At 47.0% G+C, this 60,948-nt stretch overlaps 3 protein-coding genes across 8 annotated transcripts in view; all 3 read right to left on the bottom strand.

Moving 5' to 3' along the window:
• Positions 1-1,056: 1,056 nt before the first annotated feature.
• Positions 1,057-39,494, bottom strand: TPD52L2 (TPD52 like 2). 6 transcript variants are annotated; one of them, XM_083360981.1, is made up of 10 exons: positions 39,360-39,494; positions 31,154-31,317; positions 27,188-27,336; positions 24,122-24,181; positions 12,332-12,433; positions 8,994-9,032; positions 5,872-5,898; positions 4,938-4,979; positions 3,904-3,952; positions 1,057-3,024 (listed from the first exon to the last, which is right to left on the bottom strand). In XM_083360981.1, exons 1-10 carry the CDS (start codon positions 39,376-39,378, stop codon positions 2,926-2,928), a joined length of 750 nt encoding a protein of 249 aa, XP_083217107.1. In that variant the 5' UTR covers positions 39,379-39,494; the 3' UTR covers positions 1,057-2,925. The 6 variants fall into 6 exon arrangements, with proteins under 6 accessions (XP_083217107.1, XP_083217106.1, XP_083217108.1 ...); XM_083360980.1 differs by lacking the exon at positions 24,122-24,181 and adding an exon at positions 17,917-17,976; XM_083360982.1 differs by lacking the exon at positions 24,122-24,181 and adding an exon at positions 17,917-17,976 and having other exon boundaries at positions 31,154-31,290; positions 39,360-39,488.
• Positions 39,495-51,126: 11,632 nt separating this feature from the next.
• On the bottom strand, positions 51,127-52,509 carry LOC310637355 (ABHD16B-like; the record flags this gene model as incomplete). Its single annotated transcript, XM_083357718.1, has 1 exon — positions 51,127-52,509. The coding sequence occupies one exon, from the start codon at positions 52,507-52,509 to the stop codon at positions 51,127-51,129; it is 1,383 nt and encodes a 460-aa protein (XP_083213844.1).
• An 8,094-nt stretch (positions 52,510-60,603) lies between these two features.
• LOC310639391 (ABHD16B-like) overlaps positions 60,604-60,948 on the bottom strand; it is a gene marked incomplete at both ends in the record, with an annotated part of 1,308 nt that continues 963 nt past the window's right edge. Inside the window, one exon of the mRNA XM_083361055.1 lies at positions 60,604-60,948. This exon is cut by the window's right edge and continues 963 nt beyond it. Coding sequence (XP_083217181.1) covers positions 60,604-60,948 — 345 coding nt within the window.

Below are 60,948 nucleotides of genomic sequence, written 5' to 3'. Positions count from 1 at the left end.
GCCTAAAGTGGGACGAGAACTCCCTGTCTCCTGCTGATTGGCCTAAAGTTACCTTGTCAGTTTCCATGTCTAAGGCAGGACTAGAACTCACCATCTCCAAGGTATTGGCCCCAAATTACCGAGTCAACTTTCATCACTAAGGCGGGAGTAGAACTCATGGTCTCCTCTTTCTAGCCTGGTGCCCTAACCACTAGACCAGGAGTAGGCAACCTTGGCTCTTTTATGACTCGTGGATTTCAACTCCCAGAATTCCTGAGTCAGCATAGCTGGCAAGAATTCTGGGAGTTGAAGTCCACAAGTCATAAAAGAGTCAAGGTTGCCCACCCGGGCACTAATCACAATCGGATGATTGTTGAATCATCCCTATTTGGGTGGCTTCACACCAGCCGAAACTATGCATACAATCTGCACAAATAGCTTAGGCAGTGTGACATCACCGTCTTGTTCCGTCTTTAGATTCCCAGGGCTCATATTTACAGGTAGTCCTTGGCATACAGCCGTCATGGAGTCTGCTCATTATGGTTGTAAATGAAGCCAGTCACATTGACAGAGCTGATTTTAGGCTTTTGTAGCAGTCATAAAATAAATGCCACGGTCACGAAAGAAACGTTGCATTTGTCAGATAAACCCATCATTGTCACGCCATCCCCTTGTGTGACCTACTGAGAAGCAAAGTCCATGGGGCGGCCAGATTCACTTAACAACTGTGTTACTAGCTTAAGCAACTCTAGTGATTCGCTTAACGTGGGAAAGAAAGGTCGTAAAATGGGACAACACTCACTTATGATCAGCGTTGCTTAGCAAGGGAAATTTTGAGCTCCATTGAGGTGCTAAGTCGAGAACTTCCTGTACAGTTCAACCATGGAGCAAGGAGGACTGGACAGCAACCTTGATGTGTGAGATCTGTTTGCCGCCCATCTCGTTTCCAGGCGACGCGAAGGTTGTTCAGAAGCATCTGACTTTGCGCAGCACCAAAAAGATCACCGCGTGCCAAGGGGCCGTTGCCCACAACCAGGGTTTGCGAGCCAAAAATACAACGGGACAGACAGGCACTCGTGCTGTTCCAAAAAGGAATATTTTATTGACAAATTTCCCCCAGACCCATACAGGAGAAACGACGTAGCCTCGTCCTGCAGCTCCGTCGCATCAACACCAATTCTCCCTTTTTTTGCAACACAGGTGGGCTACCTCACTCTTGAGAAACTGCAGTCAAATCCCATATCCTAACCTCTGTGGATCGCCTGCCTCTTTTGAGCCAGGTTTGACCAGGAAGGTATTCAGCTGACAGGAACAAAAGGACGCAGGAAGAATTTCGTCCTCAACGCTTGAAAGTGTCAAAACGTGCTTCTCAAGAGGCTGGAGAGAGGAAGGGGGGGTGTCACCCAAATTGTTCTTTCTGGGTGCAAATGTCACTGTCGGTATCTACTGCGGGGCACTGCTTCCCATCCCGCTGAGCCTCTAAGGCACAGAGAAGTTTGGATCGCTTAGTGGCGCCTCTGTCTTCCAAGCTACAAAGTCAGGAGAACGGCATGGTTCTCACCCTTGCTCAACGTATTAGTGTTTCCACGCGCACTCACCCACAGCAGTCCCTGAACAGCGCCACCCGCAGGTTGCAGAAGCCGTGAACAGAATCTCAAGAACATCAGACGAAGAGTTCTCAGAAGGAGCAACGAACCAAGAAACGGAATTTGGGCACCCCGATAATCCCTTTGCTGCCTTCAGGACTTTCTAAGGCAAGACCCAAATCCAGAGGACAGGGAAGCTCAAGGAAGAGAGAAAGAGAAAGAGGAGGAGAAGGAGGAGGAGGAGGAGGAGGAGGAGGAGGAGGAGGAGAGAGAGAGAGAGAGAGAGAGAGAGAGAGAGAGAGAGAGAGAGAGAGAGAGAGAACATGCGTGCAAGTGATTATGTATGCAACACAGCCACATGCCACTGAAATGAACGTTAAGAGCCACATGCAGTTTCTATGGTAAGATGCCTCAACCCCTTTCCTTCCCTTCCTCACCCCCAGCATTCTTCACACTTCCGAGATATAAAAAGATTATAAACGAGTAAAGCAGGTGGTGATGTGTAAGGCATGTGTTTCAGCTCCCGCCTCTGAAAGACAGGCGGCCCCTAGATTGCAATGCTAAAAAGCCGATGCGGTGCGTTAAGTCCACTTCCCATTCCAAAAAAAAAAAACAAAAAAACTTTCTCAGATTTATTAAAGCTTCAAAGAGATGTCCGGGCTAGCTGGCGCTAAAAGGAGACTCTTCTTGAGAATCCCAGAAGACCGGGGGGGGGGGGGGGGGGGGGGAGGAAGGGGAAAGATCTTTTAACCCCGCTAAGTAAACTTGGCTTATCGATCTAAACAAGAGATGGCAAGGTTTCCAAAGCAGTCACGGGCCACTCAAACTGCCCAGAAAGAAACCGGAGCTAGAGTAAAATGAAAGCTAGCTAGCTAATTATATACCAAGAAGACGGGAATAAGGGTGTACGGCTGTTTTACGTACAGCTGACCCCTCCCTGGAACAACCCTTTTTTCCACATTGCATAAAAGAAAGGCGCATTTTTGCTTGCAACTGGAGGAACGAGGGGGGTGGGGCAGTGTCTACAAGCCCATGAAGCCTATAAGGGGAGCTCTTTTGGGCTCAAAACGGCAGAATCCTCCCCATTGACAGCCTTCCAAACAGAAGTGCAGGACCTGGCTCCCTCGGGTAACCCTTTAGTGTAAAATAGGTATTAAGTGTACAAAAAGCCGTGTGTTCACTTTATTGGACCTGAAGATTCCAGCAGCGAAGAGGGATGTATGGATTGCTCTCTTCCGAGTGGGACCGCAATTTTTTTCCCCCATTTCTTTTCTTTCTTTTTTTTTTCATTTTCGTCTTGCGTGTTGAGAAGAGCAATGGGTTAGGGTCTCCGGCAGCCATGCACCGTCCCGCTGTCGACTTAGAAAAGCGCGTTGTCCTGGGTTGGCTTGTCGCCAGCGGCCGTCGGCGAATGGAGCTGGCTGGCACCATCGTTATCTTTGCCGCCCACGACTTTGGACTGAACGAAAGAGAAAAAGGTGTTAAGCGTTGAAGTAGACCGGTGTCTCTCGCCCGGTTTTTTTTTTGCTCCACCCCCCTCCGGTGCGTTTTTCAAAATCTATAAAAGGTAAAGGTAACAGTTCCCCCGCAAACACGTGCTAGTCGTTTCCGACTCTAGGGGCCGGTGCTCATCTCCGTTTCAAAGCCAAAGAGCCAGCGCTTGTCCGAGGACGTCTCCGTGGTCATGTGGCCGGCATGACTAGACGCCAAAGGCGCACGGAACGCTGTTACCTTCCCACTGTAGCGGTCCCTATTTTTCTACTTGCATTTTTTTTACGTGCTTTCGAACTACTAGGTTGGCAGAAGCTGGGACGAGTAACAGGCGCTCACTCTGTTACGCGGCACTCGGGATTCGACCTGCCAAACTGCCGACCTTCAGATTGACAAGCTCAGCATCCTAACCCACTGAGCCACCGCGTCCCTACTTCAAAATCTATACCTGACCTTTAATCTTGCGATTTCTGACACTCCTTCCTCCTATTTTCCCCACAACAACCACCCTGTGAAGTGGATTGGGCTGACAAGAGAGTGACTTGCCCAAAGTCACCCAGTTGGTTTTCATGCTTAAGGCAGGACTAGGACTCACCATCTCCAGGTGATTGGCCCAAAGTCACCCAGCTGGCTTTCATGCCCAAGGTGGGACTAGAACTCACTGTCTCCTAGTGATTGGCCCAAAGTCAGCCAGCCAGCTTTCATGCCTATGGTGGGACTAGAACTCACAGTCTCCTGGTTTCTAACTGGTGCCTTAATCACTAACTGGCTTTCCATTCTCTAGTGGTGGTGGTGGAAGAGGAGGAGGAGGAGGTTTTTCTCCCAGGTATGATGGGAGGAAAATTACCTTTATGGTTCCAACTCTGTCTTCAAAAGACTTGAAAGTTGCAGAATTTCTTGCAAAAGAAAAAGATCATTTATGTTAAAAAAAAACAACAGAGAGTACCACAAGTTTGCATTCTTTGTTCAGGCAGGCCATCTTGGGGTACGCTGCGGTCTCTGGACAACACCCCAAAACCTCACAATTTATCACCTCCACAATTGGCCAAACTCTGGATGATCACAATCTGGAAAACCAAGGGAGCTAAACAAACGCACCCTTAAAAGCCAGAGAGGAAATTCTCGGTTGAATGAGAAACACACAAACTTTCCCCCCCACCCCAGCCCCCAGAAAGAGAAAGATGTCTTCACAACTTCCAGGCAGGCTCATGTCAAAAATCAAATTACAGCTGGTTCGGAAATTTTAGATTCCAACTTTCCTAGGAAGCAGCTCAAACTCAGCAACATAATAAAAAACCCAGGTTTACAATAGCGTGAACAAAAACTTGGTAACTGCTAAATGGTCAAGTCCCACCACCATCAGGTTATTTCCTGTTGACAAACTATTTATTTATTTATTTATTTATTTATTTATTTATTTATTTATTATTTAAGAGAATTTACATGGCCACCCATCCACTCATTTTTGGTGACTCTAGGTGGCTTACAAAACAATAAAATTTAAATTATTGCTATTTCACCACACCGAACATGGAAACAACGAGGAAGAGGCCCTAAAATGGTATTTTTCAAGTTTGGCAAGTGTAAGATGTGCGGACTTCAACTCCCAGGATTCCCCAGCCAGCACAGGTGGCTGGGGAATTCTGGGAATTGAAGTCCACATATCTCAAAGTTGTCAAACGTGCAAAAATACAGATATAAGACATTAAAATTTCTAATAGCAGCTCCCATTAGGACCTTCTGGAAGATCAAAGTGGCAGGCTGTACAGGTTAGGGTCGTTAAATGACCCCCCCCAACTCATCCTGGCCCCGTTCCCCCCCCCCCCACAGACACAACTTGCACACATTGTATTGGAAGAAATGGCGCTTTAGCTACGTTACCTCATGGCTGGCATACTTATCGATTGACGAATGGAGTAACTGCTACTCGGAAGCGTTAAGAGGAAAGGAAGGAAATGTTAGAAGCATTTAAACCGTGGATAGCGCCACACCCTGTCAGCTGCCGCCCTCGCAGGGGCCGAGTGGCAAATTGCAAAGCATTCTGCGACCTACTCAGAGGTGGGCCAAGGGGAGAATTACAAACAGTGCCCGACTTACAGCCATTTGTTCCGTGACCATTTGACATTACAACGGCACTGGGGGGAAAATGCGACCGTTTTTCACAGTTACGACCACTATGGTGTCCCCATGACATGGGACAAAACCTACTTCAATGTCTCACTTAGCAACAGAAATTTTGGGGTCCACTGTAGTCGTAAGTCGAGGACCCCCTGCATTTTTTTCCCCGGTCAAAACAAACTGAGTGGAGACAGACAATGTTTTCCTAGGAGGTGCAACTCGGTGCCATAAACAGCTCCAGCATTCGGCTTGGGGCTCTCCTCATCCCATTGCCGTGGTGGCAAACCTGTGGCACGCATGCCACAGGTGGCACGCAGAGCCCTCTCTGTGGGCACGCGCGTCATCACCCCAGTCCTAGGCCTTCAGCTGGGTTTTATAAAACCTTTTCGCTTTAGGCCTCCGCTGCCGTGTGCAAAAAAAAAAAAGCTTCAATCAATCAACTTCAACTTCTCACGGGGAAAAAAAAGATCTTGCAAAGTTGGAGTTGATTGAACTTTTTAGTCCCACCCAGTCTGCCGTTACCACCGCAGCCACGCCCACCCAATGGGCCACGCCCACCCAATGGGCCACGCCCACCTGGCACCCAACGATACATAAGTGGGTTTTGGCTTGCAGTTTGGGCACTCGGTCTCTAAAAGGTTCGCCATCACTGCATGACCAGAGTCCCCATGCAGATGACACTTCTGCCAAGCCTTACCTAAAAGAATGTGAGAAGGGGTGGGCCCTGGCAGAATCCAACAGAAGCAGAAATTGAGAACAAGGAAAAAGAAAAAAAAAGTTAGGGAGACATTTCAAGACCACCTTCTCTACTCGATACTCGGGCCTCAAACCATCCACCCAGAGATGACTCTTAAAAGGAGAAGGAACGCTCTGAGGATGAGGCTCCTGCTCCCCAAATATTTATCACGGTAGCGGTCCAGGCCACAAAGTGAAAGGAAGGTTAGCTTCCACCAATGAAGTCCTTGAGCCATCTGAACGTCCGTGGCAAATCTCAAAACAGATTGGGTGAGTTCAAGCAAGGGTGCTGGAGAACCTCTGCCCACCACCCAACAGGTCCGCCAACATCTGCTACGTGGCCTGTAGGCCACCTTCGCATCAGAAAGGACTCATTCAATCGTCAGCGGAGATTCTCCATCATCCAGGTCATGGTTGTCCCAAAGCTGCTGCTCAAAAGGCAACTTGGACTTTCTTGGGTTCCCCCCCCTTGAAAACATTTCGCTTCTCATCCAAGAAGCTTCTCCAGAACTGAAGAAGGTTCTTGGATGAGAAATGAAACATTTTCAAGGGAAAAAGCTCAGCTGCCTTTCGAACAGACCCTTTGGGCCTATTTAATTGTGACTTACAGAAGATTATAGATGATACGCCTTCCCTCAAGAGGACCGAAATCATGTTTCAGTGTACGAGGAACGAACACCCTGGCCTTTTGCTCCAGGCGCCACCAACACGCACCTCACGTGTGACGGCATCTTTTGGCAGGAGAAGCCCAGAGGACACAGCCATGTTGCAAGGAAGCAGCAACTAGGAAGACCAGTTTTGCAAGACAGCCATTCCCAAACCAACCTGGGAATCTTTGACAAGACCACCATCACTCCAGGTTATTTTAAGGCACTTAATAGTTTTCTTTAAACTGTCCCTCTTGTTCATCACAGTAGGAATGAGAAGAGGAATTAGAGGTGGGCTTATTTATTTATAGCCCTTTATTTATTTATTTTATAAACAACTCAGGGGCAATGAACATATTTAGCACTGCTTCTTCCTGCTATTTTCCCCCCGCAACAAAAGCCTTGCGAGGCGGGTTGGGCTGAGAGACAGTGACTGGCCTAAAGTCACCCAGCCGGCTTTTATGCCAATGGCAGGACTAGAACTCACCATCTCCTGGTGATTGGCCCAAAGTCACCCAGCCGACTTGTGCCTAAGGCAGGACTAGAACTCACTGTCTCCTGGTGACTTGCCCAAAGTCACCCATTTGGCTTTCATGCTTAAGGCGGGACTAGAACTCACCATCTCCTGGTGACTTGCCCAAAGTCACCCATTTGGCTTTCATGATTAAGGCGGGACTAGAACTCACCATCTCCTGGTGACCTGCCCAAAGTCACCCATTTGGCTTTCATGCTTAAGGCGGGACTAGAACTCACCATCTCCTGGTGACTTGCCCAAAGTCACCCATTTGGCTTTCATGCTTAAGGCGGGACTAGAACTCACCATCTCCTGGTGACTTGCCCAAAGTCACCCATTTGGCTTTCATGCTTAAGGCGGGACTAGAACTCACCGTCTCCTGGTGAGTGGTCCAGTCACCCAGCTGTCTTTCCTACCTGAGGCGGGACTAGAACTTACCACCTCCTGGTGATTGGCCCAAAGTCACCAAGCTGGCTTTCCTGTCTAAGGTGGGACTAGAACTCACCGTCTCCTGGTGACTTGCCCAAAGTTACCCATTTGGCTTTCATGCTTAAAGTAGGACTGGAACTCACCGTCTCCTGGTTTCTCGCCTGGTGCCTTAATCACTAGACTAAACTGATTCTTGTCTGGCTCCAAAGGGAGTTAAATATTACAATTAACTCCCATTGGATCAAAAAAAAAAGGTTACCGTTTGATGCTTTAATTGTAGACCAGCTAGTTTCTCCCATCATCCTCAGCCAGAAGAGCTACCGGCCAAGCTGAGAGGGGGAAACGGGAATAATAGGACGCATCTGAATCGGACTGGATTGGAATAACCTGGCTTAGAAAACATACTGAGCTCCTGGCCTTTTCTGCCAAGTGACTGTACACCACAACCGTTCAGATTTGCCAAGATCAGAGGCTTTCCTGGTCTCCCCAATTCGGGCGGACATGCAGAGCTGTTTCCCCATTTTAAGCAGCCAAACCTGAGGATCACACCACGGGCACACCGGGAAAGCAAAAGGAACACGCAGAGATTGGCAGGCGAAGGCCACAAAACCTCAAAAGAGGTCACCAAGTAAAAACAAGACTTCTGCCCTTGTTAAGAAAAGGATCTCACCACAACACACTCAGCCTCTGATCACGTAAGAGAAACTTGAAAACAGGGCGGTTTGAATGTTTCGGAGGTCTTTCTGCACCACACAAAAACTGGGAGACGTTTCGGTGGAAGGATCTGGGGCTGCCCGAGGAGTCACAATTTTTTTCCCCCATTGTCCCTTCCAAAAATCAAGCAAGAGCTGTAACTTATGGACAATCCTAGGAAGCGGGACAGAATATTTAAATCCCTTCCCGCCTCTTCAGTCGCCAAGTTTTTTAAAAATTTTGCTCTGTTTCAACGATTCGTAAGGCCCGTGAGGCGGGCATGGTGCAATTTCTCTTGAAATGCCTCTTTGGCATTGACAGGGTTAGCGTCGCAGTCTCGCCGACGCCTCTAAATAGGCACATTTACACGTTCCACCCTTTGAATAAATGACCCCACGGCTTTTAGCGCTGTGTAGACGGTCTACAAGGTACATCAAAACTTAACTGTCCTCCGCCATCCTAAGCCACTCTTGGAGACCAGACAATATCGGTTTGCAGAGGAAAGGTGGAGAGGTTAAAAGTCAACACCTAACCCAGGGGTAGGCAACCTTGGCTCTTTTATGACTCATGGACTTCAACTCCCAGAATTCCTGAGTCACCTATGCTGACTCAGGAGTTCTGGGAGTTGAAGTCCATGAGTCAAAAAAGAGCCGAGGTTGCCTAAACCTTTCAGTGTTATTTGAGCAAACGTGTATGCCTTGGGAAAGGGAGGCAGGCTCCAAAATGGACACACACAAATTGTGAAAGTGCACACAGACCTCACAACGGTGCTTATGTGATCAGAGCATCGCAGGCGCTTACCACCCAGACAATCCCAGCCAGATGGGGAAAGGAGAGTTCCTGAAAAATCAAGGTTGTGGCGCGTGAAATATTGTCACGCAATAATGTCACGACCCACGAGGCAGCCGCTCTATCTACTCGCTATTTTCATTTATCTAGTTATATATATAGTCCACTGTTTTTGTTTTTTTTTAATATAAACCACACGAGGTGGCGAACAGACACAATACTCCTTCCTCCGCCGATTTTCTCCCATAACAACAACCCTGTGAGGTGGGTTCAGCTGAGAGAGGCAATGGCTCAAGATCACTCAGCTGCCTTTTGTGCCTAAGGCGGGACTAGAACTCAAATCTCCTGGTGATTGGCCCAAAGTCACCCAGCCGGTTTTCATGCCTAAGGCACAACTAGAATTCACCATCTCCCAGTTTCTTTCTGGCTTAACCACTAAATCAAACTGGCTCTCAGTAAGAAAAACCACAATGTGGGAAAGGAGGGGGGAACTTAAATTTCATATATATGTCGCAAAACCCAATGTTAGAATTTGGCCACCTTCCTTCTCTTAACGTGGCTCAAAAGAAACCTCAAGTCTGCAGCTATATATATATGTGAAACGTGTTTCTGCGTCCTAACTGTCCAATATCTTTCAAGAAGGGATTCATCCAGAACTTGTGAATTGTTCTCAGTATTTAAGAACAGCAGTTCAGTGTGGGAGCTGAATGCATTCCCAAGCCAGCAGCTCCAGCAAAGTATCATTTTATCTACGTCATCAGAATTACATTAGAAAACCCCAACGTCTGAAGTGCTAGCAACGGGGAGGGGGTAACGGAGGGCAGAAGGAAATTCTGAACACACTAACAACAATAAAAAATTTAATTGTTTAATTTATCCATAGCTTCTCATTTAGATCATCAGACTGATTCAAAGATGTTTTTAGAAAAAGGAAAATATCAAAGATGTTGACTGGATTATGGAAGAACCAGAATTTTAGGCCAAAATAGGATGCTATTGAATTCCTTTTGACTGTTATAAATGCCAAGAACAGTGATTTATATAGTTCATGACAACGTTATGTATAACTGGATTGTAGGCATAGATGCTTACAAAGAGTTAGAATTAAGTGTTAACTTGTGCCCTTTACACAGGAAGACTGCCATACTTAACAGGTGGAATGACAATCACAGTCTCTAAGTCATTATGTCTGACCACAGATGCTAAATTCCTTTCAAGGAGCAGAAAAAAACCTACTAATTTGGAGATGTTTCTACCTATGGCCCTTCCTAATCACAGGGAAATCTTGATTAAAACGTGGGCTCCCTGGAACGCGTATGGGTAGTCCTCGCGTTCTGACGGTCATCCCCACCTATGGACACATGATCGGACCTCAGGCGTTTGACAACCAGGCTGTACATATGGCCATTTTCAGCAGCCTGCAGTCACGTGGCCATGTTTTTACGACTGCTGGTCCCAAAACCTGCATTTCCTGCTTCCAAATCAGCAAAACCGTGGCCGCAGCAAGCCATCACTTTGCTCAACGACCGTGGCATTCTCTTAAGGGCCACAATGCATTCTTTATGACCATGCTTTCACTTTAAGGGCTGGCCGATGAAAAAACGTCTGTAAAATCAGGTTGGTCACGTGACCGGCCGGCTTGACGGCCATCATGAAGTTCCAACTACAATGGGCAGGCTCCATTACGACTGTAACTCGAGGACCTGTACAGCGTTGTCCCAAAGGTCACAGTGCTATGAACCTGCAACCGGGTACCAGCAAAAGTTTTAATTCTGGTTGACCAAGAATTTGTAGGAGTGGCAAAACTGGGGGCAGAGTCAAAAGAGGAACCAGCGTAGCCTTACGTAGTCACAAACGGATTAAGTCCAACCTCCCCCCCCCGCCTTGAATTCCATGGACTCTTATCTCACGCCAAGCAAGTGACTGAAGAAGATTCCTGTACACTGGCCGTTTAGCAATAAATCAGCTTTATTGGACCTTCACATGTGGACCTGGTCTTTCCTATCTGATTCTTGTTGTCTGTGTCTGTCTGTGAAGGAGTGGCAGAGTCAAGAAAGAAATCAGCCTAGAATCCCTACAGAGCCACAAGCGAACTAAGCCCTACCTTCCTTGAATGTCACTGACCCTTATTTAACTCCATGTAGGTGCTAGTCAGGAATTAAGAAGACTTCCTGTGCATGGGCATTTCAATCATCATCATCATCATCATGGCACTGGGAACTATGTCCAAAAGCTTTGCAAAACACATCAAGAAATTGCAGCTTCCTGCAATAACTCCAGCAAAGCTACAAATACTGCGCTACTCAGAACATCTTACATCTTAAGGAGATACCTGGTTGATACCTAGGATGCTGGCAGCAACCCGTGTCAACCATTAGTGCCAGTCAATTTGAGTGTTCAGTTGACTGAGTTTCATGTTTAATGAATAAAAGCTTTATAATAATGATGATGTTATTGGAAGGGACCTTGGAGGTCTTCTAGTCCAACCCCCTGCTCATAGGGAAACCCTATACCCATTTCAGACAAACAGTTGTCCAGTCTCTTCTTAAAAACCTCCAGTGTTGGAGCATTCAAAGCTTCTGGAGGCAGGTTGTTCCACTGGTTAATTTTTCTAACTGTCAGGAAATTTCTCCTTAATTCTAAGTTGCTTCTCTCCTTGATTAGTTTCCATCCGTTGCTTCTCCTCCTGCCTTCAGACGCTTTGGAGAAGAGCTTGAGAATAGCTTTTCGCAATAAATCAGTTTAGTTGGACCTTGTTAGGTCATATGGTGATAGCCTACAATGTTGGGTTGAAAATATATTAACCATGATATTGTGACTTTAAGATGTTAATTGGCCAATGGGTGTGTAAGTGTTCTCATGGCCACAAGAGGGAGCTAGGAACGTAGCTTCTTTCTCTCTGAATTCTCTGCTCTATCTACTATTGCTGTTTTTGCTCTGTTTTGCTGTACTGTTGGTTTACTACTGTGATAAACCTGAACAACTGTGTTTTTGACCTCTGGACCGGTAAGAAGGCTTTGTATTTGGATTGCTACTTGGACTGTTGCTATTGTGTATGACCTGGACTGTTTATTTTTGACCATGCATTTTTGTTTGTATACCACCTCAAAGTAAAATACTTTTTGTTTTCACAACTCAGTGTATTCTTGTGGTTACTGTGTGACTCTTACTGCTCTCAGTACTCTTCCTTGTCTGTGCAACTCCTTGGTAGCACAAGACCTCTGCACAACAATCCCTAACAGACCTTCACGCATGGACCTGATCTTTTTGTACCTGACAAAATTCTTTGGAAGGATTATGTTTAAAAAAAACCCAAACAAAAAGAGAGAGATGCTTACTCAACCTCTTACCTCATATCTCCAAGCTTCCGGCTGATTGCAGAACCCACGTTGGACAAAGCAGCTGAGGTCTTCTGCCCGGCCTGATACAGCGTTTCCTGGGTCTTCTTATAGCTAGAGAAAAACAAGAATGGGGAAGGAAGGCCGTCATTAACTGAGAACGGTCTCCAAGGAGCAAAGGAAGACACAGCTGGCGCTTGGAACAACAGGAGGCAGGAAAAGCAGAGGCGTGTACACATCCTGCGTACACACTGGAGGGTTTGCAAAGCTTTGCAACTACTGAAGAGAGTGAAACAGGCTAGCAAACAGGTTCAAGCAAGGATGCGTCCCTTCTGAAGACACACCTCCTCACAGCTGGATTTTGAGAGAATGCTCAAGGTAACAGCTAAGTCCTTAACTTACGGCTACGAGGTCAAAATTTCCACCGCTAAGCAAAGAGGTTATTAAATGAGTCACGGCCAATTTTACAACTTTTTTTTTAAAAAAATCATGGTTGTTCAGCAAATCACGGCGGTTGTTAATGTGAACCGTACATCACTAAGCAAGTCAGGCCTCCCTCACTGACCTGTTAGAAGCCAGCTGGGAAGGTTGCAAATGGCGATCACGCGACTCTGGGAAAATGCAGGCCTGTTGCCAAGCTCCTGAATATTGATCGCATGACTGTGGGGATGCTGTGAGGGTCGTTAAGTGCAAGGAAGGGTTGCAAGTCACTTTCCCCCCCACACACACCGTTATAACTTCAAACAATCACTAAACCAGGGGTCTTCAAACTTGGCGTGCTGGCTGAGGAATTCTGGGAGTTGAAGTCCACTCCTCTTAAAGTCCATATCAGGGGTCTTCAAACTTGGCCCTTTTATGACTTGTGGACTTCAACTCCCAGAATTCCTCAGCCAGGCGTGCCTGGCTGAGGAATTCTGGGTGTTGAAGTCCACAAGTCATAAAAGGGCCAAGTTTAGAAGACCCGCTTCCCTAAACAAATGGCTGTAAGTCAAGGACCATCTGTGTTGCAGCAAGGCTGCAGAGCAGTTGTATGTTCTCTGGCTGGTTGATGATAATGATTTAAGGAGGATTAACACTCTTTATTCTGGTTTATCTGCCGTTACTGTCAAATGTTTCTTCATTTTTTTTTTGCATTGTTTAAGGAGATCAGAAAGAATGGGGGGGAAGCACTTATTAACATTTTGGTATCCATCTGCCTATCATATAGGAATGGAAGAGATTATTGCCCACATGCCTTTCAAATTAGCTACCATATCTGAGTTGCAAAAATCCAAACCACTTCTAGATGATCTCCCTTTGCCTCCACATACAGACGGATCTCTAGATTCTTTTGCAGCTCTATCACTTCAGAATAAACAGAATAACATAGTTGGAAAGACCCTCACAGGTCTTCTAATCCAGCCGCCTACTTAAGCAAGAGACCTTACACCATTTCAGACAAATGGCTGTCCAGTCTCTTCTTAAAAACTTCCAGTGTTGGAGCATTCACCGCTTCTGGAGGCAGGTGGTTCCCCTGGCTAATTGTTCCCACTGTCAGGAAATTTCTGCTAAGTTCCAAGGTTGCTTCTCTCCTTGACTAGTTTCCATCCGTTGCTTCTTGTCCTGCCTTCGGGCGCTTTGGAGGATAGCTTTACTCCCTCTTCTTTGGGGCAGCCCCTGAGATATTGGAAGACTCCTCCACACTTTTCCTTTGCAGCAACAACAACAACAAAAAGCAGACCTTCCTGACTTTCAGGAACTTCCAAAACACTCTGAGTGTTGAGAGGCTGGAGAACAGCATTAAAAGTGTGTGTGTGTGTGTGTGTGTGTACACGCACACACACACAAACATATACCGTATATACATATACACACATATACATACACACACACACACATACACACACACACACACACATATACACATTTATTAATTAATTAATTTATTAATTGATTTTATATACCGCCCTATTCCCGAAGGACTTAGGGCGGTTCACAGGGCAAGTTAAAACAATACAAAAAGGAAAGATAAAATAGAATTAAATTAATACTAGCCCACAGTACATATATATACATACATACACACACACATATATACACACACACATATATATACACACACATACATATGCACACATATACATATATACACACATATATATACATATACATACACACACATATATACGCATATATATATATATATATATATATATATATATATATATATATATATATATACATACACACATACACATACATACATACACACACACATATACACACTTTTAATATATATATTAAAAAAGTCAACGTTGATGCATTAGTTAATCCAGAAGAGAAATGGGCACGGTTATGCTCAGGAAGTGAAAGATTTCCTCTCACTTACCCTCAAAAAAATTGCCATTTTACACTGTGAAAGCAGCCTATCTTTTAAAGGCCTGGACTGCCCGTTTTGTGATTTCTCCAACAATACGGAGCTACCAAGGTTGTAACCTTGCTCTGCTCCTTTTTCCCTCCGACCACAAGACTTCAAAACAAGTTGAGGAAGTCGCTCACATCCGCAACCACTCTCAGCGCAAAACCTAGCTACGTTGAAAGCCAGATACTTGTGGAAGCTCCATCTACTGCTCAGTATTTTGCATTGAATGGCCGAGACTGCAGCTTGGGAGTCTCCAAAATACCCACAAACACAACGCCCAGGGCAAATTGACTCGTCTGGAAATGCTACTACAGACAGGCCTCCATTCACAATCGTTAACTTGAGCCCCTAATTATAAGTCAGGCTGGGCATTATAACGGAATATACAGTAGCGGCCAAAATTGTGGAAACCTTTTGGGAAAAGTGTGTTTTTGAGGTTTCATGGCTAATAACGCCACTTTTTTTTTTGAGTAGTACCATAAAATTATATATCGATGGAAAGATAATTTCATCAAGGATGTAACGCCTTCTGGTGCTTTGGAAAATAAGTTGACCCCCCCCCTTTTCTTTTTGGCAGCCTCTCAGATATTTGAACACTGCCATCATGTCAGCCCTGGTCCTTCTTTTCTCTAGATTAAAGGTAAAAGGTAAAGGTTCCCCCGCACATGCGTGCTAGTCGTTTCAAAGCCGAAGAGCCGGCGCTTGTCCGAGGACGTCTCCGTGGTCATGTAACCGGCATGACTAGACGCCAAAGGCGCACGGAACGCTGTCACCTTCCCACCGGAGTGGTCCCTATTTTTCTACTTACATTTTTATGTGCTTTCGAACTGCTAGGTTGGCAGAAGCTGGGACGTGTAACAGGCGCTCACTCTGTTCCGCGGCACTCGGGATTCGACCCGCCAAACTGCCGACCTTCTGATCGACAAGCTCAGCGTCCTAACCCACTGAGCCACAGCGTCCCTATTTTCTCTAGATTAGCCATCCCCAAATCCTGCAATTGTTCTTCGTATGTTTTAGTCTCCAGCCTTTAATCATCCTCCTAGCTGCTCTTCTCTGCACTTTTTCCAAAGTCTCAACAGCTTTTTTGTAATCTCAACATGTTTTTTTTTGGTTCACACTCACCTTCTTGATATGGAGGGAAAAAAATGGAAGGCAGGATATATATATATATATATATCTCATAGGGAGCATCTGTTAAAAAGGCAAGCTGTAATTCTGGCAATTAAATAATTATTAATAAATCCCAGAGAGACACTTGGAAAAGCAGTCTGCAAATAGAAATCCTACCGTCCCTTTCCTGCAGGGGAATTGCACAAAGCTCAGCTCGGTTCTTATTATATTAATCCTCTTCTCCTACTTGAAAGCACCAATCCAGCTCCAGTTCTCCATTCATTTATAGCAGGCCTTCTCAACCTGCGTCACTTGAACATGGGTGGACTTCAACTCCCAGAATTCCCTAGCCAGCTGGCTAAGGAATTCTGGAAGCTGAAGTCCATCCATCTTCAAGAGGCCAAGGTTGAGGGAAATTGATTTACAGCAGGGGTCTTCAAACTTGGCCCCTTCATGACTCGTGGACTTCAACTCCCAGAATTCCTGAGCCAGCATGGGGGAAACGTGCGGGATCTGCCACGATCTTGTTAGGGGGGAGGGGAGTTATGGGCGCTACAATATATCCTCTCCGCTTTCCTCTATCTGCTTGCTCTTTGATCTATTTCCCTTGATGCCGGCCATATCTCTAGCTACGGAAGAAGATCCCAAAGCCTTGGGAACGGTGCCTGATCAACTCCGTTGCCGCAGCAGATTCACCCCTGGGGATTGGGCCATTTGAACGGGCCGGATGGACTATTGGGCTGGGGTTTGCCATTTACTCTTTTAACCTATCGATTCGCACGGGAAACCCTCAGGTCCCGCCTTCTATGCCTGCCGTCAACTTCTCCTAATAAAAGTTCCTTTTGGAACGAAGCCGTTCCAGGAGTTCTGCTTTCTTGGGAAGGGGGATTAAGGCAGGGATCCTCGCAGCATGCGGGTTTCCAGTTCTGGGGTTGCTGGCGCTGCGACGTTGGAACTCCCCAAGTGTTGCAAGGCTGCAACGGGATTAAAACCAAATACATGGAAAAGAGGACTGGGGGGGGTGGTCCATGGTCCTCTCTGAGCTTGGGTGCTTTCTTGCAGACGTTTCATGACCCAACTAGGTAACATCATCAGTGCTAGAAGGGAGTGGGTTTGTGGAGAGGAGGAGGAGGACTGTGGGGTCCTTGGTGCTCTTTGAGCTTCGTGGTTTTCTTGAAGACATTTCATAACCCAGCTAGGTAACATCATTAATGCTAGAAGGGAATGTGGGATGTGGGGAGGAGGAAGAGGAGGATTGTGGGGTCCTTGGTGCTCTCTGAACTTGGTTGTTTTCTTGCAGACGTTTCATGACCCAGCTAGGTAACATCATCAGTGCGAGAGGGGAGAGGGGGATATAAGGAGGAGGGGGAGGAGGAGAGGGAGGACGACAACTGTGGAGTCTTTGGTTGCTCTCTGAGCTTGGTGGCTTACTTGCAGACGCTTCATTACCAAACTAGGTAACAGCATCGGTGCTAGAGGGGAGGGGGGATATAGGGAGGAGGGGGAGGAAGAGGAGTGTGGAGTCTTTGGCTGCTCTCTGAGCTTGGTGGCTTACTTGCAGACGCTTCATTACCAAACTAGGTAACGGCATCAGTACTAACTAGCGCCAGCAACGATGATGTTACCTAGTTTGACTCGTGAAACGTCTGCAAGCCAGCCACCCAGCTCAGAGAGCAACCAAGGACACACACACCCACCTTTCCATCCCAGGCAGCAAATAGTCTCCTTTATGGATAGACAAACTCTTAAGCTGTGCACGGAAGTTCTCCAACTAGTTTTGCAACAAGGCAAATGAAGACTGAAGTAGTCAACGCTCGTAGGATAAATGAACCGTTTTACCACCACAATCTCTCCAGAAAAAGCATCAGCAAAGCAGCCCGAAACTCAAAGGAAAGTCCCCTGCCCCATTTTTTTTTTGACCCTTTCTCCCTGATTTTGCCTTATTACCCAGCACCCAGGAAGCACTTACAGCAAAGGGAGGCAGCAGAAAAGCCATTAGTGCAAGGAAGGAAGACTTAAGAGGTGCTCTACACAAAGTGTTTGTGTGTGTGTGTGTGTGTTTATGCAGAAGGTTAAGAGAACTCACGCTTCTGACTGTGTTAATTTCTCATTCCAGTCCTCCAGTGTACTGCTGGCCGAAACATATCTATAAATACAACAGATTAAAGAACACCTCTTTCATTTCTTTATACAATTTACTCAAGGCCACCTATTAGGAGAAAATAAAGATTTTTCTCTCCTAGAACAGGGCTCCTGAAACCTGACCCCTTTAACACTTGTGGACTTTAACTCCCAGAATTCCTCAGGATTAATTGGGACTGGCCTTGCTTAGCGTTGCCGGCTGAGGAATTCTGGGAGTTGAAGTCCACAAGTCTTAAAAGTGGTCGGGTTTCAAGACCCCTACCCTAAAAGATGACCATCATAGAACCCTAGAGCTGGAAGGGACCTCAGAGGTCTTCTAGTCCAACCCTCTGCCCATGACAAGAGACCTTATATCAGGGCTCTTCAAACCTTGGCCCTTTTATGACTTGTGGACTTCAACTCCCAGAATTCTTCAGGATTAATTGGGACTGGCCTTGCTTAGCGTTGCTGGCTGAGGAATTCTGGGAGTTGAAGTCCACGAGTTGTTAAAGGGTCAAGTTTGAACACCCCTGCCTTAGATCACCCCGGAAAAACGGCTGTCCAATCTTTCCTTGAAAATCTCCGGCGATGGAGCATCCAGAACGCCGGGGAGGCAAGCGGTTTTAGACCATCCGGTTGCAAGGCCGATCCGACAGGCCAACACCACCCAGCCACCCTTCTAAGTCACTGGCATATCTTCTTGCCACCAGGTGGACTCCTTTCCTTTTGCGTTATTTCCCGGCGGCATTCGTTGCCCTGTGGCTGGAGAGACTCCCAAATTGGAGGTGTGCCTTGACGGATTGTCGGATTGACGGCGTGCCATCAGAGCTCAACAAAACAGAAATGGCAGAGTTGGAAGGGACCCTGGAGGTCTTCTAGTCCAACCCCCCCCACACACACACCTCCTCAAAGCAGGAGACCCTTATAGTGTACCATTTTACACTTCCTGCCATGTTGGATATGGAAGAATTTTTTTTTCTCACATGACACGATGCTAATCAGGAAGCACTAACCTCTTGCTCAGATGCATCAGGATGGTGCTGGGGTTTAAAGGAGAAGTTCTCCAGGACCAGCTTTAAGCGAACAAAAGATTTACCCGCAATTCCGAGAACCTTTACCAGTGTGTGTGCGCACGCAAATTCATTGCGAGGGGCGGAATTTTCATTTCAAGCGTTCTGCTTCGTGTGTTCAGCTGCCCCTCTGCAAACGGGCTGCTTTGAGCTTCATGCTTAAAGCCGCCCCTGTCGTGCCCAAGGAGGCAGGTTGGCACACAAAGCAGGATGTGAGACGAACATCCCTGTTGAATCTCCGCCTGCAAGCCACAGACCGCACTACCACAAAACTATAAAAAAAACCAGAACCTCAGCTACTAATGACACCAGGCTAAGGATGGAATTGATATTGACACCGTAGGAAGTTGCCAAAGACAGCAGCTCATTTTTTTTTCCCCGTTGCAGGTAGTCCTCGGTTTACAACCGTCGATCCGAAGTTACAAAGGTATCGAAAAAGGTGGCTTACGACCGTCCTTCACACTTACGACCGTTGCAGCGTCCCCACGGTGACGTGATCAAAATTCGGACGCTTGGCAACTGGTTCATATTTACGACGGTCGCAGTCTCCCGGGGTCACGCGATCCCCTTTTGCGACCTTCCGAGAAGCAAAGTCAGAGGGGAAAGCCAGTGTTGCTAACTTAACGAATGAAGTGACTTTTTTAAGAATAGCTGGCAAGAAAGGTCATAAAACAGTGCCAAACTCACTTATTAACCGTCTCGCTTTAAGGGCTGAATGGTGGTTGTAAGTTGAGGAGTCCCTGTACAGCAGATAGTAACTGCAGCACATGTATGTCCAAACACACTGTTCAACCAACCCCGGAAGGCCGCCATTTGAAAAACTGTTAGTTTCCCTGGATTCAGAGTCTAAGCAAGGCCTGTCCCAATTAATCCTGAGTGTTTCTCAACTCATCAACTTTAAGGTGTCTGAACTTCAGTTCCCAGAATTCCCCAGCCAGCAAGTCCGGACATCTTAAAGATACCGAGGTTGACAAACACTGTCTTCAACAAAAGCCATCAAGCAATTGCAAAGCTGTATAGACTAGGACTGGGAAGCTATCATCCAGAGCAGGGGTCTTCAAGCTTGGCCCTTTTATGACTTGTGGACTTCAACTCCCAGAATTCCTCAGCCAGGCACGCTGGCTGAGGAATTCTGGGAGTTGAGGTCCACAAGTCATAAAAGGGCCAGGTTTGAAGACCGCTCAGATCCAGAGTCTACTTCAATTAAACACAAAAAAAAACTATAAAAGCAAGCTTAAACTACCTTCTCTGTCAAAGTAATGATTTAAATGCTGACCAGCTGATGTAATGTATGACGTACTGATGGGAATGACTCAGCAGGGTCTGTGTCCCTTTATGAGCCAGCTGGGTCTGTGTCTCTTTAAGAGCCTTTGTATAAAAGAAAGACTTTGCTGCTGTGTTCTCTCTCTTCCATTTTCCTGCTGTAACTGTGGTGTGTTGGATCCTGCTATATTAGCACGTGAATGTATATTGTTCCTGATGCATGATATTGTAGATAGTGTAAGATAAACCTTCATTTAATATAGACCACTATTTACTGTGTTTTCTCCTGGGTTTTGTTGTTGTTAGTTGTGAAGTTGTATCCGGCCCATCGCGACCCCATGGACAACGTTCCTCCAGGCCTTCCTGTCCTCTACCATCTTCTGGAGTCCCTTTAAGCTCATGCCTACTGCTTCAGTGACTCCATCCAGCCACCTCATTCTCTGTCATCCCCTTCTTCTCTTGCCCTCCATCTTTCCCAGCATGAGGCTCTTCTCCAGTGAGTCCTTCCTTCTCATTAGGTGGCCAAAGTATTTGAGCTTCAGCTTCAGGATCTGGCCTTCTAAAGAGCAGTCAGGGTTGATCTCCTCTAGGACCGACCGGTTTGATCGCCTTGCAGTCCAAAGGGACTTGCAGGAGTCTTCTCCAGCACCAGAGTTCAAAGGCCTCAATTCTTTGGCGCTCAGCCTATGCTCTGAAATTCTCCAACCTCTCTAAGTGTGGCTAAGACTTCTGGGAAAAGAGCCTGGAAGGGGCCAGACTGAATACAACCAGGTTAGAAAGATTTTAGCAAGGGAGCAGTATCAAAGATTTAAACCAAATAGTTAAGTCTTGCAAGGAGACCTAAGGTTTTTTGTTTTGTTTTTAAATCAGCCTTTCAAACTGGCTATAAAATTTGACATTTTTTTAACTGAAAAGGGAAGAAAGATGGGATGTTCATATTCCATAAACTCAGAGGAGTATTAAGTAGGCTACCAAAACTCTTTGCGGGCTTGTAAAGCCTCCTTTCCCTCGTCTGCGTTGGACATGAAGATAGATTCTAGATTGGAAGAGCAATGCAGAAGATCCACTCGTATTTGTTAAGTATAGTTACTTCTCAATTTACGACGGTAATGGAGCCTGCCCATCAGTTGTAAAACCGTGATGGACACCAAACGGCTTGGTCACATGATTTTACAACTTTCTCCGGTGGCCGTTAAGCAAATCCACATCTGTTAGGAAAACACCGTGGCCATTAAATAAGTGCTTCGCTGTGAGACATACTTTTGCCCAAAACCGGAAGTGTCGCTTTGGGGCAAAACCGTAGTAAAATGCAGTCACGTGACCACAGGATGCCGCAAAATGCCATTAAATGAAGCTGTGTTCAAAGTTTGATCAGACGACCACAGGGGGAACGGGATAACCATCAGAACTTCAAATCTGGGTCAATAGTACCGTCAACGTAGGTCCGTTGTAACTTTGAACGGTCACTAAGCAGCCAGTCGTAAGCCGAGAACTGCCTGCATATCATCCGTCCACACCTTGTTCTTTCCAGCTCACGTGTTGCAGCCAAATGGCCAAATATAAGGCTGTATCATAGTTAGAAATGTTAGATACAATTCAGGCCTGGACACTTCTGCGCAAACCAGCAATTCATCCACACAAACACACGTGTTCCCCAGAGTTAGGCCCTCACTTGGTTCCGTGCAGATTAAAATTCTTTTTTTTCTTGCCCTGAAATCTCCCTTCAATTGCCTGAATTTAATCTGTCTTTTGCACTCTTCATCTGGGGCCACGATATCGATCCTACTAAGGCAGGGGTCTTCCAACCTGGCCCTTTTATGACTTGTGGACTTCAACTCCCAGGATTCCTCAGCCAGTCCACAAGTCATAAAAGAGCCAAGTTGGAAGACCCCTGCCGGTTGAGCTCCGGATGGCCCCTGACCTTCGCTCCTTCCGACGTGATCTAAAGACCTATTTGTTTGAACCAGCCGACCTGGTCTGATGGGTTTTGGGATTTTATCATGTTTTTATGTAATTTATCTGCTTTATTGGGCATTATGGTTTAATCTCTTCTTAATGTTTGTATTTCTGTATTTTAGTATTTATTGCCCTGTTCACCGCCCTGAGTCCTTCGGGAGAAGGGCGGTATACAAATTAAATAAAATAAATAAATAAATAAATTTAGTGACCGTTTGAAGTTACAATGGTCAGTGATGGTGAACCTTTTAGAGACCAAGTGGCCAAACTGCAACCCAAAAACCACTTATTTATTTATTTATTTATTTATTTTATTTGTATACCGCCCTTCTCCCAAAGGACTCAGGGCGGTGAACAGGGCAGTCAGTGCATGTTAAAAGACAAAATACAAAAATTAAAAGAGATTAAACAAAATGCCCACAACTCTTACAATAGGTTAAAACACATTAAAAGTAATAAAACCCAACCCCATCCCATCAGGCCAGGCCAGCTTGTTCGGAGAGGTAAGTCTTTAGATCGCGCCGGAAGGAGCGAAGGTCGGGCGCCATCCGGAGCTCCACCGGAAGATGGTTCCATAAATCCGGCGCGCCCACAGAGAACGCCCTCCCCCAGGGGGCCACCAGTCAGCATTCTCTGACCGGAGGCACCCTGAGGAGGCCCTCTCTGTGGGAGCGCACTGGGCGGAGGGAAGTTGATGCCGGCCGCAGGTGCTCTCCAAGGTATTCCGGACCCATGCCATGAAGGGCTTTGTAGGTCATTACCAACACCTTGAATCTCACCTGGAAGACAACTGGAAGCCAATGCAGCTCGCGGAGCAAAGGTGTATGTATCATCGGGTGCTGGGTGGGCATGGCCCATTGGGTGGGCATGGCTGCCGTGGTAACGGCAGACTGGGTGGGACTAAAAAGTTCAATCAATCAATTCCAACTTTGTGAGATCTTCCCCCCCCCCCGCAAGAAGTTGAAATTGATTGATTGAGCCTTTTTTTTTTTGCACACCGCAGTGGAGGCCTAAAGCAAAAAGGTTTCATAAAAGTCAGCTGAAGGCCTAGGACTGGGGCGATGGCGCGCGTGCCCACAGAGAGGGCTCTGCGTGCCCCCTATGGCACCCGTGCCATAGGTTCGCCACCACGGGTATAGGTGGTCCTCGACTTACAACAGTTCATTTAGCGACTGCTCAAAGTTCTGACGGCACTGAAACGAGAGACTTTTTTTTTTTTGCGGCTGCTTTTCACACCGACCGCCCTTGCAGCCTCCCCCTGTGGTCACGCGATCCAAATTCCGACGCTAGGCAACTGACTCGTACTTATGACGGTGGCAGCGTTCCCCGGGGTCACGGGATCGATCCCCTTTCGCGACCTTCCGACAGGCAAAGTCCACGGGGGAATTAAGATTCACTTTACCAGCCTGCCCTTTTCACTTAACGACCATGGCAAGAAAAAGTCGTAAAGTGGGGCAAAACTCACTTGAACAACTGTCTCGCTGAGCTACAGAAAGGCTGGGTTCAATTGTAGCCGTTAAATCGAGGACTGCCCGTAACCCGTTTTGCCCTGCAGCGAAACGGGAAGCGGGAATAAGCCTTTAAATGTAAGGACTTTCTTTTCCTGTCTGATCTGCTAAATGAGTGGAACTTCCCTTTTTTTTTTTTGCACCAGGAAATGCCAGTGAAGATATTCAGCGTCCAGCACGGCCTAGAAACGCATTTCCCAGCGAAGAATAAGTGTGAAAGTTAAGAAGCAAAAGGCCTCAACAGGAGTTTGCCATATTCCAAGCACACAAGCAGCCTCTGCGCACCCCCCCCCTAAAATAAGGGGGTGCAGGGCCGAGAAGGCGACAGAGCCAGGAAGAAGAACGGCGGGCGTGCAAGGTGGAAGGAACTCACAAGTCCGACTGGGTGACACTCTCATTCCACTCTCCGAGTTTCTCAGAGGTTTTCACGTAGCTGGGGGGAAAAACCCAGGGGTCAATCATACTTGTTTTTTTTTTAACGGGGACTAGGAACTTGGGGAGAAGGGGGGAAAAAATAATCCCCAAGAGGAAGAATAACAGAGGCGGAAGGGATCCTAGATCGGTGTTGCTCAACCTTGGCAATTCTAAGATGCGTGGACTTCAACTCCCAGAATTCCCCTAGCCAGCCCAGCAAGTTGCTGAGATTGAAAAAGGCTACTTTGACGTTGCCTGGCCTGGTCGCCCGGAAAATCTCATTTTTCTCAACTCATCCCAGATCCTGGAAAAAAGAAGACAGGTGCCTTTAATGAACCATAGAGGTGTGACTGGCTAGGGAATTCTGGGAGTTGAAGTCCAGGCATCTTAGAATTGCCACGGTTGAGAAATACTGTCTTAGACGATGTGTATGATCTTGTGGCTGTAATACAGATGGCTGAATTATCCAACAGAATAACAGAGTTGGGAGGGACCTTGGAGGTCTTCTAGTCCAACCCCCTGCCATCTCAAGACAAATGGCTGTCCAATCTCTTCCTAAAAACCTCCAAGGATGGATATCTGTAGAGACCTTTTTTTTTTCCCCTGGAAGACGTTTCACTTCTTATCCAAGAAGCTTCTTCAGTTCAGTCGAAACTGAAGAAGCTTCTCGGGTGAGGAGCGAAACGTCTTCAAGGAGAAAAAAAAAACAGGAAAAAAAAAAAATTCCGGGTTCTGTTCCCGATTAATTTTTCTAACTGTCAGGAAAAAGAAGAAAAATAGCTGGAAGGGAAGATAGATGTGGATGATGTTCCTGAGAGACAACACAACACAGCACAGCACTGCAAGGTACAATGCCCTTGAGGCTAGCTCAGGTCCCCAAGGCACACGTCACGTTGACATCTGTGCAGAGTCAAACCATGATTTATTATCCATCGAATGACAAATACCCCAAAGGGGCCAGTTCCATCTGCTTCCTGGCGAGCAGGAGTCCAAGGAAGGCCACAACATTTTGGAGGCAGCTCGTACATTCGTAAAAGATCTCACCTCCGCCCCGTCTGCGTGTGGGTTCTTTTTGGCCTGTTCCCATATCTATTTTCATGTGCCTTGGTGGAGCAGTGGGCTAATGCCTCCTTAAGTAACACCAGCTGCCTGCAATGAGTGCAGGTTCGAGTCCCACCAGGCTCAAGGTTGACTCAGCCTTCCATCCTTCCGAGGTGGGTAAAATGAGGACCCAGATTGTTGGGGGCAATTAAGCTGACTTTGTAATAATGCCGCTTGGGGTGTGTGTGAAAGCCCTAATAACCAGGCATATACATAGAATGAAGGCTATGTATGTCACCTGGTGGCCCCCAGAGGGAGGTCCTTCTCTGTGGGTGCGCCGGAATTGTGGAACCGTTTGCCGGTTGAGCTCCGGATGGCGCCCGACCTTCGCTCCTTCCGACGCGATCTGAAGACCTACTTGTTCGAACAAGCCGGCCTGGCCTGATGGGTGATGGGTTTAGATTTTAATATTGTTTTAATGTATTTTAATTTATGGTTCTTAGCTTCTGGGCACCTGTTTAATCTTTTTTAATGTTTGTATTCTTGTATTTTTATATGTTTGCCCTGTTCACCGCCCTGAGTCCTTCCGGAGAAGGGCGGTATGCAAATAAAATTATTATTATTATTATTTTTTATTATTATTATTATTATTATTATTATTATTATTATTATTACTATTACTATTATTATTATTATTATTATTATTATTATTATTATTATTATTATTAAGCACATTGATCTGTGCTTTAGATTGCCTGAGTCTTCGGAGAAGGGCGGGATATAAATGGGATTAAAATAAATGTTCACTTTTAACGTCTGTTTTAATCCTGCCAGGGTTTTCACCTGTTATTGAGGGCACCGTGAGCTGCCCAGAGTGGTTTGGCAGGGAGAGACGGGCGGGCATACGAGTTTTAATAAACGAATCAATGAAATGTAATAAGCCCATAAACGAAATTACTGAATCAATGAAACTGAATCAATGAAATTGAATCGATGAATGGAATCCAACGGATGAAATTGAATAAACGAAATCGGGGGGAAAAATAAAATAAAAGCCAACAGATGAAACTGAACAAACGAAAGTGAATAAAAATTCAACGAAGCTGAACAAAACGAAACGGGATAAAACTCAACGAATGACATTGAGCTAAGTAAAAGTGGATAAATGGAGTTCATGAAACAAAATGAAATTTAATAAATATGGCAAGGGAACCTTAACAAATAAATGGAAGTTGAATAAAATAAAGAAATGCTCAAAATCACGGGGCTCCCTAGAGAAACTCCATCACCGTCAGCGCCAATGCCTTGGATTCAGAGAAATGGATACGCAGGCCTTCCACAGTTGGGAGCCCTCCAGACACTCTCGGACTACAACTCCCAGGATGCCAAGTGTTCCTAAGGCCCCTGGAGGGAGCCACCTTGGGCAAGGCCCTGATATGCCCCAATGAGCACTAGCAGCCTTACCCAGAATGTAAATCAATTGCCCGAGGAACGCAGAGGGCTTCACGGATTCAACACGAGGCAAATGGGAGGAAATCTACAGGCTGTCCTGAACTTACGACCGTGATATGGCCTGCCCATCACGGTCCTAAAATGGGTCAGCCGCATGACCAATGCAATAAGAAGAGCCGTTTTTAGGGTGGCAATTAAGCGAGCCAACGATGGGCTGTGAGTTTTGCCAAAGTGAAAAGGACATGCCGGCTTTCGGCGAAACTGTCATTAAAATGTGGTCATGTCACCACGGGACGCTCGCTGCAAACGGGCACAAGTGGCCAAAGCCTGGTCATGAGAATGCTGGGGGGGTGGGAGGGAGAGGAAGTGGGGGGGGTCCAACTGCTATAATTTTGAATCTGGACGCAAGTAGCCCCAAGGCCAGCTCCGTGGTAATTTTGGACGGTCTTAAGACCGTCTCCTCTTTTCCAGCGCTTGCACTCTGTGCAACCACCACCGCAACAGACAAGATCGCAAAGAAGGGACCACCTACGCGTTAGAAACCTGGACATCGTGCCAACTCTTGGAGAGGTTTTGCTTCAGGTCATCCAAGGGGGTCAAGCCCAGCTTTCTCTTCAGCTCTCCGCAGTGTCTCTCCTTGGCCGCCAACACCTGGCGCAAGGTCCCGATCTCCTCTTCCACCTGCAGAAACAGATCGGGGGGTGGGTGGGGGGAGAAAGCCTGAATTAGGCAAGACCAAGCAGAAAATTAGGGTAACGGGACAGCCTGGATGACCTCAAGGGGCAAAGGGAAGAGAGAGCGCCACGTTGCTCTTTGCAGTGCCGTGGTAACTTTGGACGGTCACTAAACAGAAGGTTGTTAAGTCGAGGGCTGCCTGTGTGGGCTCTGGCCTCTTATCTGACCATTCCCAAAGCAGGAGCCCACACAGGCAGTCCTCGACTTAACGACCGTTCGTTGAGTGACCCTCCGAAGTTACAACGGCACTGAGAACAGCGACTGGTGACCGTTTTTCACACTTACGACCATTTCGGCATCCCCCAAGGGCAGGTGATCGAAATTCAGACGCTTGGCTCGTATTTATGACGGTCGCAGTGTCCCGGGGGTCACGCGATCCCCTTTGGCAACCTTCCAACAAGCGGAACCAATGGGGAAGCCGGATTCGCTGAGCAACCCGCGTTACCGACTTAAGTGGATTCGCTTAATTATGGCAAAAAGGCCGCGAAATGCGGCAAAACTCACTTAACAAGTGTCTCGTTGAGCGACAGAAATTTTGGGGCTCACTCGTGCCATGTTTGTGAAACCCTGGTCCAGCACTCTAGTTACATTCATGCAACTGGAAGTTTTCAAGAAGAGACTGGACAGCCGTTTGTCTGAAATGGTATAGGGTTTCCTGTCTGAGCAGGGGGTTGGACTAGGATGACCTCCAAGGTCCCTTCCACCATTATTATTATTATTATTATTATTATTATTATTATTATTATTATTATTATTATTATTATATTATTATTATTATGGGGAACCTCACTGAACATGTCTCACTTAGCAACTGAATTTTGGGGTCAGTTGTGGTCATAAGTCCTTTAAGAAGAGACTGGACAGCCGTTTGTCTGAAATGGTATAGGGTTTCCTGTCTGAGCAGGGGGTTGGACTAGAAGACCTCCAAGGTCCCTTCCACCATTATTATTATTATTATTATTATTATTATTATTATTATTATTATTATTATTATGGGGAACCTCACTGAACATGTCTCACTTAGCAACTGAATTTTGGGGTCAGTTGTGGTCATAAGTCCTTTAAGAAGAGACTGGACAGCCATTTGTCTGAAATAGTATAGAGTTTCCTGCCTGAGCAGGATGTTGGACTAGATGAACTCCAAGGTCCCTTCCAACTTTATTATTATTATATTGATCATTGCACAGTCAGCCAGATGTTCAGACTGGATTCGGCATTTTTGTCTGCCTATCGAGTCCTTACCAAGGACCCGGGATAGGCAGATGTGGATGTTTGATGGTGTTACAGATCTCGTCGCAGGATGGAAGCAGTTCCTAGCAAGGCTGCCTTTTGCAATTGACTGATGGCGAATTTGTCAATGCCGATGATGGTGTTCAAGTGGTGCTCCCAGTTGTTTTGGGATTGCACCATTGGTGCCACCCTGGCTTGCCTTTGTCAGAGTCTATTTCTATTTCTATTTGTAGGTCTTTGTATTTTGTTATCTTCTCCAGTTCTTTCTCGACTATTTAATTGCCCTGTACACCGCTCCGAGTCCTTTCGGAGAGGGGCGGTATATAAATCCAATTAAATAAATAAAAATAAATATTCTGTTGTCTCCAAGCGCTGCCACGTCCACTATCCAGACTTTTTTGTCTTTCTTATTGACAATTGTTAAGCCCTATTTTATATTATTATTATTATTATTATTATTATTATTATTATTATTATTATTATTATTATTATTATTAACAGGCCCAACTTCCTGTGGAGCTGGGGCACTGTGCCTCAGGTTACCAATTAATCCAAAGAGCTGAATTGCTAAACCCTCTTAAAATGTTTAATGCTAATCCAGCCCAGGAAATCCCAGGAATGCAGCTGGCGAAGTGGTCCGACCTGTTTAAAGCATCTTGTGAGATCCAGCAGTTGATGTGTTGGCGTTCTCAACGTGCCTGTAAAGCTGCCGTATTCAGATGATGCTTCTCTTGAAGGAAATGGGGGTATTTATGTGCCAAAACGATAATCAGCATAAACCAGGCTGGAAACGAGACTGGATGCGCCACCCGGCTCATTCTTGTCGCAAAGGTGCTTTTCCACGAGGCAACTGAACTTTCTTGATTTTCTTTGAAGACGTTTTGCTTCTCATCCAGGAAGCTTCTTCAGTTCTGACCGGAGGGTGGGGAAGGGAAGGCAAATTTCTCCCCCCCCATTTCGTACTTTGGGGAATCTTTAAAGAACCTAAGCAAATCTTGCAAAATAAAAGTGATGCTGCAACAGGGCAGTTTCGCATCGTGGTGTAAAAAGACGAGGCAGGGAGGATGATTGACAGCTGGGCCCTACAGCATTAGAGCTCCAGGCCCCTCAATGTCTCCCTGTTTACCTTCTTCCGGGAGAATTCTGGGAGTTGGGAGTCCAGACATCCAAAAACTGCCACGGTTGAGAAATATGGCCTGTCTTATGTTAACAACGGCCTAAGGAACATGATCAACAAAGCCAAAAAGTGATCTAAAAATCATAAAGTGGCTCACCTAAGTGCTTAAATGAAAAGTAAATCGTTTAGGGAGGGAGGGGGAGTAAAAAAATATAAGCCTAAAGTTTTAATTTATTGATTAGATTTTTATCCCACCTTTATTATTTTACAAACAATTAAAAGTGGCAAACATTCCTGATGCCATTTCCTCCCCCTATTTTCCCCCCTGGGCTGAGAGAGAGAGAGAGAGAGAGAGAGAGAGAGGGACTGCCCAAAATTTGGCTTTCATGCCTAAGGTGGGACTAGAACTCACAATTCTCTGGAAATTGGCCAAAAGTCACCCATTTAGCTTTCATGCCTAAGGTGGGACTAGAACTCACCGTCTCCTGGTGATTGGCTCGAAGTCCCCCAGCTGGCTTTCATGCCTAAGGCGGGACTAGAACTCACAATTCTCTGGTGATTGGCCCAAAGTCACCCATTTGGCTTTCATGCCTAAGGCGGGACTAGAACTCCCAGTCTCGTGGTGATTGGCCCCAAGTCACCCACTTGGCTTTCATGCCTAACCCGGGCCTAGAACTCAGTCTCCTGATGATTGGCCCAAAGTCACCAAGCAGGCTTTCATGCCTAAACCAAGACTAGAACTCACCAGCTCCTGGTGATTGGCCCAAAGTCCCTTAACTGACTTTCATGCCTAAGGCTGGACTAGAACTCCCTTATTTCCTGGTTTCTAGCCTGGTACCTTAACCTTTCTAGCCTGGTACCTTAACCTTTCTAGCCTGGTACCTTAACCTTTTATGTATTGCCCTGTTCACTGCCCTGAGTCCTCCGGGAGAAGGGCGGTATATAAATTAAATTAATAAATAAATAATAATAAATAAATAAACCCACTAGACCAGGGGTAGGCCACCTTGGCTCTTTTATGACTCGTGGACTTCAACTCCCAGAATTCCTGAGCCAGCCACGCTGAGGGGAAAGGGAGAGGCTTCCAAGCTGAGCCATGCTGGCTCAGGAATTCTGGGAGTTGAAGTCCGCGAGTCATGAGGGGGCCATAGTTCCCCTATGCTGGCGCAGGAATTCTGGGAGTTGAAGTGCACGAATCATGAGGGGGCCATAGTTCCCCCATGCTGGCTCAGGAATTCTGGGAGTTGAAGTCCACAAGCCATGAAGGGGCCATAGTTCCCCCATGCTGGCTCAGGAATTCTGGGAGTTGAAGTCCAGGAGTCATAAAAGAGCCGAGGTTGCCCACCCCTGGCGCGGACCAAAGAAGGATGCTGAGACTGAGCAAGCTTCAAAGCGCGGAATGAAGGCAACCTTTACCTTGACCAGCTCAGACCTTAGTTCTTCTTCCTCGGCTTCGGTGAGACCGTTGTAGGGTAAGGTCCTCGACGGGACAGCCATGGCAGCGGCGCTGGGGTTGTCCACGGGCACGTCGGTCATGGTATCAGACAGGAGACCTTTGTTAGGAGAGTTAAGGTTGATATCTGTCACGGACAAGAACCAAAGGGAGGGAAAGGATAAGCAGAGAAAAGGCAAGCAGGTTAATCAAGCAGAAGCCGCCCATACAGAAAAGAGGGACGAAGTCGAATAAAGACCTGCCTCGTGTGTGTGTGTGCGCGTGGGTGTTAGTGTTAGCACAAGGACATCTGTGTTTCCAGACTCGCAAGCCACACTATAAACCCAGTTCAACAGTACCGATGTGATATCTGCTTTCAAGGCCACCCTTGGAAATCTGCATCCAGTTTTGGTCACCACGATGTGAAAAAGAGGTTGAGTCTCTAGAAAGAGTACAGAGAAGAGCAACAAAGATGATCAAGGGACTAGAGGCTAAAAACATATAAAGAACGGTTGCTGGAATTGGGTATGTCTAGTCTAATGAAGAGAAGGGAGAGGGGTGACATGATAGCAGTCTTCCAGTATCCAAGGGGCTGCCCCAAAGAAGAGGGAGTCAAGCTCTTCTCCAAAGCACCTGAAGGCAGGAGAAGAAGCAACGGATGGAAACTAGTCAAGGAGAGAAGCAACCTAGAACTAAGGAGAAATTTCCTGACAGTGAGAACAATTAACCAGGGGAACAACCTGCCTCCAGAAGTGGTGAATGCTCCAACACTGGAGGTTTTTAAGAAGAGACTGGACAGCCACTTGTCTGAAATGGTGTAGGGTTTCCTGCCTGAGCAGGGGGTTGGACTAGATTTATTTTATTTTTATTTTAATTCCATTTATATCCCGCCCTTCTCCGAAGACTCAGGGCGGCTTACAAGCTTAGCAGTAGCCTTCATTCTATGTATATGCCTGCTTATTAGGGCTTTCGCCCCCCCCCCCCAAGCGGCATTATTACAAAGTCAGCTTAATTGCCCCCAACAATCTGGGTCCTCATTTTACCTACCTCGGAAGGATGGAAGGCTGAGTCAACCTTGAGCCTGGTGGGATGCGAACCTGCACTCATTGCAGGCAGCTGGTGTTACTTAAGGAGGCATCAGCCCACTGCTCCTCCAAGCTCCCTTCCCACTGTTATTCAATATGGGGAATGTGACATTTCCATGTCCTTTGGCCGAGACTGCGGGAGTGACTTTATTCTGTGGGCTACAGCACAGCCAGGACCCACAGGCATTTTTGAAAGCAATTCAAAACAAACATACGCGGCCAGGTTGTATCCCGGACAAACGAGACGTAGTAAATGGGGTCCTCGGTGCTCTCTCTGAGCTTGCTCGTTTCCCTGAAGACGTTTCATGACCCAACTAGGTAACGTCGTCAGTGCTAGAACGGTGTGAGGTTCTGCTCTCATTTCTATATAAGTGGCTTCCCTTTCCAATGTTGGTGGGAGTGCTCTTAGTCGTTCCTTGATTAGGCTGTTTATTCTATGATTGCTTATCTGAGTTAGTAGAGCAGTGCCTTAATTGGGGTATGGTTTGCTGCACCAGCCGAGATATTTAACTGGGCAATAAAAGCTCTTTGCAAGAAAACAACCAACTCGGAGAGCACCACAGACCTGACAATTCAACCCTGAGTTGCAAATATTTATGCATTTGTAAAATTTATTGACCACCCCTATCACCACAATGTTTTTTTTTCCATTGGGAGACGTAGTGAAGTGGTACCTAGCTATCCCTGCCTAACAGATGTTTGTCTCTCCTTGCATCATAATTTATGCTTACATGTAGACATGAAAGAAGGTACAACAGGATATAGATAGCCCTCGACTTACAATTCATTTAGTGACCGTCCGAAGTTACAACGGCAGTGGGAAAAAGTGACTTATGACCGTTTCCCACACTTACGACCGTTGTTGCACACCCCCCCCAGGGTCGCAGGATCAAAATTCAAACGCTTGGCCACCGAATCATATTTACGACGGTGGCAGTGGCCCGGGGTCACACAATCCCCTTTTGTGACCTTCCGACAAGCAAAGTCAACGGGGAAGCCAAGATTCATTTAACAACCGTGTTGCTAACTTAACAGCTGCAGCGATTCACTTTAACATCTGTGGCAAGAAAGGGCCAAACTCACTTTACAAATGTTCCGCTCAGCAACATAAATTTTGGGCTCAATTGCGGTCGCACCTCGAGGACTACATGCATTTCAACGGCTTCAATCTCTCTTATTTCCTTCCCTACACACGCTCCAGCGGGAGTCCAGTTATGGCTGGCTGAGGGATTCTGGGAGTTGTAGTCCACACACCTTAAACTTGCCGAGGTTGACAAAAACTGGTCCAAGCAATAGCAGAGCAAATTCAAAGATTTTTCTCGACTTTTGAAACCTCAGGCGGTTACTATCTCCCTAATACGGTACACAGACACTACGTACACAGTGGGCAGAGAACAGCTGCACATTCAAGAGACACAAGAACACACAGGCACCCCACACCCTCTTAAAAACACAGCTGCAACTGTAACGGGAGCCAACCTTAGAAGGCCTTCAAAAAGCAACTCGAGGCTTACGTCAAACGGAGGCTTCTGTTGTCTTGCAATTTTACGTTCTGTGCTTTAAGCCGGCGGGTTCAAAACTGGAGCCCCTAGGATACTTCGAGGGGGTCCCAGATGAAAAAACATCTACAGACAGTCCTCGCTATACGGCCAAAGGAAAAAAAAACAGGAGTCTAAAATTTCTGCCGCTGAGCAAGGCAATTCTCAGGCAAAGGCCTCATTTTACAATCTTTTTTTGTTGCTGCCGTTAAAGCAAATCACTGCAATCGTTAAAGTGAATCGTACGGTCGGTAAGCAAATCTGTTTCCTTCCCACAGCAAGACTAGCGAAAATGTTTCAAAAATATGTCAGGTAAATGTGGGAAATGTAAACACAAATATAATAATAATAATAATAATAATAATAATAATAATAATAATAATAATAATAAAGGAGGAGGAGGAGGAGGAGGAGGAGGAGGAGGAGGAGGAAGAAGAAGAAGAAGAAGAAGAAGAAGAAGAAGAAGAAGAAGAAGAAGTAGTAGTTGAAGTTGGAAGGGACCTTGGAGGTCATCTAGTCCAACCCCCTGCTCAGGCAGGAAACCCTGTACCATTTCAGACAGATGGCAGACCAGTCTCTTCTTAAAAACCTCCAGCAATGGAGCATTCACAGCTTCTGGAGGCAGATTGTTCCACTGGTTAATTGTTCTAACTGTCAGGAAGTTTCTCCTTAGTTCCAGGTTGCTTCTCTCCTTGACTAGTTTCCATCCGTTGCTTCTTGTCCTGCCTTCAGGGGCTTTGGAGAATAGCTTGACTCCCTCTTCTTTGTGGCAGCCCCTGAGATACTGGAAGACTGCTATCATGTCACCACTCACCCTTCTCTTCGTTAAACTACTCATACCCAATTCCAGCAACCGTTCCCTATATGTTTTAGCCTCCAGCCCCCTAATCATCTTTGTTGCTCTTCTCTGTACTCTTTCTAGAGTCTCGACCAAAACTGGATGCAGCATTCCAGGTGTGGCCTTACTAAGGCCTTGTAAAGTGGTATTAACACTTCACGCGATCTTGATTCTATCTCTCTGTTAATGCAGCCTAGAACTGTGTTGGCTTTTTTGGCAGCTGCAGCACACGGCTGGCTCCTATTTTAAGGCATTGTCCACTAGGACTCCGAGATCCCTCTCACAGTTGCTACTATTGAGCAAAGTACCCCCTATACTATAGCTCTGCATTTGATTTTTCCTGCCTAAATGTAGAACCTTACTTTTTTCACCATTGAATTTCATTTTGTTAGATAGTGCCCAGTGTTCGAGTCTGTCCAGATCCTCCTGTACATATTATCATGTTTGGTGGACATGTGACAAAGCAAAGAACTATTGGAAAAAGACAGATTACTTGGTTAGAAAAGTTGTTAGAACATGTTGATTTTAAACCTGAACTTTTTTTTTAATTAGGTGTCATGCCAGAAAGGACTAATAAACAAAGCTTATATTTGACTGTGCACATTACAACAGGAATTGCATTTGCGCAACACTGGAAGAATGAAGGAACACCACCAGATGAAGAAATAATTAAAAAAACAAACTAGAATGCGAAGAGATGGACAGGTTGACTATGAGATTGAAAGAAAAGGAAGAAATGGGCTATTATCAAACCTGGAATTTATTTTACTATTGGCTACAGGAAAGAATAAAGGATTAGGAATCAAATATGTATTAGCGTATGTAAACTCAGACAGCACGTTGGTTGAAAAATTATTGTTTGTACGGAAAAAATGAATAAAAAGCTTATATAAAAAAAATCTGTTTCCCCCAATTGATTTTGCTTGTCTGAAGCACGGTGACTAGGGGATTTTGGGAATTGAAGTCCATCCATTTTAAAGTGGCTAAGGTTGAAAAAAAAACAACAGCTCTAGGATTACCCATTATTTTTCCTTTTTTCTTTTTAGTAAGAAAAGGAGCTTTGCGGGTTTTTTTAAACACGTTGCCTTCCCTGTTGTTGTTCTATCTGATTAAAAAAATAACTTTTAAAGGAGCAAAGTAAGAGAGGAATATAGCAAACAGTGGGGGATGTTTCCCCCTTGCTGTAGACGGGGAAGAGGTATTGACCGTGTAGTAGTTGAACTGGGTTGCAAGATGTAACCCCAACTGTTCCTTCAAAATTTGGTAGGATTGGTCAAAAGGACTGAGGTGCGAACCAGGTGTCACATCACCTGCAGACTCCACTGACAAATCCAAAGAGGATCTAGCATCAGTTGGGTTGTGCCCTGTCCTTTTTCAACCACAACAACAACAACAAAGTTAAGAAGCATTGCGCTAAAGCAATGTAAACATCCCTCTTGTGATTGGGTAATGGAGTCAAGGTGGTGTTAAAGGTAAAGGTTCCCCCGCACATGCGTGCTAGTCGATTCCGACTCTAGGGGCCAGTGCTCGTCTCCGTTTCAAAGCCAAAGAGCCAGCGCTTGTCCGAGGACATCTCCGTGGTCATGTGGCCGGCATGACTAGACGCCAAAGGCGCTCGGAGCGCTGTTACCTTCCCACCGGAGCAGTCCCTATTTTTCTACTTGCATTTTTACGTGCTTCCGAACTGCTAGGTTGGCAGAAGCTGGGACGAGTAACAGGCGCTCACTCTGCTATGCAGCACTCGGGATTCGACCCGCCAAACTGCCGACCTTCTGATCGACAAGCTCAGCGTCCTAACCCACTGGGCCACCGCGTCCCTAAGGTGGTGTTACCCCGCAAAAATAAAGACTTTTATCCAATTTGGGGTGATTTATTCTCTTGTTTTACACCAGATGTGAAGAAGTTACTTTTCACTGGGTTGGCCCGGACAAATTAAAACAGCCTTTCAACATTTTCAGATGTGTGGACTTCAGCTCCCAGAATGCTCCAGCCAGCCTTGCTGGTTGGGGAATGCTGGAAATTGAAGTCCACCCATCTTAAAGCTAACAAGTTTGGGGAAAAACACAGCTCTAAACGAACCAAGGGTCTTCAAACTTGGCAACTTGAAGGCTTGTGGACTTCAGCTCCCAGAATTCTCCAGCCAGCCTTGCTGGTTGGGGAATTCTAGAAGTTGAAGTCCACCCATCTTAAAGCTAACAAGTTTGGAAAGAAAAAAACCACAGCTCTAAACCAAGGGTCTTCAAACTTGGCAACTTGTGGACTTCAACTCCCAGAATTCCTCAGAGCTGGCTGAGGAATTCTGGGAGTTGAAGTCCACAAGTCTTCCAAGTTGCCGGATCTGGCAAACAATTGGGGAAAATCAGAGAGAGATTAAAGCTGCAAAAGTTGACCAGGACTTCCCCCCAGGAGTGCAACCTCAGGCAACCCCAAACCAGACCCAGTTTCCCCTCCTTGGGGGGGGCCTTCCTACCCCGTTAGTAAACTCTGAGTTGCAGATTCCCCTGGCCCCTTCCCAGACTTCCTCCCCTCCCCCACCCCCAGGACATCCTGGCCTGGCCAAACCGGCACAGCCAGCTGCTCCTAATCCAAAGGCCTGTTCCAGATCCAGGCTTCCATCTTAAGCTCCTCCAGCACATAATATTTATTTATTGCCCTGTACACCGCCCTGAGTCCTTCGGGAGAAGGGCGGTATAAAAATTTAATAAATATAAATAAATATAAAAATAAAACGTAACAATGAAATGCTAAAATAAAAAAAAAACATAATGAAATGAAATGCTAAAAAAAAAGATAATAAAATGAAATAATAAAAATCAAGCTAAATAATATAGGGGGAGGGGTGAAAAAAACACCCTAAAAATAAAACTAAAAATATAACGAAATATTTTTTTTAAAAAAATAAATAAAATGAAAAAAAAACCCAAACAAAACGACAAAATAGAACAGAAATGAACCAACTTCCTATGGAACTTAGGACTGCCCCCGACCGGGGACCTTAGGTGTAGGTGTACATCAGAAAACGGAATAAATTGTACTGAGTTTAATTTAGGCTTAAAACGTAGGAGCATCTTCGCACGATCCCTGCAAAAGAGCCTTGGTGGAGCAGTGGGCTAATGCCTCCTTAAGTAACACCAGCTGCCTGCAGTTAGCTCAGCCTTCCATCCTTCCCAGGTAGGTAAAATGAGGACCCAGATTGTTGGGGGGCAATTAAGCTGACTTTGTAATAATGCCGCTTGGGGTGTGTGTGAAAGCCCTAATAAGCAGGCATATACATAGAATGAAGGCTACTGCTAAGCACATTGATTTGTGCTTAGAGTGTAAGCCACCCTGAGTCTTCGGAGAAGGGCGGGATATAAATGGGATTAAAAAAAACCAAAACTTGGCTCTCTGAGCTGTCTGGCCTAGACTGAGGGGTTTTTAATTGGGTTTTAAAGTTTTAACTTTGGGGGGGGGGCTTAAATTTAATTTAATTCCTTGTTTTAAATTGATTTGACCTTTTGTATGGCATGGTTTTCATTGCCCTGCAGAGTCCTCCGGGAATAGGGCGGTAGAGAAGCCAATAAAAGAAATAAAAGAAAGCGATGCGATTAAAAAAAATGAAATAATCAAATCAAAACTAAATTAACCAAAACGCAAGATAGCCAATGATAAAATGATAAATCAAATCAAATTAGACCCCTTCCTCCCCCCTAGGCTTTGGCTCAGGGTCCTCGTTTTTTTCCCCCCCCACCCAGGAACCCCCACCCCCCCAGGCCCAAATTTCCCCCATTCTTCCCTTTGGGCAGAAGGCTGACCTGCCCCTCTGAGACCCCCCCCCCCACGAAACAAACATGGAGCCCGCCCCCTGCAGCTAGAAATCCAGCCCAACATGCTAGATTTCTACTTGCAGGGAGGGCCAGCCAGGCGAGAGACCCCCCCCCCACGAAACAAACATGGAGGCCGCCCCCTGCAGCTAGAAATCCAGCCCAACATGCTAGATTTCTACTTGCAGGGAGGGCCAGCCAGGCGAGAGACCCCCTCCCCCACGAAACAAACATGGAGGCCGCCCCCTGCAGCTAGAAATCCAGCCCAACATGCTAGATTTCTACTTGCAGGGAGGGCCAGCCAGGCGAGAGACCCCCTCCCCCACGAAACAAACATGGAGGCCCTCCCCTGCAGCTAGAAATCCAGCCCAACATGCTAGATTTCTACTTGCAGGGAGGGCCAGCCAGGCGAGAGACCCCCTCCCCCACGAAACAAACATGGAGGCCGCCCCCTGCAGCTAGAAATCCAGCCCAACATGCTAGATTTCTACTTGCAGGGAGGGCCAGCCAGGCGAGAGACCCCCTCCCCCACGAAACAAACATGGAGGCCGCCCCCTGCAGCTAGAAATCCAGCCCAACATGCTAGATTTCTACTTGCAGGGAGGGCCAGCCAGGCGAGAGACCCCCTCCCCCACGAAACAAACATGGAGGCCCTCCCCTGCAGCTAGAAATCCAGCCCAACATGCTAGATTTCTACTTGCAGGGAGGGCCAGCCAGGCGAGAGACCCCCTCCCCCACGAAACAAACATGGAGGCCGCCCCCTGCAGCTAGAAATCCAGCCCAACATGCTAGATTTCTACTTGCAGGGACGGCCAGCCAGGCGAGAGACGCTCCCCTCCCCCGCCGGCCCCCTCGGCCGGCTGAAGCCGCGCGGCCCCCGGACGAGGCCCGGAGCCCCGCAACGGCCCTCCCCGGCGGCCCCTTACCCTGGCTGGCGCTCTCCATCTCGCCCAGGCCCGGCGACCGTTGCGCGGCTACGGCGGCGGAGGGGAAAACAACCAGCGCGGCAGCTGCTGGCTATTTGACGGCGCGACGTCACACGCCACCGACGCTGCTTTCCGGCCTCGGCCCTGACGTCATCGAGAAGCGTCGGCCCACGCCCCGCCAAGATTGGTTGGGTGGGGGCATGGGGTAGGCAACCTCGGCTCTTTTATGACTCGTGGACTTCAACTCCCAGAATTCCTGAGTCAGCTCTGCTGACTCAGGAATTCTGGGAGTTGAAGTCCACGAGTCATAAAAGAGCCGAGGTTGCCTACCCCTGGGTGGGGGGGAGGAAGGCAAGGCGCCGTTTCAAACTTGGAGTTCCCGTTGGACTCTTTGGAGAAAAGGGGAAAGGAGCGGCAGGAAGGCGGTCCTCGCGTTACGACCGCAGCTGAGACTCCTCACACACACACACACACAAACACACACACCTTTGTGCTGCTAAAAGTGAAACGTTTGTTAACTGCCCCGTTTTACCAGCTTCCTTGCCACGGCGTTTAAGTGAATGAATGAATGAATGAATGAATGAATGAATGAATGAATCTTTATTGTCAAAGTACAACTATGTATACCAGGGGTCTTCAAACTCGGCCCTTTTATGACTCATGGAGTTCAACTCCCAGAATTCCTCAGCCACTGGCTGAGGAATTCTGGGAGTTGAAGTCCATGAGTCATAAAAGGGCCGAGTTTGAAGACCCCTGATGTATACCTTGAGATTAGCTGAGCCTCCCTTTGTGCCCCCCCAACACACAGTCACAACAAGCCCTCCATCTTACTACACCATGTGAACCAACTACACCACACACCGGCCTCCCAAGTCAATTCTGCATAAATTCACAGAGATTATGTCCCATTTAAAAGCCTAACAGCCCATGGATAAAAGGTGTTCTTCAGCCTGTTGGTACGGCTGGCTATACTCCTATATCTCCTACCGGATGGTAGGAGAGTAAAGAGGTATCGACCAAGGTGTGAGTCGTCCCTGAGGGTTTTCCTCACTCTTCCAAGGCAGCAGGGCCTGGCGAGGTCATCCAGTGGTGTCAGGGGACAGCCCACGATGTCTTGTGCTGTGCTCACCACCCTCTGTAATGCTTTCCTATCCGCGGCTGTCAGACCAGCATACCAGACCACAATACCATACGAGAGGACGCTCTCTATAGTAGACCGGTAAAAGAGGGTCGTTAGTTATTAAGTTGGTAAGGCAGCCGTTAATTGAATCCGGCTTCCCCATTGACTTGGCTGGTCAGAAGGTGGCCAAAGGGGATCACGTGACCTCAGCTCATAAATAGGAACCGCTTGCCAAGCAGCTGAATTTGGGATCAGGTGACCCTGGGGACGCTGCAAGGCTTCTAAGTGTGGGGAAAAAACCCGGTCATGTGTCACTTTTTTCGGTGCTGATGATGTAACTTTGGACGGTCACTAAATGAGCTGTTATAAGTCGAGGATTACTTGCATTAGATTTTATTTTAGAACTCGTCATCTCCTTTCAGCTGAAGATTTGCTTCAGTGCCTGACCGGGCATCACCGTTTTCGTTCCTGCCCTTTTGGAAAGAAAGGGCTTCATTCAAAGCAAGGCATTTATCACAAGCATTTCATCCTTGTGTGTGTCCCCGCACGCAGATCTCTCCCCCCCCCCGCCCCCAGGAAGTTTATTATTTGTAAGCCACTCTAATGGCAGAAAGCGAAGAGGAACTAAAGAGCCTCGTGTTGCGGGTGAAGAAGGAGAGTGCAAAACTTGGGTTGAAACTAAACGTTAAGAAAACCAAGATCATGGCATCCGGCCCTCTCAATTCCTGGCAAATAGATGGGGAAGAAATGGAGGTAGTGACAGATTTTATTTTCCTGGGCTCCAAGATCACCGCAGACGGGGACTGCAGCCAAGAAATTAAAAGACGCTTGCTCCTGGGGAGGAAAGCCATGGCAAATCTAGACAGCACACTAAAAAGCAGAGACGTCACCCTGCCAACAAAAGTGCGTATAGTCAAGGCTATGGTCTTCCCAGTTGCAAGGTATGGCAGTGAAAGTTGGACCATAAGAAAGGCCGAGCGCCAAAGAATTGAGGCCTTTGAACTGTGGTGCTGGAGAAGACTCCTGCGAGTCCCTTGGACCGCAAGGCGATCAAACCGGTCAGACCTAGAGGAGATCAACCCTGACTGCTCTTTAGAAGGCCAGATCCTGAAGTTGAAACTCAAATCCTTTGGCCACCTAAGGAGAAGGAAGGACTCACTGGAGAAGAGCCTAATGCTGGGAAAGATTGAAGGCAAGAGAAGAATGGGACGACAGAGAATGAGGTGGCTGGACGGAGTCACCGAAGCAGTCGGCGTTAGCCTAAATGGACTCCAGAAGACGGTGGAGGACAGGAAGGCCTGGAGGAACATCCGTCCATGGGGTCACGATGGGTCGGACACGACTTCACAGCTAACAACAACAACAAGCCACCCTAGAACCACTGAGAGGAGTGAGCAACCATATAAATTCAATCAATCAATCCCAAAGGCGCTTTTTCAAAAGGCAACAAAGTCCAAATTGCTTTTTGAAAGAATCTTTGGGCTAATCATGATCTGGAATGCCTTGAGAATCTCCATAGACATCAATCCATATCACTGTTGGGTTTGGGAATCGGAAGTCTGGTGAGACGTGTTAGATTGCTCCTCTTTGACCCAATCTGAATTTCACCCCCTCCCCCGTCGTTTTCAAAGAAAAAACGAAATCCGGCTGTCTTTTGAAAAGTACCTTTGGTCTAGCACCCTCTAGTGGCGATAGAACGCACAGCACCAAGAATCACGATCCTCGTTCTCTGTTTTCACGGTTTGTTTTTTCAGGCTGCAGACCTTATTAATGGGAATAAATAAATAAATCCCGGAGTTTCTAATTAAGAGACCAAGCTCTGGTGGCGGATAATTAGAAATGTAACAAAACGTGTGCTGCTGGTATCCTAGTGGACGATTGCTTAAACATGAGCCAGCAGCGTGTGCCAGCAGCCAAAAAAGCTAATACAATCCTTGGTTGTATAAACAGAGGCATAGAATTAAAATCAGGTGAAGTATTAGTAGCGCTTTATAAAGCCTTAGCAAGGCCACACCTGGAATACTGCATCCTGTTTTGGTCATCACGTTAAAAAAAAAAGATGTTGAGACTTTGGGAAAAAGTGCAAAGAGAAGCAACTAAGATGATTCAAGGCCTGGAGATTAAAACACATGAAGAACGGTTGCAGGAATTGGGTTTGGCTAGTCTGGAGAAAAGAAGGGCTGGGGTGACATGATAGCAGTGTTCCAATATCTCAGGGGCTGCCCCAAAGAAGAGGGAGTCAAGCTATTCTCCAAAGCACCTGAAGGCAGGACAAGAAGCAACGGATGGAAGCTAATCAAGGAGAGAAGCAACCTGGAATTAAGGAGAAACTTCCTAACAGTGAGGACAATTAACCTGTGGAACATCTTGCATGCAGACGTTGTGGGTGCTTCATCACTGGGTTTTTTTAAGAAGAGACTGGACAAGTCTAGGATCTCTTGCTTGAGCAGAGGGCTGGACTATAAGACCTCCAAGGTCCCTACCAGCTCTATTCTTATTCTGGTCATTTATTTATGCAAATGTCTACAATTAAAGTTATTTGACTTTCACAAAAATAGATGCCTCAATTGTTAGCCCACAAAATTTCCTCCACCATCCCTGGGAGTATAAAAAGGAATATCTGTTTTGTAAACGCCAGGGCTTTTTTTCCTCATAGAACGCTCAGAACGGATTTCCAGCACCTTTTTTGGATGGAACCTTGTAGGGTAGGCAAGGCGGATTGTATGACATGTGTGAGTTCTGGCACCTTTTTCTTTTACAAAAAAAAGCACTGGTAAACGCAACCTTAAAGCTTCCAGAGTGCAAACATTTCACAGTGACCTGGGAAGTTAATGTTTAATTTAACCGAATAAACCAGTCTTCAGTGAGATATTGAGATGTAGGTTATGATTGCTAGGATGCCCCTGATTGCATTCAAGTGACTTGTGGGGGGGCGGGGAGAGAGAAGTTATTCATTAAAAAGAAAATTATATGGCTGCTCAGGTCACACCCAACGATTGGGCCGTTTCCAACATTTAAAAAAATGCAACGTGAAAACTCCACTGCAACAACAGTAGCATTGCAATCAAAGCAGCCGCTCAATCGTCTCCGTCTTCAGGACTTGTCGGAAAAGCAACAAAGTGGGGGAATAAATGTATTTGATTTTATCAATAATATTCTACAGGGAAGGAGCTACCACCGGAAAAAAAGCACTGCTGGTTCGGGAATTCTGGGAGTTGAAATCTACACATCTTAAAGCTGCTGATGTTGAGAAACGCTGGGCTGTGTTGATGTAGGGTTTAAACCGGGTTGCCATCCTTACCTCATCCCAGTTTAGATCCTATCTCAGTTTAGCAACACTCTGCACCTGATCAAGGGAACTGCAGTTATGAAAGGGCCTGCCCCCCCACTTTTTTAAAGGTTACTTGGAAGAAGCTAGCTGCAGACTCCTTCCAAGTAAACCATGATCTAATAAACCATGGATTAGTCATTAGAGTGTCATTTGATACAACCCAGTATCTCTAGAAAGCTTGTGAACGTATGTCAGAAGAATAATTTGGGGTTCCAACTCAAGCCAGGGATGCACAAGAATAAATAAAAATGAGATCCAGCAGAAAGAAGAAATATTTATTTCTAAAAGCAGGCTGCAGAGAAATGGGACACAGCAGCAGATTTATATAGGGCAGAGGTCTTCAAACTTGGCCCTTTTATGACTTGTGGACTTCAGCTCCCAGAATTCCTCAGCCTGGCTGAGGAATTCTGGGAGTTGAAGTCCACAAGTCATAAAAGGGCCACGTTTGAAGACCCCTATATAGAAGAAGATTGTCCGGGTTGAAGTGTTTACGTGCTGATTCTAGGGTGACACTTGAGTGATCTGTGTGTCTGTGTGTGTGTGTATTCTTGTGTGTATGTCTATTCTTGGTCTCTGGGAGACCTAATTTAATTAACTGTGTTTGCAGACCTTATCCTTTGATATGTGGATGAGGCCTGGGTAACGTATGGGGTGTGGGTGGGGTGCTGAGCAAGTTTGCTAATTTTAGTTGATTAGCTTAGTTTCAAGCTTGACTGTCAATCATCTAGTGGAGATACTGATTCTCAGGCCATTGTGGATTCTGTTCATATTTTAAGGGAAGATGGAAACAGTAGAAAGAGTAAAATATATTTGGATATAAAACTTCTCCCACATAAAGGGGTGCATTCTTGATCTCCAGAAAGGAATTTAAGATCAGCTTTGCTTTAATTCCTCTAGGAATTCCTCTAGGAATTAAATACAATTATCCTGATGGAGGGTTACCTTTGACCCTATGAATTGCCTCCTCTGAGAATTTGCTAGTTCCCAAAGTGTGCAACAGTGTGCAACAGCTCCTCTTTGGCTGAGAAAGGGGTTGTTAAGCTCCAAAAAGGCAAATAACTAGAGTGGGTTTTTGGTTGTTTTTTTTTACACTAGGGTTGTCCAAACTTGGCAACTTGAAGACTTGTGGACTTCAACTGCCAGAATTCCCCAGCCAGCCATACAGGGCCTTAATTGCACAGTTGTGATAGTCATCTTGAGTTTATTGACACCCCCTGAAGACTTTTCTTTAAACACACAAGTCTTATTAGCTTCAGTGTGGAGATTGAGACTGTGGGAAGAATCCAGAGGAAGAAATATTTGGGGAAATGTTAAAAAGGCAGAATATATTTCCCCAAAGGATTTTAAAGGCAGAAGCCACCAAACCCCCTGCCCCCCGCCACACACACACACACACAAGTCTCTCTGCCCCAGACAGAAACCAGGTCTGCAGAAATGCAGATGTGATAATCTTGTCAGAAAGATTGGAGTCAGGAAGCTGATGGGATTAGAAAGACAAAGATCCCTAGAATCAACAATCTCTCGCACCAAAAAATCCAACGGAGGACGTAGCCATCAGCTACAGCCACAGGGAAGCAGGATATGACCTTTGGGACATAATAGGATTAACCCACCACTGTCAGAATACCAGAAAGGCACACCCAGACTCAGGCCAAAGTTCATCACGCCACAGGAACAACTCCAAACAAAAGCCCAAGAAGGTATAAAAACCCACCCCTCCCTGCTACATGTGGTCAGTTGTTTTTTTCCCCACAGCCATCTTTCTGTCTGGCTCTCCTCTTCGATAAACTGCAACCTTCTTTCTAAAGCAGTCTCCATTTTGTTTGTTCCTGGCTTGGAATGGACACCGATGATTTTTCTTTCCACAGGACGCTGGGTGAACTCAGAGCAACATACAATAAGATTAGATGGATCACTTTTGGTCTAGCACAGCCGTCCCCCACATGTGGGCCATGGCCCAATATCAAACCATGGCCTCTTTGCAACCAGGCTGCGTGAGTGGTGGACCGGCGCATGTGCACAGCCCCACTTGCACGAGTGGTGCCCCAAAGGCTTCTCTCTTGGGTGAGGGGAGCTGTGCATGCACACGAGCCGGCCAATTGCTCACGTGGCACAGTTCCTCTCTCCCCCACCAGCCGGGCCGCCAAGCCACCTGCTTCTGATGCTCCAGTAGCAGAGCGGTGAGAGCACAGGCTGAGTAGGACGAGCGCGCCCTGCTCAGCTTTGCTATCTCAGCAAAGGCTGCCTGCGCAGGACCCCTGATCCACTTTTGGAGCGTCGGGCAGCCTCGGTGAGTCTGAAGGAGTGCAGGACCGCACCCTCAAAGGCATCTCTTCTCTGCACCAAAAGTGTTTGCAAACGGGCTAAAGTTTTTGCGGGAGCGATCTCACGCTTGTGGGAAGTCAGTGCCCCCCCAAGAGAAGGAAATATTAAAAGGGCAGAATATTATATTTCCTCAAAGGACGTTAAAGAGGCAGAAAAGCATGCCCAGTTTTTCTTAATAGCCCCCAAGTCTCCCTCCCCCAAGCAGAAACCAGCGCTGTGGAAATGCAGATGTAATAATCCAGTGGTGGCAAACCTATGGCACGGGTGCCAGAGGCAACACTCAGAGCCCTCTCTGTGGGCACCTGCGCCGTGCCTCGAAGGTGGCAACTGTCCCTCTTCAACCAGCCGACTGCTAACTTGCCGGATGCATGGCCGGATGCATCCCAGCATGGCTGGTTTCCCTCCCCCCACATCCCGTCCCTCCTGGCCTCACATGCTCTCCTTTTCCCAGGCATGACCCACTGCATCACCTCAACTGTCGGCCGACCATCCATCTTGGAGGCGGCTTCTTTGAACTGCTGGCGATGGGCTGCGGAGCCCCAGAGTGCGGCAGTCAAGGGGCCGGCAAACTGTCGCTACAGACGGACACCGTTGGCCCCCATGCACTCGCTGGCTTCCGTGTGTGGGGGCCGATGATGTCAGGCAGCAGCCGCCCTGGCCCTTGCCTTGCCCCATGCCAATCGCACCCCCGCCCTGCCTCGCCTTACCCCACAGGATGAGTCTCCTGCCTAACGCCACACTTACCAGAGACCCCCTGGATCTCCTCCATCCCTGCCCACCCCCCACGTGTCCCTCCCCACATTGAGGTGACCACATCCACCTTGGCCACACCCACCCAATCTTCCATGACCACCACAGCCACATCCACACAACAGGCCACGCCCACCTGGCACCCAGCGATAAGTAAGTGGGTTTGGGGTTGCAGTTTGGGCACTCGGTCTCTAAAAGGTTCGCCATCACTGTAATAATCCGTTCAGGAAGTTTGGAGCCGTCCAGCCAAAAAACTGAAGAAACATAATAGGAAGACAAAGACCCTTAAAATCTACATAAAAAGTAAAAGTAAAGGTTCCCCCGCACATGCGTGCTAGTCGTTTCCGACTCTAGGGGCCGGTGCTCATCTCCGTTTCAAATCCGAAGAGCCAGTGCTTGTCCGAGGACGTCAGCTGCCTGCAATTAGTGCAGGTTCGAGTCCCACCAGGCTCAAGGTTGACTCAGCCTTCCATCCTTCCGAGGTAGGCAAAATGAGGACCCAGATTGTTGGGGGCAATTAAGCTGACTTTGTAATAATGCCGCTTGGGGTGTGTGTGTGAAAGCCCTAATAAGCAGGCATATACATAGAATGAAGGCTACTGCTAAGCTTGTAAGCCGCCCTGAGTCTTCGGAGAAGGGCGGGATATAAATGGAATTAAAATAAAAAATAAAATAAAATGTGGCCGGCATGACTAGATGCCAAAGGCGCACGGAATGCTGTTACCTTCCCACCGTAGTGGTCCCTATTTTTCTACTTGCATTTTTTACGTGCTTTCGAACTGCTAGGTTGGCAGAAGCTGGGACGAGTAACAGGCGCTCACTCTGCTACGCGGCACTCGGGATTCGACCCGCTAAACTGCCAACCTTCTGATTGACAAGCTCAGCGTCCTAACCCACTGAGCCACCACACCCAAATTCTAAGGACAGGAAACGTAACAGGATTAACCCACCACCACCAGAATGCCAGAAAGGCACACTCAGACTCCGGTCAAAGTATATGACACAGGAAATACAAAGCCTCAAACAGGAACAGGAAACAACCTCAAGAGCCCCAGAGGGTATAAAAACCCACTCCCTACATGTGCTCGCTCGCTCTTTTCTTCCAGAGCCATCTTCCTGTCTGGCTCTCCTCTTCCATAAACTACAAACTTCTTTCTAAAGCTGTCGCCATGTTATTTATTCCCGGCTTGGACTGAACCATGAGGAAGACTTTTCCTGTTTCAGGCCTTCTGTCGCTTTGCAAAAACTTTTTGGCGTGGAGAAGCCTGAAGAAGCCGAGACTGTGCCTCAAAGCTTCTCTTCTCTCTGGCGTGAGTGGACCTGCACATGCGTGCGCTTTCATGTGCTCACACAGGCCAGTTCCCCTCACTCCCCTCCCAGCCGCGCTGTCAAGCCACAAAATTTGGGGACTGCTGGTCTAGCAGATCCATTCATGTAAGATGCAAAGTCTGGCTAGCATTAATGACTCCCCCACCCCGCCCTGAAGATGAGAGAGAGAGAGAGAGAGAGAGACGAGAGAGAGAGAGAGAGAGAGAGAGAGATTTATGTATGTATGTATGTGTGTGTGTGTATAAATATATATATTTTGTGTTAAATGCTTGTTAACTATTTAGATTACCTTGCTAGGCCCCAAACATGGGACAAATCTTTATTTCCTGTTTCAGCCTAATGGCTGACTGATGAAAACAAATAAGTTTGAAATGCATATCAGTCTCCCTTTAATTCTTTGTTAGCAATCTAAAAAGTTTACACAAATATTATATATATATATATATATATATATATATATATATATATATATATATATATATATATATAATCTAAAAATAGTTAACAATAGTTAACAAGAATTTGACATATCTCTCCTTGCTTCTCAGCTAACAAAGTGAGAGAGAGCCTGTGGCCTAGAGGTGAAAGCAACTGCCTAATGTGCAATCAGCCCAGGTTCGAATCTCAGAAGGGTATGGCTGACTGATGAAAACTAATAAGTTTGAAATGCATATCAGTCTCCCTTAATTCTTTGTTAGCAATTTAAAAATTCACACACACACACACACACACACACATATATACACACACATATATATATACACACACACATACATATATACACATATACACAGATAATCCTTGACTTACAATCACAGCTGAGCAAAAAAATTGTGCGGTTGAAATCAAACATTTGCTAAGTGAGTTTTGCCCCATTTTATGATCATTCTTACACAGTTGTTAAGTGAATGAAGGCAGTTGTTAACTTAGTCACACGGTTGTTAAGTGAATCTGGCTTCCCCATTGGGTTTGCTTTTCAACAGGTCGCAAAAGGGGATCGTGCGACCCTGGGACACTGCAGCCGTCATAAGTTCAAGCCAGTTGCCAAGCATTTAAATTTTGATCACATGTCCATGGGGATGCTGCAATGGTCGTAAGTGTGAAGAACGGCCATGTCACTTTTTCCAGTGCTGTTGTAACTTTGAACTGTCACTAAATGAACTCAATGTACCTCAGGTTCCTGGAAAATAAGTTGATTCAGTTATCCAGCATGTGTGAACCACTGAAAACACAGTACAGGTCGTCCTCAACTTATAAACCGTTCGTTTAGCAACCATTCAGTTACAGCAGCACTGAAAAAAGTGTTGGTCCTCGCACTTGTGACCGTTGCAGCATCCCTGTTTTCCCACGGTGAAAAATTTGGGTGCTCGGTACATATTTCTTTGCAGCCTCTTGAGGTGACGTGATTGTGTCTGGAGCCTTCTCACAAGCCGGCTTCTGACCAGCAACGTCAATGGGGGAAGCTGAACCTCCTTAATGACCCCACGATTCGTTTAACAACCACAGTGATTCTCGTAAGGTAAACAGATGCATTAACAACCCGTGGCAAAAAATAGTTGTAAACTTGGGCGTAACTCACTGAACAGATAGTTGCTTATCGATGGAAATTGTGGTCGTAAGTCAAGTCCTCCACTTACAGCAGTTTGTTTAGTGACCAAAGTTACAACAGCAGTGAAAAACCTGCCTTATGACCGTTTTTCACACAACGGTTGCAGCATCCCCTTGGTCATATGATTAAAATTCAGATGCTTATCAACTGGCTCATATTTATGACGGTCGCAGCGTCCCGGGGTCAGGTAGCAAAGTCAATGGGGGAAGCCAGATTCACTTAACAACCACGTTACTAACTTAACAACTCCAGTGATTCCCTTAACAACTATAGCAAGAGAGGTCATAAAATGGGGCAAAATTCACTTAACAAATGTCTCGCTTAGCAACAAATTTTTTTTTGGCTCAGATGACTTTAGCCTGGCTTGTTATGCAAATACAGCCAAGGTTGGTTAACGTATGATTTAGTGAGTCTCGCAACCCAGAAATTGGATGGCTCGAATAACTTCTAATACGTAAAAAAAATGTTTCATGTATATGTTTTTTTTTAAAGGTTAAAGGAGTCCCGGCGGATTTTTCCCCGCTCGTCGTTGTCAACTCTAGGGGGCGCTGCTCGCCTCCGTTTCAAAACCATTGAGCCAGCACTGTCCAAAGACATTCCCGGGGTCACGTGGCCAGCACGACATCACAGAGCGCCATTACCTTCCCTCTGAAGTGGTACCTATTTATCTACTCTCGCATTTGCAGGCTTTCGAATTGCTGGGTTGGCAGGAGCTGGGGCGAGGATGGGCGCTCACCCCGTCGCGTGGCGCTGACGTCTCAAACCCCGGCGGTCAGCTTTTCCGCATCTTTAATCCCTGAGCCCCCGCGGCTTCCTTTTCGTGTATACATCGGCTGTGTAAATGTTTTCAATAACATTTAAACAGATACGGTTAGTCCGTTCCTTATGACCATAATTGAGTCCCAAATTTCCATTGCTAAAAGTGACAGTTGTGAGATTTGCCCCTATTTTATGACCAGTCGTAAGTTGAGGACTACATATATGTGCCCCAGGCATCGTCAGGCTGCTGCTTGGGAGTGGCTGTTGTGATTCCTCACACCCACCCTGCCCTTGTTTAATCCAGATTATTGGGCCACCGTGCTAATTCTCTGCAGGGGACCTGCTGCTCCACAGGTTATGCTGGCCCATAGATGATGGGGACGGTCCAGCAGCTCTGAAGGACCCCTACTTGGGAAAAAAAGGGCACATCACCCAAAGACAACAGAGACACACAATCAGATTCTCCAAGACCTTCTCTTTGTATGTCTCTTTGTCTTGTCTCTTCCTCTTTTCTCCATTCAGTGTCCACCTTCTCCTCTTCCTGCTATAATCGCCACGGCATTTGGAAGTCATCGGGCTTCAGAAGAGACCAGTGGGTGGCCTCCACGTTCTTCAGATGCTTCTTGGCTAAGAACACCGCCAACTGTTGCTTCTCCCTGCACTGGCTGTACTTCCCAACATGCCAAGGGAAGTAGTCCTTCAGCCCCAGGCCGGACTTGTAGCTCTGAAGCTCCTTCGTGCACCAATCGTCATTCACTTGGTAGCGCCGGTAAAGGGCTACTTCCTGCTTGGCGTTGAAGGCTCTCAGCCAGTCGTGGACCGCTTCCCGTCCTTCCTGGGACATGACACACGGGTAACGATGCTCCAGCAATTGGATCAGGAGCTCGTTGGCCCTGTTGCATCGGAGGTTGGCTATCTGGTCTTCCAGACCCACTGGGCAGGTGCTGATGACTTCATCCTTGGTCCTACGAATGAGTAAGACGGGGCCACAGTACTTGCACAGCTGTTCCCCTACGTTGAGGTTGAAGTGTTCCTTCACCGTCCGGACCACCAGCTTATTCCAACTCTTGGGCATGACGTTCAAAGCCAAGGGGAGCAGATCGTCAAAGGTGGCATCCAGAACCAACGCGCCCAGCGTTGGGTAGGACATGGCAGCGCAGGTGGCAGAATATCCCCCCAGGGACCACCCGTACATCACAATGTCCTCCACCTGGAAGCCCAGACGGAGCATGGCGTACCTCATCACCACGTCCACCGCATTGGCATCGTTCTTCGGGTACGGTTGGCCGGTGCTTCCGGCAAAGCCAGGGTGGTTCCATCCCAACACAGAGTAGCCTGTCTTCAAGGGGGTGAACAGGCAGCCCCACTGATAAAAACTGACGTTCCCCTCACAGCAGATCACGAGGCGGTTCCCCCGTTCTGTTCCGGGGATGTTCAACTTGCTTCTCCTGTCCACAAACATGGTGTCGATCTTATTCCCGTCCCGGGCTACCAACTTCGCCCGTCTCCCGTTATACTCTTGCAAGAGACGAGTCTGACCCTTGGCCAGGATCGGGAGCAGGGCTTGGTTCAAAAGGAAGACCGATCCTGGGTACAGCAACCAGCGGCCTAAGGAGTGAGCCATGATGTAGCTGGCAACTCGACTGGGCAACTGTTTTAGACTGCTGATCAGGTTCCATTGGCTACTCCGATGTCCATAAGGCCCCACCTCAAATGCCAGTTCTGGGGGACAGGCTCCTGGCACAGCCTTGAGGGCCGGGTGCCTACGGGATTTGCCATTGCCGCTGTGAGCTGCTGGGAAACCGCTACCTCCTGCTTCGTCCCATCGAAATTCCACTGGCCAGTTAGCGAAATCAAAGTGATAACTGGCCGTAAAATAGGCCTTAAAAACTCGGGCTAGAGCTTTGGGGAAACAGAAGACACACATAGGGAGATGATGCTTATTCTCTAGGAGCTGCATAAAATAAATTTTAAAAAAAACACGGAGGGGGGCAAGGCAAGGACCCCCACCTGGATATTTCTGATGTCTCAGAAGTAAGATCCTCTTGGCTGGACCACTTCCTTCATAGCTGCATGGCGCTGGCTTTAGAAGGACACTTCTGTGGCCATGTTGAACCCATGCCCAGGCTGCTCCAAGGGTGGTTCAGCATCCCCTCCCACAAGAACAGCGTAATAATGGGTGACATCAGCCCCCTTTGTGAACTCAAACAGCTCCCAATTCAAGCAAGGGCCACTGCCTCTGCAGGGCTGAATGAGTCCTGTCGACAGAAGGTCCACAGGACAATGATGGACGGTGGTGGAGGAGAATGTCCTCCAGTTATAGAATAAATTGAACCTGTCTCGGTTGTAGCAACTTCGAGAGGGATCTCGGAGACCTAGTGGACAATCCCTTAAATAGGAGCCAGCCGTGTGCGGCAGCTGCCAAAGAAGCCAATGCAGTGCTAGGCTACAGAGGGACAGAATCAAGATCTCGTGAAGAGTTAATACCGCTTTACAAGGCCTTGGGAAGGCCACACGTGGAATATACTGCACCCAGTTTCGGTCATCCGTCACTATGCAAAAAAAGAGGTCGAGACTCTAGAAAGAGTGCAGAGTAGAGCAACAAAGATGATCAGGGGACCGGAGGCTAAAAGACATGAAGAGCAGTTGCTGGAATTGGGTATGTCTAGTTTGAGGAAAAGAAGGTGACATGATAACCGTCTTCCAATATCTGAGGGGCTGCCACAAAGAAAAAGGGGAGTCAGTCTGTTCTCCAAAGCGCCCGAAGGCAGGACAAGAAGCAACGGATGGAAACTAGTCAAGGAGAGAAGCAACCTAGAACTAAGGAGAAACTTCCTGACAGTTAGAACAATTACCGTAACCAGTGGAACAACCTGCCTCCAGAAGCGGTGAATGCTCCAACACTGGAAGTTTTCAAGAAGAGACTGGACAGCCATTTGTCTGAAATGGTATAGGGTTTCCTGCTTGAGCAGAGGGTTGGACTAGAAGACCTCCAAGGTCCCTTATTCTGCTATTCTGTTCTCCTGCCTGGAGGGTTGGCACTGGGCAAAACACCAACCTGGCGTACCTTTCTCATTGATCTCTAGGGTTGAAGAAATGAAGCTGGAGGGCTGGTGAGACGGTGCCAGTTGCCTATTCAGAGATCAAAGGGGATCGACCTGCAGCCTTTACACCGATCCCAATTGCTTGGCAATAAAACCAGTTTAGAAGTCTTGCAAAAAAAGAGGTTGTATATTTGGAGAACTAAAGAAGGACTAAGTGGAATGGAAGGAGATCTGGGGGGGGGGGGAAAGAGTTTGCTTTTTGGAAATATATAGGCCAGGGGTAGGCAACCTTGGCTCTTTTATGACTCGTGGACTTCAACTCCCAGAATTCCTGAGCCAGCATGGCTCACCTTGGAAATCTCTCTTTCCCCTCAGCATGGCTGGCTCAGGAATTCTGGGAGTTGAAGTCCACGAGTCATAAAGCGGCCTAGGCCTAGGCGAGGGGTAGGCCACCTTGGCTCTTTTATGACTCGTGGACTTCAACTCCCAGAATTCCTGAGCCAGCATGGCTCAGCTTGGAAACCTCTCCCTTTTCCCCTCAGCGTGGCTGGCTCAGGAATTGTGGGAGTTGAAGTCCACAAGTCATAAAAGAGCCAAGGTTGCCGACCCCTGATCTAGCTTGACAGACATCAGGCCCCCAGAACAAAAACAGACATACAGCATAGAATTTCTTCTGAGTAATTTCCTTTCATTGTTCCTCACCTATAGACAGAATCTTGCCAAACTAAATCAGAGTACAGTTAGCCTTTGACATACGGCCACAAATGAGCCCAAAACCGTCTGTTGCCAAAGAGTCAGTTGTTAAGTGAGTTTTGCCCCATTTTAAGAGCTTTCTTGGCACAGTTTTTAAGTGAATCACTGCCGTTCTTAAGATACTAACATGGTTGTTTAAGTGGATCTGGCTTCCCCGTTGACTTTGCTTGCCAAAAGGTGGCAAAAGGGGATCTTGTGACCACGGGGACAGTGCAACCTGTCATAAATATGAAGTAGTTGCAAAGCGTCCAAATTTTGATCAATTGACCAGCGGTTGTAAGTGTAGAAAACAGTCATAAGTCACTTTTCCCAGCTCATTGTAACTTTGAACGGTCGCTAAGTGAATTGATGTAAGTTGAGGACTTCCTTTAATTGCATAAGCAAAGATATCCTCTGAGAATTAGCGATAACCCTTATATACCGCTTCACAGTGCTTTACAGCCCTCTCTAAGCAGTTTACAGGGTCAGCCTCTTGCCCCCAACAATCCGGATCCTCCTTTTACCGATCTCGGAAGGATGGAAGGCTGAGTCAACCGTGAGCCGGTCTGGATCGAACTCCTGGCAGTGAGCAGAGTCAGCCTGCAATGCTGCCTTCTAACCACTGCGCCACCAGGGCCTTTCCTTCCTTCCTTTTCCTTCTGGGTCCTCATTTTACCAACATTGGAAGGCTGAGTCAACCTTGAGCTGGTCAGGATCGAACTGATGGCAATCGACAGAGTTAGCCTGCAATACTGCATTCTAATAGATAGATTGGAATAGATAGATAGATAGATAGATAGATAGATAGATAGATAGATAGATAGATAGCAATAACGCTTAGACTTATATACCACTTCACAGCGCTTTACAGCCCTCTCTAAGCGGTTTACAGAGTCAGCCTATTTGCCCCCAACAATCTGGCTCCTCATTTTACCGACCTCGGAAGGCTGAGTCAACCCTGAGCCAGTGAGAATTGAACTTCTGGCGGTGGGCAGAGTTAGCCTGCCTGCATTCTAACCACTGTGATACCACGGCTCGTGGTGGGCTGTGATGGTGCAGCGAGTTGCTATGGAGGAGCTGCCTCGAACCGCTTCCTCCCAACAGGCTATGTAAACTTGACTGTCTCTTGGTCCTCTGGGAATGCAGCCCCTCCCTTCTGGGAATCCAGACTACATTCCACCACACCAGATTCAGGTAGCCCTCGACTTACAGCAATTCATTTAGTGACAGACTGAAGTTACAGCAGCACTGAAAAAAGTAACCTATGACCCTTTTTTCACACTGAACGACCGTTGCAGCATCCCCAGGGTCACCTGATCAAAATTTGAATGCTTGGCAACCGACTCATATTTACAACGGTTGCAGTGTCGTCGGGGGGGGAGGGTCATGTGATCCCCTTGTGTGACCCTCTGACAAGCAAAGTCAGTGGGGAAGCTGGAGTCACTTCACAAATGGGTTAAGTGCGGTGATTCACTTTACAACTGTGGCAAGTCATAAAAGGGGGCAAAACCCACTTGACAACTGTCCCGTTTAGCGGCAGAAATTTGGGGCTGAATCATGGTTGTAAGTCAAAGACTACCTGTATCTAAGCTTCACTTTCTCTCATTACTCTGGAACGCGGCCCCTCCCTCCTGGGGATCCAGACCACATTCCACCACACCAGCTAATTTAAAATTTGAAAGATGGATCCTGAAGAAGGATGTCATCACATCACATTCAATTCAATTTATTAAAATGGTCCCTATGTGTACAGCACCAGTGGCTCTTCTCCAACTGGCTGCTGTGGGCCCCAAAGTGAGAGAACACAATCCGTGGAATACAACTCACAAAGGAATTGCTTTCAATGGACAAGTTTAACACTCTCTCTCTCTCTCTCTCTCTCTCTCTCTCTCTCTCTCTCTCTCTCTCTCTCTCTCTCTCTCTCTCTCTCTCTCTCTCCATCATCTGTGGAACTGTTTAGTTTGGGTATTAGCAAAGGAAGTTTATATTCTATATTAATGAGGATTAAGTGTCTGGCACAACGATTTTCAGACTTGACAACTTGATATGCTGGCTGGTGAATTCTGGGGGTTGTAATCCATACATCTTAAAGTTGCCAAGTTTGAAAAAGGACTGGCCTAGGAGATAAAAATACTCCTTGACTTATGATGACACTTAACGGCCCTTTGAAGTTACCAGGGATTCCACGGGGTTACTTGTGACTCGCTTCCCAAGTCCCAATGGTCAACCCGTCACTCACCACCTTAGTTTGCAAGTGTGTGTGTATGTGTGCGTTTGCTTTAAACGCCCCTAAGAAAACAACACTAAGCTTGGTGGTTTTCTTGCAAACGTTTCATGACCCAACTAGGGAACGTCATCAGTGCTAGAAGAGAGTGGGGCTTTTGAGGAGGAGGAAGAGGAGGAGGAGGAGGAGGAGGAGGAGGAATAGGACTGTGGGGTCCTTGGTGCTCTCTGAGCTTGGCTGTTTTCTTGCAGACGTTTCATGACCCAACTAGGTAACATCATCAGTGACAGAAGGGAGGAGGAGGAGGAGGAGGAGGAGGAGGAGGAGGAGGAGGAGGAGGAGGAGAACTGTGGGAGTCCTTGAGGCTCTCTGAGCTTGGTTGTTTTCTTGCAGATGTTTCATTACCCAAACTAGGTAACATCATCAAAAGGGGAGTATGGGGCGTGGAGAGGAGGAGGAGGAGGAGGAGAAGGAGAAGGAGGAGGAGGAGGAGGAGGAGGAGAACTGTGGGAGTCCTTGAGGCTCTCTGAGCTTGGTTGTTTTCTTGCAGATGTTTCATTACCCAAACTAGGTAACATCATCAAAAGGGGAGTATGGGGCGTGGAGAGGAGGAGGAGGAGGAGGAGAAGGAGGAGGAGGAGGAGGAGGAGGAGGAGGAGGAGGAGGAGGAGGAGGAGGAGGAAAGTCCTTGGTGCTCTCTTAGCTTGGTGGTTTTCTTGTAGATGTTTCATTACCCAAACTAGGTAACATCATCAAAAGGGGAGTATGGGGCATGGAGAGGAGGAGGAGGAGGAGGAGGAGGAGGAGGAGGAGGAGGAGGAGGAGGAGGAGGAGGAGGAGGAGGAGGAGGAGGAGGAAAGTCCTTGGTGCTCTCTTAGCTTGGTGGTTTTCTTGTAGATGTTTAATTACCCAACTAGGTAACATCATCAGTGCTAGAAGGGAGTGGGGTTTGTGGAAAGGAGGAGGAGGAGGAGGAGGAGAGAAGGGGAGGAATAGGAGGAATAGGAGGAGGAGGAGAAGGAGAAGGAGGAGGAGGAGGACAGTCCTTTGTGCTCTCTTAGCTTAGTGGTTTTCTTGTAGATGTTTAATTACTCAACTAGATGTTTAATTACTCATCATCAGTGCTAGAAGGGAGTGGGGTTTGTAGAGAGGAGGAGGAGGAGGAGGGGAGAGGGAGGAAGAGGAGTGCGGAGTCTTTGGCTGCTCTCTGAGCTGGGTGGTTTTCTTGCAGACACTTCATTACCAAACTAGGTAACAGCGTCAGTACTAACACCAGCAACAATGATGTTAGCTAGTTTGACTCGTGAAACGTCTGCAAGCCAGCCACCCAGCTCAGAGAGCAACCAAGGACCCCCCCCACTTTCCATCCCAGGCAACAAATAGTCTCCTTTATTTATAAACAACTCTTAAGTTGTACAGGGAAGTTCTCCAATTAGTTTTGCAACAAGGCAAACGAAGATTGCCCAAAAAGAACAAAGAGAGAGGAAGCGCAACCAATTCAAGGCTCAGACCGGCTGGAATTTGGGTGGCTTCCCACGCGGAGTGTTTTTTTGTCCCACAAAGTTCTGAGGAAGATGAAGAGCATTCAAGAAGGCGAATGAGGTGTGTCTGCTTCAGAGCATGGAAATGATAACCGCTTCTCAAGAGCTCCTGTATTTTCGCACGATTCATAAATTCCAACAGGAGCGTTTTTGCTCTACAAGGGTGGTCCCCGACTTGTGACCACAACTGAGCCCAAAATTTCTGTTGGTAAGTGAGACGGTTGCTGAGTGAGTTTTGCCCCATTTCTCCTTGCCACAGTTGAATCACTGCAGTTGTTCAGTTAGCGGCACGGTTGTTAAGTGAATCGTCTTCTCCATTGACTCTGCTTGTCTGAAGGTCGCAAAAGGGGACCACCCGACCTTGGGAGGACACTGCAACTGTCTTTAAGTACATGCCAGTTGCCAAAGGTTTGAATGTTGATCACCTGACCATGGAGATGCTGCAACGGTTGTAGGTGTGAAAAAGTGCAATGATTCATTTAACCGCTGTGGCAAGAAATGTTGTAATACGGAGCAAAACTCTCTTAACAACTGTCTCATTTAGCAACGGAAATGTTGGGGTCGTTTGTCGTCGTAAGTCAAGGACTAGCTGTGCTAAAGCTGCATTTTCCCAATGTGCTCCAGCTGATTATGAAGTGACTCCATTGGCTGAGTTGTTGTGACTCAGGGCCAGCCTGTGGGTCCGACAGTCGGCTCCGATGTATCGGATGACTCAGACGAGGGGGAGGAGGGAAACGAACCGGCTGATGATGGTTCGGAGGCTTTGCAGAGCCCTCAGCCGGGGACCTCTTCTCAGCTGCGTGAGCCCGAGAGTGCGGAGGAAGATGACCCACAGCTGGCCCTGTTCAAGGACGCCCGACGCAGGAGGCAGTCGAGCAGGAACAAACAAAGAAAGGCTGTGGGACTCCTCGGGAGGAGGCACAGGGAGACCACGCCCTGAGCTCTCTATAAAAGGAGTGTTTGGGGAGGGGCTGGTTGCTGAAAGCAACTTTTCCGCTTGAGAAGACAAGCTCTAGTGTTTTTGTTAACTGCGTAATTAAATCTTGGCAGATGCCTTTTAGCCTTGGACGCTCTCCAGTCTCTTCTTTCTGAATAGGGGTTTGCCTTACTACAAGGCCAGAAGAGGGCTGGTTCAGAACAGAGTTTAGACAAAATAATGAATCATAAAGCAAAAACCACCGTTATCCCAACCAGCCACGCTTATCGTTAACCAGGTTTGGTGCGCATGATATCAGTAGATCTTTACCTGTCATGGTTAAATCTCCTGGGTGGACCCAGCCGGTCCATTCCTCAGCTCTCTGAGAAGCAGAACATTGGCTTCCTGTCCACCTTGGAGTCCTAAGTTCTTCATCCTTAGACAAACATCTCAGAGCAACACTAATAATAATAATAATAATAATAATAATAATAATAATAATAATAATAATAATAATAATAATAATAATAAAAGTTGGAAGGGACCTTGGAGGTCATCTAGTCCAACCCCCTGCTCAGGCAGGAAACCTTATACCATTTCAGACAAATGGCAGACCAGTCTCTTCTTAAAAACTTCCAGTGTTGGAGCATTCACCACATCTGGAGGCAGGTTGTTCCACTGGTTAATTGTTCTAACTGTCAGGAAGTTTCTCCTTAGTTCTAGGTTGCTTCTCTCCTTGACTAGTTTCCATCCGTTGCTTCTTGTCCTGCTTTCAGGTGCTTTGGAGAATAGCTTGACTCCCTCTTCTTTGGGGCAGCCCCTGAGATATTGCAACACTGCTATCATGTCACCCCTCACCCTTCTCTTCGTTAAACTACACATACCCAATTCCAGCAACCGTTCCCTATATGTTTTAGCCTCCAGCCCCCTAATCATCTTTGTTGCTCTTCTCTGTACTCTTTCTAGAGTCTCAACATCTTTTTTACATCGTGGTGACCAAAACTGGATGCAGTATTCCAGGTGTGGCCTTACCAAAGCATTGTAAAGTGGTATTAGTACTTCACTTGATCTTGATTCTATCCCTCTGTTAATGCAGCCTAGCACTGTGTTGGCTTTTTTGGCAGCTGCAGCACACTGCTGGCTCATATTGAAGTGATTGTCTACTAAGACTCCGAGATCCCTCTCACAGTTACTACTATTGAGCAAGGTACCACCTATACTATACCTATGCATTTGATTTTTCCTGCCTAAGTGTAGAACCTTACTTTTTTCACCATTGAATTTCATTTTGTTAGATAGTGCCCAGTGTTCGAGTCTCTCCAGATCCTTCTGTATCTTAAGCCTATCTTCTGGAGTATTGGCTATTCCTGCCAGCTTGGTGTCGTCTGCAAATTTGATGAGTTCCCCCATCTATCCCTTCATCCAAATCATTAATGAAGATATTGAAGAGCACTGGGCCCAGAACAGAGCCCTGGGGCACCCCACTACACACTAGACAGTGATGTATCCTAGCTTTTTATTTCTCTGTCTTACTCTGCTATCAAACCACCACCTGCCCGCCTAGTTAGAGCTTCCAGGGCAGTTCAAATTCTTCCGGTGGTAAAGTTCTCCCATGGGTGATCTCCACGTTCTTCAGATGTTTCTTGGCCAGGAACAAAGCCAGGTGCTTCTTCCTGGCCGATGTTAAGTCGCTCCCGACTTTCCACGGGAATTCAGCCTTACTTCCAAGGATGGACTGATAGGTCTTCAGTTGATGGAGACACCAGTTGTCATCAACCCGGTAGAAATGGTAGTAGATGAAGAGTTCCACGCGAGGGCAGTCGGCAGTGAGCAATTGGTGGACCACCTCCTCCACCCCAGAGATGATGTTAGGATAACGGCACCTTAAGATCTGCAGGAGTAGCTCATT

This window comes from Vipera ursinii (genome assembly GCF_947247035.1).
Source record: "Vipera ursinii genome assembly, chromosome: 3".
NCBI classification, from domain to species: Eukaryota; Metazoa; Chordata; class Lepidosauria; order Squamata; family Viperidae; genus Vipera; species Vipera ursinii.
The sequence above is the reverse complement of the archived record's forward strand: the minus strand, read 5'-3'. Positions and strand labels throughout refer to the sequence as shown.

What these genes read in the sequence shown, in the direction of transcription:
- TPD52L2 (XM_083360981.1), bottom strand. An exon ending in TAAGGTCTGAGCTGGTCAAG is followed by an intron (nt 27,337 to 31,153) that starts GTAAAGGTTGCC and finishes CTGTTTCTGCAG; the next exon opens with GTGGAAGAGGAGATCGGGAC. An exon ending in AGTGTCACCCAGTCGGACTT is followed by an intron (nt 12,434 to 24,121) that starts GTGAGTTCCTTC and finishes GTTTTTCTCTAG; the next exon opens with CTATAAGAAGACCCAGGAAA.